General features: G+C 45.9%; 2 protein-coding genes, 1 long non-coding RNA gene and 3 pseudogenes across 3 annotated transcripts; 3 read left to right on the top strand and 3 right to left on the bottom strand.

Moving 5' to 3' along the window:
* Window positions 1-28,187: 28,187 nt before the first annotated feature.
* On the bottom strand, window positions 28,188-31,149 carry LOC136526388 (UDP-glucuronate 4-epimerase 6-like; annotated as a pseudogene).
* A 3,626-nt stretch (window positions 31,150-34,775) lies between these two features.
* LOC136526387 (uncharacterized) lies at window positions 34,776-36,470 on the top strand (annotated as a pseudogene).
* Window positions 36,471-37,014: 544 nt separating this feature from the next.
* LOC136526813 (uncharacterized) lies at window positions 37,015-38,875 on the top strand. Its single transcript, XR_010776593.1, has 3 exons — window positions 37,015-37,682; window positions 38,208-38,294; window positions 38,803-38,875. It is a non-coding gene; the product is annotated as an uncharacterized lncRNA (long non-coding RNA).
* LOC136526812 (vacuolar-sorting receptor 6-like) lies at window positions 38,813-43,890 on the bottom strand. The gene is made up of 12 exons (XM_066519399.1): window positions 43,224-43,890; window positions 41,168-41,881; window positions 40,953-41,041; window positions 40,778-40,847; window positions 40,602-40,685; window positions 40,350-40,508; window positions 40,157-40,239; window positions 39,998-40,061; window positions 39,752-39,880; window positions 39,546-39,649; window positions 39,326-39,432; window positions 38,813-39,251 (listed from the first exon to the last, which is right to left on the bottom strand). Exons 1-12 carry the CDS (start codon window positions 43,819-43,821, stop codon window positions 39,245-39,247), a joined length of 2,208 nt encoding a protein of 735 aa, XP_066375496.1. The 5' UTR covers window positions 43,822-43,890; the 3' UTR covers window positions 38,813-39,244.
* Window positions 43,891-54,479: 10,589 nt separating this feature from the next.
* On the top strand, window positions 54,480-56,878 carry LOC136527015 (fructose-1,6-bisphosphatase, cytosolic-like). The gene is made up of 3 exons (XM_066519612.1): window positions 54,480-54,899; window positions 55,376-55,772; window positions 56,103-56,878. The coding sequence occupies exons 1-3, from the start codon at window positions 54,504-54,506 to the stop codon at window positions 56,504-56,506; spliced, it is 1,197 nt and encodes a 398-aa protein (XP_066375709.1). The 5' UTR covers window positions 54,480-54,503; the 3' UTR covers window positions 56,507-56,878.
* A 200-nt stretch (window positions 56,879-57,078) lies between these two features.
* LOC136527014 (receptor-like cytosolic serine/threonine-protein kinase RBK1) lies at window positions 57,079-61,751 on the bottom strand (annotated as a pseudogene).
* Between the last annotated feature and the right edge of the window lie 10,338 nt (window positions 61,752-72,089).

Here is a 72,089-nt window from a genome sequence, read left to right as displayed (position 1 = left end):
TTACATATACGATAACAAAGACCTTACACTAAAATTCCATATACGATAACAAAGACCTATTTGCGTATAGGTCAATGTTACAATCAATGTGTATCAACACATTATAATGTAGCCACCTCAGTAGCATTCTTCTAGCACCAACTAGGGGCAAATAGTAGCACCGAGGTGGTCTATGAGCTATACCAATTGGAGATGATAAGGTGGCATCGATGAATCTGCCTTGTCTGTACATGGCCTTTTTCTAGATGCGCACTGCAATGGATGGCTCTGTGAACCTCGTGGCATCTCCAATCTTCGGCGTTGCTCTATCTTCAGTAGCATTCTTCTAGTACCTCTTGTGTGTACCATTTTAGTGGACTACGACGCATAACGATATCTGTAGTTTGTTGTGAGAGAAAAACATTGTATTATGGCTGATAAGGCCTGGCTGAAACCAAAATGCATGGAGAGGCTAGCTCCTGGCCGAGGGCCATTTTATAGGGGCTAGCAGTCGTGGTATATTTTTATTTCTAAACTAAAGTTGTCAGGGTAGGTGGGCGCAGTGTTCCAACTGTTGTGGTCAGTGGGAGCACTATTGGCATATGAGGAGCATCTACACATTACTGTTGGTTTTAGTTTAAAAACCGACAGTGAATGGAGTTATCACTGTCGGTTTTTAACTCTAAACCAATAGTGATGAGGAATTATCACTACTGGGTGAATCATCAAACCGGTAGTGATGTGGGTGTAGCAGTAAAGGGTTAAGTAGGATAACTTTTCCAATTATTTCGAAAACCACCCACTGGCTCAACAGTTAAGACTCCACAGCTTAGCCCCTGAGACCCGTGTTCGAGTCCCAGGTGGCCCAAATTTTAAATTTTTTATTTCAATTTTATAATATATATGTCTAGACTTCCGATAGAAGGACATTGGGGCGGCCATTCTCTTCTAAGCTACTACTAGTAGTGAGGGATCCATAGCTCCTCGACGCCGGGCTGGGCTCCTTCGAGTATTGAGAGCAGGGACTACAAACTGGCTGGGGACCAGTGGCGCCGAGGAGCTATGGATCCCTCACTACTAGTAGTAGCTCAGAAGAGAATGGCCGCCCCAATGTCCTTCTATCGGAAGTCTAGACATATATATTTATATTTAGCTGGTGTTTAAATTCAGAGAGTAAAGTTTAGAAATGATATGTCGACATATTTTCTGAGTTGGTAGAGTATTAACGAGGAGGAGAGAGATGAGAGTTTCATCGGGATCAAACATCCTTCACAGTTATGTGCATAATGATTACATAGTTAACAATAATCTAACTATCTTTAGGTGCATCAACAATGAGGGCCTCATTGTGATCAAGCCGCACGTAAGCAGGTTCGTCACCCTCTTGAATGATAGGTAGGGGTACGTTCGCCTCGAATGGAGGCATTTTCTGATAGCCCCTATAGTCTTCATCGTCTGTCATTCCATCGACACCGACAATCTTCCTTTTCCCTTCTAGGACTACTTTTAGCCTTCCTTTTGTCTTGTTGTCCCTTACATAGAAGACTTGCATAACATCTCTTGCAAGGACGAAGGGGTCATCTCTGTATGCGGTCTTAGTGAGATCAACGGTAGTGAACCCTTCACTGTTAGTGTTGATTTCCTCGAGCTAGACCCACTAGCAGCGAAAAAGAGCTGCCTTCAATAGACCATAGGCTAGCTCCCATATCTCCTCTATGAAACCATAGTATGTCGCCTGCATGTTGTCATTTTCATCGTGAGCATCAAAACGAACACCACAATTTTGGTATGTGCTCTTTCCATCTTGCTTTTTTGTGTAAAATGTGAATCCATTGATCTCATATCCTTGGTACTTAAGATATATACTCGAAGGTCTCTTGGCTAAGGCATCCAGTTGATTACCCAACTTTATTCCATGCAAGCGACATCACAACTAGTTGACAAATTCCTCCTTATGTTTTTTATCCAGCCAAGCCTATGACCTGCTCGAATACAGAGTTTGTAGCGATTGCCTGTGCTCGTCAATGTATGGCATCACACCCTCGGCTTGCTAGAGAACAGCAAACTATGCTTGTCTAAAAGAAACAGGGTCGTCTACTGTAACATATTTCTCCCCAATCGTTCCTTTGCCACGTAGTCTTCCTTGTGACGAGATTCTGGAACTCCGACCCTTTTGATGTCCAGATAATATGTGCAGAACTCAATGGCCTTCTCTGTTGACCATCCTTCAACCATGCCCCCTTCTGGCCTAAATCTGTTCCTAACATACCTCCTGAAAACTTTCATCAATCTTTTAAAAGGGAACATCTGATGCAGGTACATTGGGCCAAGGGCTCTAATTTGGTCAATAAGATGAACGAGCAGATGCAATGAGATATCAAAGTAAGTCAGCGAGAAATGCATCTCAAGCCTAATGAGAGTTTTGGCTATGTCCCACTACAGCTGCTCTAGCGTGGGCACATCAATGACCTTTTTTGAGATCGCATTGAAGAACGAGCAAAGCTTTATGATTGGGGCGTGGACCTTTGGGGGAGGATACCACGTAGGACAATAGGGAGCAGCTGAGTCATAATGACATGATAGTCATGGGCCTTCATAGGGCCATAGTTGAACTTGAGTTCTCTCATGTTCACTAGCCTCTTCGGGTTCGCACAGTAACCCATCGGGACTTTGAGTTCATTGAAGAAAGAAATAAGTGCACGCTTTTCTTCCTTCTTCAATGTCCATGACGCAACCGGAAGTTCAAATTGGCCATTCTCTGGCTCCACGGGATGTAGCTCCTTCCTGATTCCCAAGTGTTGCTTGTTCAGGCGTGTGGCTAGTGAATCCTTTGATGTCCCCCGATGTCCATCAAGGTGTTAAGAGTGTTAGCGCACATGTTTTTAGTGATGTGCATGGGATCAAGACAGTGGCGTACACTCAGAAATAGCCAGTAAGGTAGTTTCCATAATACAGATTTTTTCTTCCAAACGCTCCCATCAGGCGTTGCTATTGCATTGTCCCTCTTCCTAAGGACAACCTCTAGTTTGTTGAGTTCTCGAAGTATCGTAGGCCCGTCTTGATATTTTGGAGCTAAGCGTTTCTCAATAGTACCGTTGAAATCTTTTCTATTTCTGTGGTAAGGGTGATCCTTAGGTAGGAACCTATGGTGTCCTATATAAACTATCTTTGAGTTATTTGGTAGATTTACCGCATCGGTGTCGTCCAAGCACTCGACACATCTAGTATAGCCCTTTGTCTTCTCTCTAGACAACGAACCTCGACCTAGCAGGTCAGTGATTGTAGCGATAAGTACTCCCTTGATCGTGACATGTTCCTTTTTGTACTCGTCCCAAATATCCGGCACACCCTTTTCAAACATCTCCACTAGTTCATCGATCACTGGTTCCAGAAACACATCGATGTCATTCCCAGGTTGTCTTGGCCCTTGGATCAGTAGTGGTATCTGGATGTACGACCGCTTCATACAGACCTAAGGTGGAAGGTTGTATATACAGAGCGTCACTGGCCAGGTGCTATGATTGCTTCTAACCTGGTCAAAAGGATTTATCCCATCTGTGCTCAAAGCAAACCAAAGGTGCTACCTCTCCACCGATGTCCTTATAGAACATAGTATTGATAGTCCTCTAGTCATGCCCATTGGTGGGGTGCCTCATCATTGTATCTTTCTTACGCTCTTCGCCATGCCAGCGCAACAGCTTGGCTGACTTTGCACATGCAAATAGCCTATGCACCTGAGGAGCTATAGGGAAATACCAAACGACCTTTATAGGACCTCCTCTGGTCTTGGTACCCTCATCTAACGGCCCTTCCTTGTACCATGGAGCTTCACACTTGGGGCACTTGTCCAAGTCTTTGTATTTTTCTCCACGGTACAATATGCAATGATTGGAACACGCGTGTATTTTTTCAACCTCGAGGCCGATGGGGCAGATCATTTGCTTGGCCAAGTATGTCTTTTCTGGCAACTTATTTTTTCTGGAAGCATTTTCCTTATTATACCTAACAACTGATCGAAGCCTTTATCGCTCAATCTATTTGTCGATTTGAACTCTAACAGTATGATGTCGGCTTCCAATTTGCTCATTGGACAATCCCTATACAATGGTGTTTTGCCATCTTGTCTCATTTTCTCTAGCTTTCTCAGCTGTCTTTTACTAAGACATCCGGTCTCTACATTACGTAGCAGCTGAGAAATGCCGTCGTTATCCTCGGTGTCGTCAGCTAGCGTGTTCCTAAACACCTTATTAACTGTGGCCATAGGCTCTGTATTGACATCGGGTTCCTCATCGGCATCGTGGATGGCTATGTCAGGCATGTCCACATCATCATCGTTTTCCTACAGAACGTTCACACCAACCTCGCCATGCATAGTCCATATCGTATAGTTTGGCATGAACCCCCTGGTAATCAAGTGCAATCGTATAGACTCAATTTGACGAAAGTTCCTATTATTTTTGCAATCTTTGCATGGGCAGAAGACAGGGTTCCCATTCCCAGCATGGGCTTTGGCATCGGTGATAAACTGGCTGACGCCATGCATGTACCGCTTGTCCGTTCGGGACAGATGCATCCACTCTCGATCCATCTCTGCAAAAAAATACTGAGATAGTAATTACAAAGAATTAATAAGAAATCGAGCTTCATAAACAACAATTGTAGCTCGAAAGTACCATTTTTAGAAAACATTATTGTACACTAATTATTGGAAAATTAAAATTGGTAGCCTCGGCCCTGTAAATTGAAAATCATAGTAAAAAACAATTATTGCGCAATAATGAAGAACATCTATTCTACTCTACTTTTAAGAACTAATTATAGCATCACATACTAACAATGATGATCTTGACCACCATGGAATAATTAGCTAGGAATTTAAATGTGTTCATAGACACCAACCGTTTGGATGATGAATTCACCACAATTTGAGCCTTGCACAAATATCCAATTGAAAAAGTGCTCTCTAGAATGGAGAAAGAACTAGAATGAGAATCAAGCAATGTAGCCATCAAAACGAAGCTAATTAAGCAACAAAATCAAATGAGTGGATGTTTGTTACTAACATTAAAGCAAACAGATCAAGCCATTCTTCAAAATCCAAGCACTAGCTTCATGGTGAAGAGCAGCCGCAACCATGGAGGAAAGGGTCCAAACGCGCGCCTCTATTCTCGGGATGGAAGAGAGGAGGAAGGAGAGGACGGCTGCAGCCTTTTGTGTTGTAGGCTTATCACCGTCGGTTCTTGGCTAGAACCGACAGTGATAGAGCCTAATCACTATTGGCTCTTGGCTTAAACCGGCAGTGATGAGTGGCTGTCAAAATACTGCTGGTTCAAGCCACAAACCGGCAGTGATGTGGTCCTTCACTGCCGGTTTTAGCCCAGCTCCAATCATTTTTTCATTTTCAAGCTCATAACCAGCAGTGAAGGTACATCACTGCCGGTTCTCACAAATCCGGCAGTGATGTGCAAATCTGGTGTAGTGAATGCAAGCTATCCACGTACACCATTTTCACTTAACTTGACTCCAAAAATCCTTGGCAGTTTCCACACCAACGCGTGGGATAGTTTTTCAGAAGGTGCAATACATGATTAATTCCGTTAGAAAAGGAAAAAATAATAATTCAAGGTTATGGTAGTAAGCTAGTGCATGCATATCAAAGAGAACTTTAATTAGAACGAAGGTCTTCTTGATCAAATAATCAGTGCAATGAATCATCATCGTCAGTGCATGAAAAAGTTGTAAACTCATCACCACCATCATGTCCAAATGATGGCATCCAGATTGTGAGGGAATTTAAAACATGCGCATTTGCATTGAGCCCCGGGACTTGTGTTAGCCAAGTAGACAGATATCACAACGTACCCAACAAAAATCAAAAGGATGCTAAAGTCACCACATACACATCTATCCATCCATCATATATATAGTGGAGCCACTGATGGGAGACCTATAGCTAGCAGTGTCATATTTCCTTTTTGTTGGTACCCCAGACCAAATTATCATCTTCAGATGCAGATATGATGAGCAGGTGGCATAGAGCAAACTACACACATGCATGCATGATTGATCCGTTTAGGTTGATGCATGTTTCAGATAATCAGAAGTGAACGAGTTCAATTTATAGTCTTACTCTCCCGTTTAGTTACTGCCCCTGTCTGGATGAACTAGAATATTGCTAGCTTCAGAAAATAATCTTCATTAATTAAGGGTCTTTTGGGATCCCATTATTCAGCTAACAATAGCTGCTACGAATTAGCTAAGGTCCTGTTTTTATCCTCAGCTAATAAGTTAGTTATGTCTTAGCTCTACCACCAACTAACAATTAGATGTTAGTTTTTCTCAGCTAACGTAGCTAATATATAGTTAGGCTCTGTTTAGTAGCGAGAGCTGATGAAGCCAGAAATATTGGCTTCACCAGCTCTTAGTTAATTTTTTTTGTAGAGAAATAAAAACGAATCATTGTAATGGTGCAGAATATTCCCTAGAAACGAGAGCCGTTTTTTAGAAGAGAAACCCTTCCAAACAGGGCTTTAGTTGGTTTGATCCAAATGAGGCCTAATTTGAGTTAAATTCAATCATAAATACCAAGGATTTGTCATAGTTGGTGATTGTCTTTAATTTACATATGGATGCAAACTTTATAGTAAAACCATCCTATGCTCAAAAAAACATCCTAATACGTATATGAAAACATTATATATCCAACTTGCAAATTGAGCCCACCAATTAGGTGAAGAAAGTAGAGAGGATAAGGGTACAACACTATAAAGCTAGCCAGCTTGCTCGTCAGGCGTCCCTAGCCTACACATTCTTCCACGAAGGGCCCTGAGAGGAGAGAGGCATGGCATTTTCTTTACCACACATAGGGAATAGATGCTTTCTTCTTTGTCAATTAAGCAGAGATTCTTCTGAGGAATACAGTGGATTTTGCATTGGGTATAATTTGTAGTAGATATAAAATTTTCTATCTATTCTTTTTGCATAATTTCATTTAAACATGAAGCCACTGCATCACCTAAATAATAAGGTTATAATAATCATTAACGACTCAATTTCAGAACACTCACACCCAGGTATTACCGATATGATTAATTCAGATATACTCCGTCTGTTCCAAATTATAAGTCGCTTTTATTTTTTTGGTACACCTATTTTATCATGCATCTAGATATAATAATATGTCTAGATTATCATAGCAAAATAGTCAAAGCGCGACTTATAATTTGGAATAAAGAGAGTACTTCTTAACGAAACACGTGCTAATTAAGCACGTTCTCGAAAAAAAAAGAATAGAGGGAGTATATATATATATTAAGCACACATGCATGGAAGTCGGATATTTCAGTTGCGCAGAAAGTCGGATATTTCAGGACAAACATGCATATGTACAAGAACACATGCAGCAAACACTGGTGTTTCAGATCGTAGCGGTAGTACTATGCATACATCCATATATAGCTCCATGAGATACACAGATTCGCTACGAAAGTACGTCCACGTGACGGGAGAGAGACGGCGTAAGCATGACTACTAAATATGCCTCGCAAAGTTGCGTTCTACTACTTTTATCTCTCATCGATCAAGCTCAGAAATCATACTGTCCACTATGGGTGGTAGCTTGCATTTCAAGCGCAGCTCTGTGTCGAGATGCTCTTTGAGATAAGACATGAGAAACGTGTTTGGAAACTTACTATTAAGCCATGCATGAATGGGGATTTTGTTTTGCCCGCTGCCTTCACTCACGCAAAATAATCATTTTGCTAGCTAGTCTTCTCACCATTTTCTTCTTTACCAAATTAGGGATCTTGTGACCTTGCTTATATCATACTCATTCCTTTCATAAATATATATTTTTTTTTTTTGAAAATTTCACCAGTTATAGGTCTCTCAAAATATTTAGTTTGGAGATATAAAAATGGTATGGGCATCTGTTGAACAACACTTTCATATATAATCACAAATACATTTTGTAGAAATTATTAATTATATTTTAATAGAAAATTGTGGTCAAATCGCATATCTCAAAGACCATAGTAAAAAGGTAAAAACGTCATATACGTTTTAGATAAGCCCTAGTTAATTTTAGTTTTCTTCCTCAAAGAAGCACACATGAGATTGAGGTTCTAGTTGCTCTTTTACATGAAATGATTCAGACCACAAAGTTCATATCATATCATATGCGTCCATTTGGATCCTCATATATGCATGTAATGATGATGCAGCCAATGCAAATCTCTCAAGATATTTGGTATGCCCAGATTATATATTATTGTGTGAACACATTGCTTGTCAACATATAATGTCGTCTCTCTTTACTATAAAGAGAGTTCAGTATATATAGTAGACCTTTCTGCTTTAATTTTGTGCTAAACTAGGCCATTCATATGGGCCCTCCGATCCGATCCTAGCTTGGCGCGGCTATATATATTTACTTTCTCTATTTCAAATTATAAATCGTTTTAACTTTTTTGGTTTATTCATTTTGTTATGTATCTAGATATATTATTATATCTAAATGCATAGCAAAATAAATATATCAAAAAAAAAGTCAATGTAACTTATAATTTGCAACAGATGGAGCGCAACAGATGAACTTGCAGTTCATACGATCGATCCAGTGCAAAGTTGAACATATAAGTGTGTTTGCGTATGGCACACGGTCCACAGTGTGTTTGCGCGTTGGTTTCTACTGCCTTTTTCACCCGAGACGACGTGAGGAGGAGATGGAGAGAAAAGCCTATAAAGCTGGCCATCAGAGAAGCGGCAGCGGTGCCCTCTAGTAGCTCGATCTCTTTTCTTCGGAGCACGTCACCCGGTGCGCTTTCAGCGTGGAAGCCAAGCTTCCAAGAGTTCCAGTTCTCGGCACCGACGTCGATGCATGCATGGGATCGGTCGCCGGCCGCTTTGGACGACGGCGGCGTGCAGCCCACGGTTGGAATGTCTCGCAAAGGCGCGGTCTCGGCGGGGTGTAGCTCATCTGTAGAGCTCCACATCGCGAGGCTACGTTTTTTGGGCACGCGGCAGGTGGTGGAGGCGGGCGTCGGCGCAGTGGCAACGGCCGTGCTGGGCGCTCGATCGAAAGGGATGGCGCGGTGTTTCGGGCCGGTTTGCAAGCAGCAGCAGCTTGCTGGTGCTGGGTTAGAATTAGCCGCGCCGAACTGGGCCGCATGCAGCCTCGTCGCCGAGAGTTCTTGAAACACCTTTCCCTTATCTCTCATCTCAGATGGTCTGTGTAATTATATATACTAGCCATTGCTATCCGCGGTTCGCTGTGGGTGATGTGTTTAGTATAGAAAAAATCTTGAGAAATATAGCTCTTATGTCTAATATGTTTTTTCATCGCGTTGCTACGAAAGGTTGGTCTATGAAAGGTAACATGGTTTTTTTCATTACAATGTTGTAAACGAAAATAGAGGTTGTTTGTCATTACATGGTGCCTATTCTAGGCCACCAAATCAATGACATGTAAGTGGAAAGAAGTATTTGATGGAGTTGGGCTCAAGCAACTAACACACTTAGATTTAAAGCACAATATTGGCTAGGATTACATTATAGGTGGAAAGAGCACACTAGTAGAGAACAGACCTTTGATCCTCGGTCAAAATGGGCTGTAGTCCCGGAATTTTTTGCCCCCGGGACTAGAAATACCTTTAGTCCCGGTTGGAGGCTCCAACCGAGACTAAAGGTCCCTGCCCAACGGCTACTGCGCCAGACAGAGGTGACAGGGACCTTTAGTCCCGGTTGGAGGCTCCAACCGGGACTAAAGGTATACTTTTACTCCCGGTTGGTGGCTCCAACCGGGACTAAAGGTCTACTCCCGGGCCATGGCTGCGCCCGGGGTTGGAAAGTTACCTTTAGTCCCGGTTGGATCCACCAACCGGGACTAAAGGTCCCCCCTTTATATATCGGCCGTCTCCTTCTTCCTCCCCGAGCCCGAGCTCAGCGTATTTTGAAGCTCACTGCAGTAGTGTTCTTGCTTCCTCCCTCCCTCCATTGTTCCTCCATCCATTCTTCGATTCCTCCGTCGATTTCTTTGATTTCTCCGTCGATTCTTTAGTTGTAAAGGTTACCAATCTCATACTCTCATTTTTCACCATTGTCTTATCTCATTTTGTTCACTATATATATATATGGTTCTTTATTGTGGTTTTTTTCATTTGTAAGCAATTTGAGCTCAAAATCACTTCAAGCTTGCATATTTACATGAAAGAAGGTTAAAGTAGCTAGTTGAACTTGCGGACCGTGTTTATCTCGGCGACCATGTTCTCTGCCGAGCGGTAACGGACGTCAAGGAGGAGCTTTGATTCTACGAGGGAGAGCGGCAACGGTCGTGGAAGACCGTGTTCCCTTCCTTGTAGAATCGGAGCTCTTCCTTGACCAAGTACGGTGCCGTCCGGTGGAGAAATGCTCGCCGAGATGATCACGTAAGCAAGTTCAACTAGTACGGATGGTTATTTATTCACATATCCCGATATCGTCGCAGTAGTTTGTCAATCACCGTACTTTTTATTTTAACTTTTTATGAAATAAAAAACTTAGAAAATTATAGAAAATCCGTACTAGTTGAACTTGCGGACCGTGTTCATCTCGGCGAGCATGTTCTCTGTCGAGCGGTAACGGACGTCAAGGAGGAGCTTTGATTCTACGAGGGAGAGCGGCAACGGTCGTGGAAGACCGTGTTCCCTTCCACGTAGAATCAGAGCTCTTCCTTGACCAAGTACGGTGCCGTCCGGTGGAGAAATGCTCGCCGAGATGACCACATAAGCAAGGTCAACTAGTACGGATGGTTATTTATTCACACGTCCCGATATCGTCGCAGTAGTCTGTTATGTGTGTACACTCCCATTCTTCTGTTAATTTACGGAAATATCATGTGAATTACTTACCTGCCGCAGTAAAAGACGAGAACACAATGACCATTAAAAATATCATTGTTTAGAGATCTAGATAATTTTATAGTTTGTTAATTTTATTTGTTTATAAAAGGAGAAATTTATAGTGTATTAAAAAATGAGTATAGAGAATAGATGGCAACTGCTTCCGGGTCCTCGGCCTCTCATGGGTTTCCAAAGCGACTTAGGCCGGGCCTTCCTCTCATTCCATGCGGCAAGTGTCGTGATGAGACGAAGATTGTGATGGAGTACCGAGTGAAGAAGGAGGGTCCCAACAAGGATCGTATCTTCTACAAGTGTCCGGATCGCAATGTGAGTTATTTTATCGTATTTAATGATTATGGTTAGTTTATACCTATTTTCATGATGGTTGTGATTAAAGTTCTAATTTTTTGTTTTAATTTCAGTGGGATGGCAGTGGACGATGTTCAGGCTTCTACTGGGAGGAAGAGTATGTTGAACTCATGCAAAAATATCTTGCACAACAGGCAGATACGGCGGCTAATGAGGCAGTGATCCAGCCGAAGAAGCCCAAAGATGTTGCACAATCGGGGGATCTGTCTGTTTTAGTTGAGATTGGTCGCGAAATCCTTGTGCTCCTGAAATGTATTTTAGCTTTAGTTCTTTTAGTGGTAGTTGGGATTGTCTACATTGTAGCGATGCTTTCATAAATTTGTATCTTTTGTGGTGGCACGCATGTTGTATAAATAATTAATTATGATCTAGGTTTTAATATAATATTTATGTCATGTAATGCAGATGAGCCGTCATTGGATGTATAATGTTGATCGTCGCTCCCAAGAGTTCATTGACGGCGTGCATTCTTTGTTACGTGCGGCCGAGGCAAACAAACGCGACGGTTTCATGTGCTGCCCATGTGCCATATGTAAGAATACGGTGGAATATCCTTACTCAAGGACTCTTCATTCACACTTGTTCAAGTCGGGTTTCATGCCAAACTATATTTGTTGGACAAAGCACGGAGAAACCGGTGTTGTAATGGAAGAAGGTGAAGAAGAACAATGGGACGACAATGATATTATTCTTGATGGTGCGTGCTTCAATGATACTACAATGGGAGAAGCTGAAGAAGAGGTAGCCGCAGAAGATGAGCCGGCTGATGATCTTTGTCAGGTCATTCGTGACGCACAAAGAGAATGTGAAAGTGAAAAGGAGAAGATCAAGTTCGAGCGAATGCTAGAAGATCACAAGAAATTGTTGTACCCAACTTGTGATGCAGGGCAGAAAAAGTTGGGAACCACACTAGAATTGCTGTAATGGAAGGCAAAGAATGGTGTATCTGACAAGAGATTTGGAGAGTTACTAAAAATCCAAAAGAAGATGCTTCCGAAGTATAATGAATTGCCCGCCACTACCTACGAAGCAAAACAAGTTGTCTATCCTATGGGGCTAGAAATAGAGAAGATACATGCATGTCCTAATGACTGCATCCTGTACCGTGGCAAAGAGTACGAGAAATTGGATACATGCCCGTTATGCCATGCGTCGCGGTATAAGATCAGGCGAGATGACCTTGGTGATGTTGAGGGCGAACGTCCGCGTAAGAAAATCCCTGCCAAGGTTATGTGGTATGCTCCTATAATACCACGCTTGAAACGTCTGTTCAGAAACAAAGAACATGCAAAATTGTTACGATGGCACAAAGAAGACCGTAAGGTAGACAATATGTTGAGACACCCTGCTGATGGGTCCCAGTGGAGAGCAATCGACAGAGAATTCCCGGAGTTTGCAAATGACGCAAGAAACTTAAGGTTTGCTTTAAGTACAGATGGTATCAATCCTTTTGGAGAGCAGAACAGTAGTCATAGCACTTGGCCTGTTACTCTAAGTATCTACAACATTCCTCCTTGGTTATGCATGAAGCGGAAGTTCATTATGATGCCTGTGCTCATCCAAGGCCCGAAGCAACCTGGCAATGACATCGATGTGTACCTAAGACCACTTATTGACGAACTTCTCATTTTGTGGAATAAAGAAGGTGTACGTGTGTGGGATGAGTACAAACAGGAACACTTTGATCTGCGAGCATTATTGTTCGTAACAATCAATGATTGGCCTGCTCTAAGTAATCTTTCAGGACAGTCAAACAAGGGATATAATGCATGCACACACTGCTTCGGTGATATTAGAGGTGTATTCTTGAAAAAATGTCGAAAGGTCGTGTACCTTGGCCATCGTCGATTTCTTCCTGCAAATCACCCCGTAAGAAAGAAAGGCAAGCATTTTAAAGGGAAGGCAGACCACCTGACCAAGCCTCGCAACCGAACCGGTGAGGATGTACTCGATATGGTCAATGATGTGAAAGTCGTCTTTGGAAAAGGACATGGAAGCCAACCTATTCCGAAAGACGCTAACGGTCACGCACCCATGTGGAAGAAGAAGTCCATATTTTGGGACCTACCCTATTGGCAAGTCCTGGAGGTCCGTAGCTCGATCGACGTGATGCACCTGACGAAGAATCTTTGTGTGAACCTGCTAGGCTTTATGGGTGTGTATGGAAAGCCTAAGGACACATTTGAAGCACAACAGGACCTGCGTTGTTTGAGAGAAAGAGACAACCTGCATCCAGAGAAGATAGATGATGGACGCCATTACTTACGTCCTGCTAGCTACACTCTAAGCAAAGAGGAGAAGGAAATCATGTTTGAATGCTTAAACAACATCAAGGTACCATCTGGATTCTCCTCGAATATAAAGGGTATTATAAATGTGCCAGAGAAGAAATTCTGTAACTTAAAGTCCCATGACTGTCACGTTCTCATGACGCAATTACTTCTAGTTGCATTAAGAGGAATTCTACCTCCAAATGTACGTCTAGCCACCGTGAAGCTATGTGCATTCCTCAATGCAATTTCTCAGAAGGCAATTGATCCAACTGATCTAGCTAAACTACAGAATGATGTGGTTCAATGTCTCGTCAGCTTTGAGTTGGTGTTCCCTCCTTCCTTCTTTGATATTATGACACACCTCCTAGTTCACCTAGTCAAGGAGATTTTCACTCTCGGTCCTATGTTCCTACACAACATGTTCCCCTTAGAGAGATTCATGGGAGTCCTGAAGAAATATGTTCACAACCGTGCTCGCCCAGAAGGAAGCATCGCCAAGGGCTATGGAACAGAAGAGGTCATTGAGTTCTGTGTTGACTTTATTCCCGACCTTGACTCGATTGATGTTCCTGAATCGAGACATGAGGGGAGACTAAGCGGAAAGGGGACACTAGGGAGGAAAACATATATTGGTACGGATGATGATTATTTCAATAAAGCGCACTACACAGTTCTACAGAACTCCTCTTTGGTAGATCCATATATTGAGACACACAAGGATCTCTTACGATCCGAGTTTCCAGGGAAGACTGAAGCTTGGATTACGCATAAGCACATGGAAACTTTCGGCGGTTGGTTGCGAAAAAAATGTCAAGGTGATGAGAGCATCCATGAGCAACTGTATTTATTGGCTATGCAACCATCATGGCATATCGTCACATACAAAGGGTACGAGATAAATGGGAACATATTCTACACAGTAGCCCAAGATAAAAGGAGTACCAACCAAAACAGTGGTGTCCGCATAGATGCCACAGACCCAAATGGGAATAAGCAGACATATTATGGACGCATAGATGAAATATGGGAACTAGAATATGCACCTACTTTGAAGATCCCATTGTTCAAGTGCCAATGGGTCAAGGTGACCGGAGGCGGGGTAACAGTAGACAACGAGTATGGAATGACAACAGTAGACCTTAGTAATATTGGGTACAAAGACGAACCATTCATCCTTGCCAAGGATGTGAATCAGGTGTTCTATGTCAATGATATGTCTACCAAACCAAAAAGAGGGAAAAACGATAATGACTCAACCAAAGAGCCAAAGCGCCACATAGTTCTTTCAGGGAAAAGAGTCATCGTGGGAATTGAGGACAAGTCGGACATGTCAGAAGAATATGAAAAGGATGACCGAATTCTGCCCTTCAAAGTGAACAAAGACCCTAGCATCTTGGTAAATGATGAGGACACTCCATGGTTACGAAGCGATCATAACCAAGGGACATACGTAAAGAAGAAGTTCACTGCTGTGCCCACTTGATGATATAGTGATTTAATATAGTGTGCGTTTGAGATATTATGTAATAATTGTGAATTCAGATGTTTATTATGTCATGTTTCAAATTAAATCAATGTTTGATTTGGTGGGATTTCTCTCTCAAAAAGGTAAATCAGGATACTGAGTGATGAAAAATTAAAATATTAACGTTAAAATGATGTGAAAACAAATTTCCTGTCCAAAACCAATAGTTTTAATAATTTTAATTAAACACTACATTTTTGTATTAATGAAATAATAAATATTAGTTACATTATGTTTTATAATAATAACAAAAAATAAAAAAAGTTAGGTTATAGATTTTTCCTATGTGCAATAAACAAAAAGAAAATTCATATTTTTAACAAAATAATTTTATGCCTTTTATTTAATTTACTATGTATTTAACAAAAACTATTGCATTTCTATTGTATTTAACAAGACTATTGCTTAAAATAGGCGGGAAACGAAACTGCAGGCCACCTTTACTCCCGGGTGGGAAGCCCACCCGGGAGTAAAGGTGGGCTGCAGTTTCGTGGCCCGCCAAAAAAATCCTTTACTCCCGGTGCGTGTTACCAACCGGGGGTATACCTTTACTCTCGGTTGGTAACGCTTCCCACCCGGGAGTAAAGGTGGGCTGCAGTTTCGTGGCCCGCCAAAAAAATCCTTTACTCCCGGTGCGTGTTACCAACCGGGAGTATACCTTTACTCCCGGTTGGTAACACGCACCGGGAGTAAAGGTACCTTTACTCCCGGTTGGTAATACGCACCGGGAGTAAAGGGTTTTTACTCCCGGTTGGTGGCTGGCACCGGGAGTAATTCTCTCTGATATATAACTTCCAGCGCCTGGCGCAGATCGATCCGCTCGTCTTCTTCCTCGTCGAACACCGCCGCCCTCTTCTTCCTCGCGCCGCCTCCACCGCGTCCGTTCGCCTTCCGTGACACCGGCGCTGCCCACTTCTTCCTCGTGCGGCCTCCACCGCGTGCGCCCGTGCCCCTCCTCCGCGCGCGCCCGTGGCCCTCCACCGCGCCCTCCTCCGCGCCCGAGGCCCCTCCACCGCGCCCGAGGCCCTCCACTGCCGAGCTCGCCGAGGTGATATGTTCGTCGATCTCTTTGTACATTCGCCCGAGCCCTCCACTGCCGAGTTATAGATCACGTCGAAAACTACAACTTTGGTGTAAGCCATGTCAACGCTCGAGGTCGATTGAAAATTCCAAATTTTGAATCACAAAATCTAGGAACTGAAAATGAATATTTGGAACTCTATGCAGCGAGCGAGGCCAAAGAGAGAAAGATGGAGTTGTCAAGCTCACATCTCAAAACCATATCTTAACGCAAGTTTTGAATATTTGGATATTATATGGATAAATTAGCAAGTTTAGAGTGTCAAAAACTGCATTTTATGGTACTAAAATACATTTTAAGATCACTGGGACCTGAACTCATGACAAGTTTAATTAAGGACCACCAATGAAATTACTTTAGAAATTAATTAGATCGATGTAAATCCATGGCTTGTATAATAAACACGCTATATATTATTTGGAAACCATTGTCGTTGTCACTAAAGCTGAAAATGATCCAGCCCATCAACCGCCATATATTCATCACTATATGATATGCCATTATTCCAAGATGCAGTTTCAATAGAAGAATTTTTTCTATCTTCATAGATCAATGTTTGTTAACGAAATTTTATCCAAATATATTCATGTAGGGTGTTTTTTTGAAGGATTTGTTGTAGGATATATAATGGTCAAATAGGAACTCAATTTTGATACCCAGTTTGTAAACTAAGCGTTTTTTAGTTTATAAAAAATATCACATGTGATGATGTAAGCAGTTTTGGTTGGACTTGCATGCATGGCTACAGACAAATGAAGGAAAACTTCAACGTTTCTTCATTTGTGAACTTTGAAGAAGAAGAAAATAAATTCTTATCATTTCGGAAATAGTAATGGTTATATTAGCAATAAGACACATATACTTACATTTCATAATGACTTATACTTACATTATCAACATAGAATTTTCTCATATGATGAATGACTACATGGTTCACATGGTACATAGGATCACAACATCACGCACCGACACCGCCCCGGCCCGCCTCACGTTGTCGTCGTCGTCAGCACGCCGGCCCGCCTCACGTCGTCGTCGTCAGCACACCGGCCACCGCGCCGACACGTATATATACGTCATTTGTATTCATATGCATGTATATATACGTCGCGGAGCACCGCCACCCTCGTTCGTCCATGCGTTTCTATGTATACGGCGGAGCACCACCGCCCTCGTTCACCCATGTGTACAGACATATATACGGCGGAGTGGAGCACCGCCACTCTTGTCACACCGCCCTTTCTCGTGGCCTAGTTGATCAACATTCGTATTATCGTTATCATTAATGCTAAACAATCACACCAGGGCGAACCGCGCTGTTGATGTCATCGACGTGGTTCGCCCTAGTCACCGACGCAATTTGCCCTCGGCCGTTTATGTATAGCCCTAATTCGCCCTAGTACCGACGTAGCTCATCCTAGTGTGGCAAATTGCGTCCGTGACCGAGGGGCAAGATTTAATAATGCATATTGTTCGTAGATTTTACGCATGTAAGCAAAGATTTGACGTACTATATATTGGTTTTGTTTTTTAAAGCTAGATGGCCGACCCGAGAAACATGGATGAGGAGGAGTTGATGATGAATTTGATCAACACTGGCACTCAAGTTGCCGGCGATGATGGTGCTAAAAATAACGTGCAAGAGGATGCAGATGACGGGAGTCAGTACTTAGCTCTTGAACAAAATGAACAACAATAGATTGGCCAAGTATATATTTTTTATTATTAGCTATATATATTATCATATGTCTTATGTGTGCTCATGACATTAAAAATAATGTTTATGTTTTGTAGCCCTCTGGATCGACATCAACAACTACAACGAAGAGTAAAAATGTTCGAGGTCCCAAAAAGTCATTGGAGGGCCGCTTCATCATCTCGGAGTTCAATGTGGATACAGGAGAACCGGGGGGCCGAATAAAATGAAATTTGTGCACCACTGTGGTTACCTTGTACGGGACCGGCTCCCGATTAGTACCCGTGAATGGAAGAAGAAGACCAATGCTCCTCATATCAGTTTTGTCTCCGATCGTGACAAGGCGTTAATTTGGAATGATGTCTTGGTACATTTCACGCTCCAAACAGATGGTTATGATGATATAATAGATGGTGATGAATTGAAGGAGCGAGTTAGGGATTGGGCAATGAAGAAGATGGCCACCCAGTTTCAGACTTGGAAGAAACACCTATACACGACGTATGTCAAGAAGAACATAGCACCAGATTTTACTGTCCCAGGCCCGATCTCAAAGCAGAGGCCCTATTGGGATGAGTTTGTACAGTACAAGACTTTGGAAGAGGGTGTGAGTCGGGTGATAAAGAACCAACGTAATGCCCAACAGAAGACATACCACCATACCTTGGGATCAGGTGGCTACCCGACTGCCATTAAGAAGTGGAACAAAATGGAAGCAGACCTTCTTGCCAAGGGTATCAGACTAGAATCACTCGAGTGGGGAGAACGTGCAAAGAATTGGTTTTTTGGTCATGGGGGAACACTAGACCAGGAGACAGGGAAGTGCGTTTATGGCGCAAGACTGCAAGAAGCAGCAGAAAGATTGTTTTATGCTCAGAGAGCTACTGCTAGTGGTGCGTTCAGGCCCAACAGAGAGAAGGATGAGCTGACATACGCCATCGGGACTATTGAACATGGTGGCCGAACTAGAGGCAAAGGAAGTGTCTTGTGGGAGCATGGATTCCCTTAGGACAGACCTTCCTACAGAAGTCGCCAGAGAAAGAAAGAAGAAGAGGCACAGCGGCTCTAGAGATTGGAGGAAGCGGTGCGTGAAGCACAGGAGCGGGAAAAAAACCTTGAAGCGAGAATGCAGGAGGAAATCAGAAGGCAAGTACAAATAGCAGTGAGTGCAAGTAAGCAGGCATCAGAGCCAGGAATCAACATTAGCCAATCTGTTCAGTTGAAAAGCAGTTGCGCTTCCACGGAGATACCAAATCAAGGGGACACAGGACTGCGCTTCCCTGTGGATGACGTCACTGAACCTTGTACAACGTGTGAGCTACACATTCCGAAGGAGAATTCCACAATCAAGGTGGCTATCGGTCTTGTTAATCCTATCGACCGAACCAAGACACCAAGGATTCATGGGAATATAATCTAAGAAGGATATGCTACCATCTCGGTAGATAAAGCTGAAAAAGGTTTTAGTGATTTGCCTCTTGACATTCCTAGAGGTGATGGTGAGAAGACTCTAGGAGAAGCGGAGAAGACATTCATTCTATGGCGCAAGCGCTACATCATCATTCCAAGGATGTCGGCTCCACCTCCTCCTGAACTACCTCACCATAGGTACGTGCGGATGAAAACACTACATCATTAATTTGTATTGGCTTAAATAATTAACAATCTGCTCATAATAATATGTCATTTCTTTTTTTGTAGCAGATCCTCCCCCAACCTAAATCCAATTGTTCAATCGCCAGATCATCATAGTGCTCTGTACGATGACATTGTGTTGGAAGACGAGGCTGCATCCACACCATCTCCAAGGAGGTCTCCAACGCCGCAGCCGCCACCTCCAAGGAGGTCTCCAACGCCACAGCCGCCACCTCCAAGGAGGTCTCCAACGCCGCTGCCAACACCTCCAAGGAGGTCTCCAACGCCTCCCCCGCCCCCACCTACCAAGAAGCCTAGCAAGAGGCCAGCCCCTCAAACGAAGAACTAGTCCCCGCCTGCAAAGAAAGCCACCGTGAAACCAAGGGCTATTCCCAAAATAATATCTGAAGAGAAGGAAGAAGGAACTGATGCATATAAAAAAGACATGTCTAGATTCTATGACAAACTTAAAATGAATCAAGAAGCAAGGAGAAACCCGGAGAAATTGTACTTCTTCGTAGCTCCAGATATTCTAAGAAAAAAGGTGACTTCTTACCAGCAACAACAGCAGGAATCTCGTAAGCCGTCCAAATCAACGTTATCAGACTATGACCGCACTCTCACCAAGTCAATTGAGGCGGCACAAAAAAAGAAGCGGGCAGGGAAAGGAGTTGCCCAACTCGGACAACAAGCGCACCAATCAATCCCCCCGCTAGTTGTTGGTAATGAATATGGTTCGAATTTAGGATTAATGCATCAGGCAAACATACCTCCGGATGTCGATTTGGATCACCTTGGTGAATTTCTTGATGAGACTGGTCTCGACCTTTACCAGATGTTTGGTGATGGAAACATTGAGAGTGCGGCGGAGGTTGATATTTGGAAGAAAAAATTTGTACTAGGCCAGAGTCTATACAACCCTCAAGCCTTATCTGATCTGGGGACGCAAATGTACCTGCTAAACAAGTGGTACATGCAGGCGTCTACCAGTGGAGACTTCTGCGTTGGTGTCAGAATTAGAGACGAACATTGGTTCCGTGGCGATGATGTTATGTATGTTGACTTTGCAGAATTTCATCAACTATGCCACCTGACCTCTCTGGACAAAGTTATCATTAGCTGCTATTGCCTGTAAGTAATAATTCTTTTGATCTATTATTAAACTCATCATATGTGTGTATATGCATATAAATTATCCTAACAAGTACTATATATATGCAGATTTACAATGACAGAGCTCAGAAAGGAAGGCTGCAATGAAATTGGTTTTGTTGATCCCCATATAGTATTCAAAGACCCAATTACTCCAAAGACTAATTGGAAGTCTGAGTCAGAGAGTAACCTCATGAACTTCTTAGCGAACCAACGCCACAAGAAGGATATACTCTTTCCCTATAACTTCAAGTGAGTGTTAATCATGTCGATCATATCCTTAATGGCTCATATGTTGATTCTAGTTAATTAATGAGTATTATGCGTTATATCCTATAAACACATGCAGCAATCACTGGATATTGATGGACATCGATCTGGTGAAAAGTCACTTGATAATCTATGACTCGATGAGAAAACCACAACAAGACTACCAAGATATGATAGATATTATCCAGAGGTAATTTCGGGATCTCTAGCAACTATATATACACACAAACATGATGATTAACTATATCTGATGACGTGGCAAATTTTTTATTGGGCAGTGTTTGGAAAACCTTTATTGAGAAGCAAGACATGGAAAAATGCAAAGCACCACTGAATGTAATCCCTTTGAAAGTAAGTCCCCTGAATCGCATCATCTTTATTAATTAAACATATAGCTTTCACCGGATCACCAGATTGGATGACAAATCTTTTTCTCGTAAAGTGGTGTCTGAGGCAGGAACAGGGGAACAACTACTGTGGTTACTATGTTTGCAAGTTTATCAAGGTGCTCTCCCAAAGAACTCCTACAGAGAGACTCAAAGTACGTTAAAAATACACTATATATTCATTTAATTATTATTATTGATTGTGTTACTATGTCTTTATATATATATATATACATATATTAATTTATTTTCCTTTAATTCAAACCTGTAGACTCGATGGTTGGAGAAAAAGGTCATACGGCAAGACCAAATCAAAGCAATTCAAGAGTCTATAGCCGGATTTTTTAATGAGCAGGTCATCGATTCCAAGGGCGAGTTCTACTTCGACCCAACACTACCATTGAAGCCAAGCTAGAGGATGAGAGGAAACTTGTTATGTCACAACAACTGTAATGCAATCTTTTGTAATATATGCACATGAAATAATATAATGTAAAATACACATATGCATGCATGCATGTAAATATATATATGATGCATGCATGCATATATATATATATATATATATATGCTTGAATTGTGTGATTTAATACGTTCATTGTGCTTGAACCGAAACATACTATATGCGCGTATAAATGTATAATTAGCAGCGTACAATACGACTTCGAAAACCTATTTTGAAAAGAAAACAAAAAAATGAAAAGAAAAGAAAAAAGAAAAAAACCTTTAGTCCCGGTTCGTATTACCAACCGGGACTAAAGGTGCCGGCCATCGTGGCATGTCAGGAGGCACCTTTAGTCCCGGTTGGTGTTACCCACCGGGACTAAAGGTCCTCCTTTAGTCCCGGTTCCTGACCCGGGACTAAAGGACCCCCCCCTTTAGTCCCGGATGCTTGCTCCCGGGTGGGGAACCGGGACTAGAGGGGGTTCCCCACCGGGAGTAAAGCTCAGTTCTCTACCAGTGGCAAAAACTACAACACAAATACGTCTGGGTTTACAAAAGAGTGAATTAGGATTCACTCTCCTTAGGCGAAATTACAACATATTTCGTAAATCTGGAATTACACGAAAGATTACACGACGGCGAACACTAAATTACACCGGGGTTTAAAGTTACATGGTTAAAAGCAACCTAGTACAACCAAGGCTTACTCTAGAAGTCAGGATAGACGAGGACAATAGAGAAACAACAAGATAATGATTATTCAAAACATGGCGTATGACCAACAGATCCAGAAACAGGAGACTGAGAAGTCAAACATCGTGAACCCTAAGACCAAACTTACCAAGGGTAGACTTGAACTTCTTCGAAAACCAGATCCCTTCTTCTCAGATTACACCAATGCCTCTGTCCGACGAACCTAGTTCCACAATGACGACTGGATCTCGTAGGTCTGCTTTGAATTCGAGAGGGATGGGGATGATGAAGAAGAGCAAGGACCAAGGGCATCTTATAGTGGCGAACAGAGATGGGGCGCAGCGCACCAGAAGTGAAGACGGCATGGATGGGATACACTGCCGGTTCACGTTGTGGGGATAAAGTCGGCCATGGCGCGCTCCCTACGCAAGCTAGCGGAGAGGGGAATAAAGGAGAGGAGAGAGGGTTCGCTCGACAAGAGAGACGTGCGGGCTGCCATGTCCCCAAAAGAAGAAAGAATGGAGGGGGTCCGTTACGGGGACGAGGGCGAGGATCAAGAGCGGACCGGAAGCTGGAAAAAGGAGAAGCACATAGTGCACAAGGACGACGAGTGCGGCACGATGTCGTGGACATGCGAGGATAGGGTGCTAATGGGCCCAACACCGACGGCGTCCGCGGGCACGCGGTGACAGCGACCCGGCGTGCATAGCGTGGTCGAGCTGGGCACAGTGCTTGGGACTTAACATCTACTCAGGCTTTTCTAAGCACTCTCTACTACCCAAGGCTAACTTTTCCTATGTGTTCTTCTTTCCTTCCCTTCCTTGTCCACAATATGCGCCAACCTTTTTATGAAGTGAGATCGCAACATACATGCTTCCTCCAAAACCACCTCCTCTTGTTTACTTTGAGAGAACACTATTTCATCAACCCATTGTGGATTTCCCGTTCGAACACCCTAATATTTGTATCAAAAGTGGTATGGCGGTGTAACTTGGTAAAGGTACTTGGTCAACAACCTCGATACTAGCGCGTGCCAAGCAGCGTCACCATGTGGCAGCTGTTCCACAGGGACTCTCAGTTTTGTTGTGGCACCATAAGCTATTAACCAGGCAACTACTACCAACTTACACGCAATGAAGACGATGGGGTCATAGATCACAGAATTAGAGAAGTATTGCAAGGGAAGATTAAAACAACAAGGGTTCATTTCGCAACAAGGGACAAGGACTTCAAATCCAACAACGGATTTGATTTAAAGAGATTCAAGTGTTTTGCTGGGACATCCATAATTAGTCGATCCAGTGTCCTATGTTATCCAATCATGGCTGGTCTGCTCGCATCCAAACGGTAATTTCTCTTGTAACCCACTTAACATCACCCTCGAAACCCCTAAGCACGTCTAATGAGACTTAAGGTAGATGAACACAATAACACAGCGAAATAAATAAAATACATATTCCGAACGTCCTTATGCTGGTACAACATACAGGTACTTACTCTCCCATTCTTGACACATCGTTCACCTTTCCTACGATCGGACTACCTCAACAACTACTGAAGAAATACAACAGAAAGATTACAATATCGGTGGACAGCGACGAAAGACACTACTAACTACGGATACATCATCCTAAGGCAACTAATCTACTTTAGACCATGCATCTTCATTCTTGGGCTCGGCGGATTCTTCTACCACCTTGACTATGGATTTGCCTCCTCTCTTGGCAGCGGCTGAGTGAGAGGAATCAAGGGTTCTACTTCTGACACTTTCGATGGAGGAGGTGCTGGCGGTACTGCAACACTAGTTCTCCTTCTTTCTGGCGGGTGGATAGGGATCCCCTCCACGATCAAGGGATCATGTTGTTCAACAGCCAGTGTCCTCTGCTTGGCCCTGGTGACAAGGTAGGCCTCTCCCAACTGATGGGCATGTCAATCTTCAGCCTTCTTCAGAGCTTCTGATATGGCAGTCTCCCGACTCTCAACGGCTGCCGCACCGGCATGCGCTTCGGCAAGCTGCACCTGGAGCATCCTGGAGAAGATCTCAGCTTCCTTGGCTCACCGAAGGCACTTCCTCAGCTCCGAGGCTTGTCGATCATACTGCTCATCCAGAGCAAGCAGGTATGTGGTCAAGTGCACCGCGGTAGGACTATCTTCTTGCGCATCCCGCCCTTGCAAAGCCTCCATGCGAGCCCTCCATGTCCGTTGATTCTTTTCCAAAGGTGGAAAGAATCTCATGGGGGTACGGGCAATGAGCTCTTCATAGATCTGGCAAAGGTACCGCAAGGCTTTGCGGGCCACAACCTGGTAGGTGTCGACGAAGCAAAACCTGGTTGCGGTCACATTCCAGGCTTCAGTGATGTCAGGGAACTCTTCACTCTTCCCAATGTAGATGGTAACTTCACACCGCTCAGTGCCATGCTTTTCATACTCACGGCCCTCATACTCAGGACGATCTTTGACTCCGAGCTTTTGTAGGGTGGCATACAGGATCTTGGGAAAACCCTCAGTGTTTAGGCAGTAACTACTAACCCAAGCTCCTGCCATCGCTGGCGGTGGTTGCAAGGAAGGACCAAGCGAAAAGCTGGCTCAAAAGAAAAAGCTAGGCGAGCTAAAGTGCACCGGGTGGTGTACCAATAGCTAAGCTAGACCCTGCTTATAAAGGCAGAGCGGTCAGTGGTCCTGGTGCGGTCCATCAAGGTTCCAGCACTAGATCACTATAAATGAATCAATCGAATTTTTCGCGTGTTCGAGGCGTGCGATGTCCGAGGCCATTAATGACTAATATGGCTGCAAGACAAGGTCCTGACAAGAGCCCAGAAAAGAGTACGGGGAGATGCGGGTCACGGCAGGCATGAACCACAGGCGACACGAAGCACAAAGCCACAGTTTAGCATTAAATCCAGAACAGGAACGAGTCAGTCGTGCACCATACGACATGCATGACACCTATGGATGGCGTATCTACAAACAATACGGGCACTACAATGCACAAATAGGATATGCATGAATGCACGTCCTAGACGTCATTCTACTGTTGCCAACATATAGGGCAACCATTCTTAGATTTTTGGCACACCGATCTCTCCTTGTAGCTAGTCGATACTATCGGACTATACTCGGGGTCAGTGTACTTGCAGAGAACTTGATTAAGCCTACCTAACTCAGCAGAGTGCCATCTATCCTGGATACATAACCATAGTAATAGGGCTACTTATATAACTTCGCATGCAACGTCCTAACTTTTTGAAAAGAATCTGTTGTCAAGTTTTAGTTTAGAAATAGGTTCCAAAGCTTTATTTCGTCATTTATGCCGATGGTGCTGCTAGTAGTGTATGGCACACGAGCGGTGCAAGGAAGGTAGCAGATCTTTGGCCGTAGTCCGCAGTGATTGCCTTGATGTTTGCCATGGTGAGGTGGACACGGAGGTGCTAAGGGATGATGGGACGCTATATGGCTGGGAAGTTGAACCTGCACTGGCTAGGGAGCCGTATTAATGGCGACCAACCACAACCACCGACCACATCGGGAGCAACGTGCACGCAACCCAAGCCATCTCTTAGATACATGGATGCATGTGTAAGTACAATTGTTCCTGCATGGTCGGTGAATTATTTTTATCTGATGGTAAGGAGAAGAGGCATTAAATGTGTCCACCTGCCCAACTTGTTTTTATGTGATGGTAGCATGGAGGGGAGGCATTAAATGTGTCCATCTGCTTTCGACCCATCTGTGTAGGTGAAGATGTCCAGTGCTTTCAAATTTACTGAGTGAACTTCTGGATAGCTTAGGGAGGCAATCGCCATCTTATTTTATATACTTTGCACGTTCAGTCTATTGCACTCCTCGTATAAATTCTCCGGGGACCACCATTTATTACTTCATCTTTACCGTATTTTTTTGGCGGGTCTTTACCGTGCTTTTAGTGGACTATAAAACTTTATTCGCGGACAATTTTGAGTGTTAACACTTAAGTACTCTCTCCGTCCTAAAATGAATATAATTCTCACTTTTCAATATGTTAGACAATTTTAAATTTAATCAATGAGATAAATGGTGTGGTTTTAAAGACGCGGCCAGAGATAGCGTGATGTGAACCTCAGGAATTGCCTTCTACTTTGTCAGGACCATACAAAATATTACAGACACGGTTTACGCTTCCAAGGCGTTGAAAAAGTTAGTTCAAATTTGGTCACCTTCATTCTTTTTAGGTTCATACTTCGCTACTTGCGGCCGGGGAGGAACTGTGCCACGGGTGCTCAGCTTCTCGCCATTGATGGTGTCACTGTGGCACCATGGCTGCACAGGACAATGGGACGACGCTGCAGGTGAGCGGTGCGGCATGTAGCGGGGGGTGGATGCTCGGCATGCATGGCCGGTGGCTCGTAGCGTGATGGTCGGCACACATGCGAGTACGAATCGCGTGCATGCTGCTGAGGCCTTTGCTTGTGCCTACGTAGACAGCACGACATTACCTTTTTCGCTTTTCGCAGTGTGGCGTTCCACCGCGTGCGAAGGAGAGGGAGTACGGCTCGGGCACGCGGGGACGGGTCGAGCGGTAGGAGTGCGGGGCACGCTTATATAGGCAACAGTTGGAGAGGAACGGACGCCTCTGCATGTATGGGTGCAGATGCAAGTATGGTAGCCGTATTAATGGCGATCAACCCCAACCACCGACCACCTCGGGAGCAACGTGCACGTAACTCAAGCCGTCTCTTAGATGCATGGATGCATGTGTAAGTACAAATGTTCCTACATAGTCGGTGAATTATTTTTATCTGATGGTAAGGAGGAAAGGCATTAAATGTGTCCATCTGCCTGACTTGTTTTTATGTGATAGTAGCATGGAGGGGGGCATTAAATGTGTCCACCTGCTTTCGACCCACCCTGCGTAGGTGAAGATGTCCAGTGCTTTCAAATTTAATGAGTGAATTTCTGGATAGCTTAGGGAGGCACTCGTGCATACATGGAAATTTACTGCCTAGTATCTATTGATAGTAAATTTATTAACGTAAAAGGAGAAGGCACATGTGATGTAAATTCCTTCTGTCATAGTTACTTTTTAATGTAAAGGACACGTGAAAGCACAGTGATGTAAATCCCCCTACCGTAGTAACTTTTTGCATACAAAGTACACCCATAGTTTATATTGTCCTTGCATGCATAGTCATTCAATTTTTCATCTACTTCATTGAATGTGTCCACTTGCTTCATCTATCCACTGCTGAATGCATAGAGGAAGGCTGGTTGTGACACGCATCATCTGAGTTATAGAATTTTTATCTAACGCACCAACTAAATGGAACGTGGACACCCTGAAAGACCGCCTAGATGGTGTGCCTTCGTATCTCTAATATATGTGTGGGGAAGATGCAGAAGCTGCATGCATCAAGTCCACCGCCGAAACCTAAACAATGCCGCTCTGGCAGCCTGCAAACTTCTTGGATTTACATCAAGCACAACATCTTTGAGTTCCAAGCATGAGTCGTATATAGGTCACAGACTCACAGTGAACAAGAATGAGATACTATAGTATCTGACCAAAAAAATAGTAATAATTTGAGCAGAATTATCTGAACCATGAGGATGCCAGTGACCTCTGTTCAGACATGGCTCCCTTTGCTTTGCTCTGTTGTCTATCTATACCACACCCTGATACCCACATCTTTTTCTACCTTTTTCTCTTAAGCAGTTAAGCTTAGTTTATCTATGGATCCTTTTCCATGGCACTAAGCACTACTATGGTAGCATCGTGAAGAAGCAAAAGCAGCAAGGCTTAAACAATAAGCACCTTGCAAAGTTACATGACACTGCTATCTAGCTAGCCTCCAAGGACAATCGAATGCACACTTGGTGGTGGACGGCCGGGCCGGGGAACACGCCGCGGCGGCGGCGTGGCTCCTCACGATGCTGCGGACATGGGCCCTTCTACCTTGAATAAGAGTTGAAACCTGGCCTGCAAGCAAATCAAAATGTGCTTGCTGCCGTGCAAGCTGCTTTTGTAACTCAAAAACTTCGGCTCTATATGCTAGTTTTGCTTCACTGCAAATACACAAATGAGAAAATTGTCAAGAAAAGCACTTATAAGATGCTAAGAAGGAACATTTCAATCATGCACTTTGCAGCTTGGCATAATTAGCATTTAACTTCACTGGGTTTACAGAATGTTCCGAGAGCAAAAGCTCAAGCAGATACCACCAGTTTAAATTCGTTTTTACAATGTTTTCTGTTGAAAACCCATTCCCGGCAAACAATTGAAGTAGCATACAAACACCCACTTGTGAATTGTGATTGGTTTCATAATATTTTGCACCAGCGTCAATTTCAGAAATCAGTCCCCACTAAAATTTGAACCCATTCTATAACTACGACAATGTAAATGTAGCAATACTTCAATATTTGGAAGTTCCAAGCATACCGGATATCAAGAATGGTTTCTTCTGATCCAAACACAGCCTCTTGATTGTCTTCCTTGCTTGAAAAGGCTGAAATACTATCAAAAGCAGAGTCCAAATCTTCACCCTGAGAAAATGGTACATGTGCACCATAAGAGTTTTGAAGCCTGACAGAAATAGACGCCTACATAAAAATGCAGTTGCCTGGGGGTTTGGGACTGGATCTATTCTCCGATGAAGACTATCCACCAAGTACTAACCAAATTTTAATCCTTCCCCAAAGAATTCAGTGTAACTATAATTACTTAATACGCTATTTGACCACAAAACAAAAAAATTCAAGCAGATTCCAGTACTTGGGGAACCCACTTGCCACATCAATTAAAAGAAGCACTTAAGATATCCTATCATTCTTTAAAGTCTGTAAGAATGTTAAATGGCCTTTTGAATATACCTCTAACAGTCTTCCCTCTTCCACGAGCTGTTCATACCTGAAAGCCACATGCACAAATTAATTAAGTAAAAAACAGACTCACCTATTCAAATTAGTATGAAAATAAAAAAAAATATGACATCAAACTTTGGATAATTGATCAGTAGGGCTAGTGAATGCACGACTACTCACTAACCACAGCACTACAAGTAAAACTGCAAGTTCAGAAGCATTAAGCAAATCATAGAGTAGGAAACAACGTTTATTAACCAAAAAACAGCAGATATTTGACATGTTCTCCCTACGCAACACACACCCTTCAAATTTTGTTCATGCCCAAATATAATAAAATGGATGCCTTTGACAAAATGCAACTACAAATTAAACCCACCCAGAATCCATAACTTCACACCCAAATTCGCAGCTTTATCAAACTGGGGCCATAAGCTCTCACTAAATCCTCCACACAACACATGCATTTGCCACTAATTCCCAACATTTCGCGCCCATAGAGGGTTAGAGACACAAACACTCCCCTAGAACCCTATTGCACCTATCCTCCCCGAGAATTCGTAATAACTCCACCACAGTCCACAGATTGGCACCCCAGCTGCCCAAATCTCCCAACAACTAGCCTCCCCATTAACCCTCACGCCTCAAACTCAACATCATTTCGTGTCGCATACCACAGCAATGCCGCAGCGAAATCGGCCTCAGCAACAATCACCACCAGGCCTTGTTTAGATTGGGGTTAGGAATCAGTATTTGGCACTGTAGCACTTTCGTTTGTATTTGACAATTATTGTCCAATCATGACCTAACTAGGCTCAAAAGATTCGTCTCGTAATTTACAATCAAACTGTATAATTAGTTATTTTTTTATCTACATTTAATACTCCATGCATATGTCCAAAGATTTGATGTGATGGAGAGAGAGTGAAAAAAAACTTGCAATCTAAACAAGGCCCCACTACCACAGCCCAAAAAAGGATGCCAGAGCATGATGTGACAAGGGGATGGGAATCATTCGCTTACTGGGCCAGGTGGGACGGGGGAGAGGACATTGGAGGGGCGGAGGCAGGAGCAGATCCAGGCAAGCACGATGTGCGCGATGGCCTCGCCGGCCTTCTTGGTGGCCGCGTATAGCGACGCGGGGCGGTCCGTGCGGTGGTCCTTGGAGAAAGGTGCCTCGGTGTTGAGCCCATACATCGACGACGACGACGCCCACATGACCGCCGGTTACGGGTCAGCGTGCCTTGCCGTGGCCTCGAAGAGCGCGACGAGGCCCGCGACGTTGGAGGCCATGTATGCCTGCGGCGCCCGCTTCACGTGGCGCATGCCCGCCTGGGCCGTGAGGTGCAGCACATGCGTGAACGGCACCGCGGACAGGAGCCGCTACAGCAGCGCGGCGTCGTTGATGTCGGCGTCTAGCACCACCACGCCGTGGGACGCCAGCAGACGCTGTCGCGCGCGCTTCACGGACGGGTCATAGTAGGCATTGAAGTTGTCGAGGCCGAGCACGCCGTCGCCGCGAGCGCAGAGCGCCAGTGAGCAGTGCGTGGCCACGAAGCCCGCGGCGCCCATGACGAGCACGGACAGCGCTCCGTCCCGCCGCGGCTTCACGCTGCGCCGCACCTCCCGCTCCCACGCCGCGCCCTACCCGTACGACGACGATGTCCCTGAGCCTAGTAGGCTCTGGTGCGAGTGCTGAGACCGCAGCGAGGAGGAAGAGGAGGAGGAGCCGGAGCCGGACGCGGGCAACGCGGAGAGGCTAAAGGAGTGGGAGAGCAGGGACGGGTAGTGCACGGCGAAGAGCACGACGAGCGCGAGCGTGGGGAGCATGGTGGCGCAGAAGAGCAGGTGCGACGATGCCGACACAAGCTGCTTGGCGCCCACCGCGCGCCGCAGCAGCAACGTCGCCTCCGCCTCCGCGTGGGAGCCCGCCATTGCTGAGGCCACGATGCCGGGACGTTGCGCCGCCGCGCCGTGCGCTCGGCCCGCGCCGCTGCGCCACCACGCTCGCTGTGTGCTCTCCCCGCGCCGTCGCGCCACCTCTGCGTGGGGCCCGCCCTAGGTGAGGACACACGCCGATAGCGTGAGCGAGGCCTCGCCCGCGCTGGGGCCTCCTGTGCCGGTGGCCGCTGCGCCGGACCCGCTGCCCACGCCAGAGCTCCCGCGCCGCTACTGAGAGTGAGGGAGGGAGTAGAGGAGCAAGCAGCTGCTGTCGCCTGCCATTTACACGAGAGAGAGAAAGAGGAAGGAGCACCATTTTACATGAGAGGACCATGGTGGAGCCCAGCTCTGCCAACGCCTCTGCATCCTCCGGCACGTAAAGTGCATTGTCCTTGCATGCATGGTCATTTAATTTTGCATCTACTTCATTGAATGTGTCCACATGTTTAATCTATCCACTGTCGAACACATGGAGGAAGGCTGGTTGTGACGCGCTTTATCTGAGTCGTGGAATTTCTATCTAACGCACCAACTAAATAGAATGTACGTAGACAACCTGAGAGACCGCCGATTCGACGTGCCTTTATATCTAAATATTGAAAAAAAAACTAGCACTGCTTGCTGACACAAGCTTATTGAAGAACGGGTTGCTATTTTATCAATAACTACATCATCCACTATCATAAGTCGTTATGACTTTTCTTATATCTAGATATACGTTATGCCTAGATACACTATAAAAGCGAAACGAAGAGAATACCAGACATGTTCATAGTTGCAACAGGACATACAACTTATTGCACAATGAACTAGATGACTTGTAGCAGAGCGGAACCAACAATTTTGATTGAGGGGGGCGTACAAATATGATCACACCTAAGTGTGATAAATATATATATATATATATATATATATATATATATATATATATATATATATATATATATATATATATATATATATATATATATATAAGTGTATGTTTCAATAACTTTTTTAATGTTTTTAAAATATGTCATTAGTATTTAAAAAGAAAAACCACAATATTATGATAAAAAAACATGTGAATTGATGCATTGTTGTGTTGTAAATTGAAATAGTTATAGGTGTATTAAAAGTTTTTGCACTGTGTGTGTGGGTGGGGGGGGGGGCTACTAGCCCCTGTTCCGCCACTAACTTGTAGTGTAGCTCAAAGATTTATTCAATGACACGTCCATTCCAATTCATCTTGGGATTGGGATATGCATCGTGATGTGTTGTACATGTGTGAATGTACTCCTCTAACTTGTATGGACACATGTCATCTTTTGGATTGAACTTTGAACCATCTCTAGACACGTTGGACACATGTTATCATTTTTGGATTGGACTACGCATCATCTCTGGATACGTTGACCTAATTCGAATAGGCACGAGAGAGAGTGAAGGGCCCACTAAACGTCGCTTGTCTGAGTTTTGTACTGTGTAATCGAGTTTTGTACTGTGTAATCGAAAAAAAACTAAAGACCCCTTAATTTAATTTTAAGGATAGATAGATATAAATTTAGATTTATAGATTGAGTATATGTACGTACACTTGAATAGGATCCAATAGACCAATTGTCATAAGCATAAGCCATCATGGGAAATGTTAGTCCTTAGAGACATGTGCTCCACCCCATACACCTTTAGATGTGCATGGGGATGTGTGCACAGTAGGAGAGCGATATATTGCATCTCTCCTACATTGCACACATCTAATGGTGCATTGGGTGGGAGCACGTGCCCCTAGGGGCAAAAAAAATCCCTTCCAGCCATCAACTGAACTACTCCCTCCATCCCAAATTGTAAGTCATTTCAAGAATTTTGGAGAGTCAAACTTTTTCAAGTTTGACTAAAATTATAGAGAGAAACACAAAGATTGATGACATCAAATAGGTATAATATGAAAATATAACTAATGAAGAATCTAATGATACTTACTTGGTATGATAAATATTATTATTTTGTTATATAAATTTGGTCAAACTTGAAAAACTTTGACTCTTCAAAATTCTTGGAATGACTTACAATTTAGGATGGAGGGAGTACATAACAAGTGACATTATTAAACTCCGTCTCCTAAGGGCATGTACAACCCACAGACGGGTGTTCGTCTCTAAGCGCCTCGAATCTATCATACAGACAGGTATAAAGACAGGTCATACAACCCACAGACAGGGGTCGGTCTCTAAACTGTTTAATGCTTTGCATGTAGTTAGGATCAACTATAAATAAATTTTTGTATACCATTATGTGGCTATTTGATAGAAAATGTATCAAAGATAAATAAGAGCAACATGATTATAATATTTTTAAAAACCATCAATATAATAATTATATTTCAACGACAAGTTGCAACGCCTTTTGTCTAATTTCCTTTGTTTTCGTAGCGTTGTCATATGTGCTTGATTAGATCCTTCTTGAGTTTCCTTTATGTTGGCCGAGCTTTGATATATTTTATGGGCAAGATAGTAACTCATGTCATATTGTGTTCCGTTTACGTTACAGTGTACCGAAGGAGCTTCCTCTTTTATTACTTGAATAAACAGCAGTGACTTATTTTTAGAATGATATGAAACAGTAATATTCAGTACGTAGCAAAATTTCCCGAACTTCAGTTTTCAGATAGCATATTTGGCTTCAGTTTTCAGACCACATCCAAGCTTCTAGGATGATGCAACAGTGATTTAATTTATATAAGAAAAGCGGCTATATTGTAAATTAGCATGCACTATGCTGTGCACTCGGTCCATGAACCGTGGACCGGGGAGGAGATGTGAGAGCGGTGCACCATGAACCGTGTCCATGACAAAGGTGTATTTGGAGTGTATTTCTGGATTTGTTTTTGTAAAGAAAAACGGCCATAATGCAAGCATGACGTCGGAGATGATGTCAACTAGCTAATAAGAGAAAGTTCAGCACGGACGGCTGCTTGTTCCATGCGGAGGAGCTCACGGTGCCATGGCTTGCTCGCCGGCGCTGCTCAGAACTTGAGCTACAGGGCGCGGGGCTGGTGAGAAGGGGTGGAAAATACGGAGGAGCTCACCGCGATTCCGATGCGGGGTGTCTCGGCGTCGATTACTGCACGGAGAGGTAGGGAGGCGAGGCGAGGCGGGCGGCAGCTCCGGCGAGGTTGCGGGAAAAGGCGTTGCGGGTGTGGACTGATGCGAAGGAGCGGTGTCGCGGCATCTTCGTGTCTCTGCGGACTTACGAAGGAGCAAACGAGACCACGAGCGCCCGCGTGGGATCCGAGCACGCCGTCGACTCGAGGGGGCGAGGTCGTACAGCGCAGCTGACCCTGTCGATTGGGCCTCGGAGCACGGGCCTTCATCGTCGCTTCGCGAGACGACGGGGAGACCGTCTCTGAGCAGAATGGAGGGGATTTTTGTAAACTTGCCACGATAGAGACGGGGAAAGGACGACCGCTGTACGTGCCCTAAGCTGAATATAGCCCCAACGCAAGCTCTAGAGGCCTTTGATTTGCATCCTCCGCAAACACTGGGTTAGAGATACATAACAAGCGGCATTATTAAGCAATAATGCAGCTGCACTCCGTCATTATCTTGATCTGTGTCCGGTTGTAGATATAGGTGACACAGATGAGACTATCATTAGTGGCGGTGACGGTCAGGCAGAAGAACTCCATGGACGCATTATCCTCTGGTGCGATGACCTCTCCTCAAGGAGTCCCCATCATCGTTGTAGACACGAAGCTCGAGCTGCTCTTGGAGTGAGCGTTACAAACTATTGAGACAACTTTCGTCCTCTAGCCGGGTTTAAATGTGATTTTCTATTTTCTAAAAAAATTAAAAAAAACTTGGTTTGATATCCAAAAATTCGTATCTTAAATCTGGAAAATATGAAACTCATATAGTTTTGTTTAAATGCTGTATATTGTTAATTTTATATTTAGAGTTTTTGGAACCGGTTTATATTTCTATTCATGTTGATTTACTGTTCATAGACGTACTCATTATTTATTTTAGAAAAGGTCTAAGTAAATCTAAATAGAGCACAAACATATAGATAACGTTTTTAGAACTAATCTGGAACTAGTTTCATGTTTTTATTATTTATAAAATAAATTAGTTATGAATTTTTAGATATCATATTAGATTTCTATTATTTTTAGAAAAATAGAAAATCACTTTAAAATCAGCCTCAGGAACAAAATTGTTTGATTTTGAGAAAAATCCGCACGCTCCCGGGAGGCCCATTTCCGACGACGACGGCGCGGATCCCTCCTTCGCCACAGCATCAGTCAGCCGCGGCCGCGGGAGCCTGTGGCGCTCTCCTCCCCACCATCCCGTCCTTCGCTGTGTTCTCTGGCGTCGTTCGTGGCCGCGGATCCCCAATGCCCGCCGCCACCCCCTGAGGACGCCCCCAAGCAGCCGACCTTCACCCAGCGCTTCGACAACGGCACAACGCTCCTCAGCGCCCCGTTCGGAGCCACCGAGCCTCGATGCCTCTTCCGCCGCCGCGCCGCTGCCCTGCACGCTCCAGTTCTCCGGCGCAGGCCACGGGATCCCCGGACGCAGCAACTGGCGGCCGATAAGCCTCCGGAGGAGTACTGGTCATTCGGCGTTGCGAGGCAGCAAAGCAGGCTGCCGCCCAGCCGGCCTCGCCTCCGGGCGCGCAGCAATCGAAGTTATTTAAGCCTTGAAACAGGCGAATGGACTCCTGGGCGGCGGGGACCACAGCGCCGAAGATGGCGGAGGACATGGTGGCGGGGCCGCGGCCGTGTCAGTGGGCGCGGGTGCGGGGGGCGGGCGCGGGCGTGGCGACTGCCGGTCTGTTGATGTGGAAGACCGGCAAGCGATCTACTTGGAGGGACAAAACCAATGGCAACATGGGTTAGAGCAGCAGCTTGGCGTGGATATTATGAAAATTCAGGAGGAAGGGTTCATGGCGGCGGCAGATAATGCACTGCCATATCCAATGCCTACCTCGAGGCTTATCAGTTGTCACACAACCAAAATGGTGCGTGCAGAACCTTTTTGGATTTTGTAAAGTTCTCCAATCTGAATGTGCCTGTAAGGTTCCTGATAGTTTTTGTTTCTCTGGTTTTGTGTATGCAGATCGAGTTTGTGCTAGAGTACCATGTGAATTTTGGTAATCCTGATATTGATGAGAAACCACCAATGTCATTGGAGGAGATGCTTTAGAAGGCAATTTCTTCAATTGACCTTGCACAGTTTATGTTTACCCTCGAAAATGTTTGTGCTCGTATTCACTGTTTTTGTTGTCACTTAAATTAGGGATGCATTAGAAAATTCCAGGCCGTCATACCAGTGTTAAATGAAGCCATTTTTGTACAGTTACAAATTTCAATACAAAATGGGTCAATGGTTGGTTGGTAGTATTAGATGCTCATTACCTGCTATTGCCTATAGGCTTGAGAACAGATAGAACATGTGAACAACATAGGTTGCAATCGCGATATTACTCTTGTTTACAAATGTCTACAATTTTGTTGCCCATCTAGTGTTTGCGACCATAACTCTGCTGACTAGTGACTACTATGCATAAAATTTATCCAGATTGGCTTCTTATATTTATCACATCTACTATACTACAGGCGCTTGAAATCGAGATCAATTTCAGGTGTTGCTCTCCACGTGCCGCCGCTGGGTTCGGATTCAGGGGTTTGGGGTTGGCTGGTGCCTATAGAAAGGGGTTTGGGGGAGGAGGCGGTACAGGGGCGGTATGGCGTGGCAGCGGGGCTGCCACTGGCTGCAGGTGGAGGAGGATGGTGGTTGGGCCAGGTAAGGGTGGGGGAGGAATGAAGATGGCCTGCCGATGCTGGGTTAGCACAGCAGGGAGTAGTAGGTCCAGACATGGAGTTTGGGAGCCCACCGATGCCGGGTTAGCACGTGGGAGGCAGGGACAAGGGTCGCAACCACATGCATCAGAAGAAGATGATGCAGATTGAAGATGACACAATAGCCGCACGATGAAGATCCAATGGCTCTAGTTCATGGCCTGAGAGAGAGAAAAAAATCAGGAACCTAGCGTATAGCAATTCCGTTTCTTTAGGTATATTAGTAGATTTTTATTCAGATATACTGACATAACTTTACACATCAGAAGCTCGTATACAGATCCTCTTTATTAGATGCCTTGTTCTATATTTCAAATTTTATACTGTGCTTATGGAAGTCCTTGCAACATCTCGTTACATTTTGTGTCAGTTCATAACTTCATATCTTAATATACCAACTAGTTCATGCATACATTAATGGTTGTATTCAGCCTGCTGGTAATACAAGATTTTTGTGGGGAGTATTTTAACTGGCTCATGTAATCTACTGTGTCACTATCAGGAAGTTGTGAAAGATGAATCACTTGAGCACCCCATATGAAGGTGCTCATAGATGTACCGTGGACCTGATGTTGTGACTGCAAAACAACAAGAAGAGGAGCTACAAAGAGTTGCTAACACTTTTCTAGAAAGCATCCCTTCTTCAGTAAAGCGGTTTACTGACAAAACTCTATTATATCTTAAGGTTTCCCTTCTTGTGACAACTTGCATTCTGAACATTCCTTTTAGTACCAGTGGATCAATTTGATATGTTTGCGTTTTGAGTCATTCAACTTCTGATCCTGAGTCACTGAGTAACATGAGTTGCGTTTAACATTAAAATCATATGACATTATGATGACAACTAGTAGCCAGATTTCTTTAAAAATTTGAGACACCATCTGTTGACATATCAAACTTAAAGTTCAACTGCAATAAACCATTAGCTTTGCTTTGTGTTTAGTTTTAACATAATATCTCAAATGTTTTCCCTGTTTGTGTAACATCCATATTCATTAATCTGGTGTAGTGATCTTTTATACCCTAGTTATGGAACATATCTTGTGTAGATAGATACATTCAATTGATAATGCAAGAGATGTTCTGTTCTGCTGCCATCTAGTTGCTTCCTACTGATTACTACTCTCTTTTTCTTCTTCCTTCCACAATATAGCATTACTGATGTCACAAAATTATGATTGTTTTTTTTTAAATTCTGTCCTTATTTCAGTTTGTTGCAGAACAATCCTGGCTGGGATTTTGTCAAGAAATGGCAATTCATCGACAAGTTTACTTGCATATTTTCAGAGCAATTCAGGTAGAAAGGCCTCTTATACTCTGTTATTGTAACCATCTTATTTATCCCCCAAGGAGATTTCAAGGAGGTTCTTTGTTTCGAGAGAAGATGTGCGATGCCCATATCTAACCCATGCAATGTTTTTTTCTCCTTTGCTGGGATATTAGTTTGACTTGACAAATAAAATTGTTGACAAACATGGTTATTTCTTTTGCGAGATTTCTCTCGCTGTCAATTTGGTTCTGAGAACCGTAAACATTGCCACCATTCTGTTACATCATACGAAACTCCTGTTCCTTACTCGGGCTTACTGAACTGCTTATCAAATTCTGTTTTCTTGGGAGTGAAAATCTGTTAAGAGCTAATCAATTTTTTTCTTGTGTATGAGTTTACACTTTACAGTTTGAATCGACCATGTTTAATATATTTTCTTGTGCTATGGGCCACATCCCCATTTCTGGACCAGTTATTTTCTGCAGTCACTTTGCAATTCTGCAGTCACATTCCCACACATTATTTTTTCATGCAGCGCACAGCTCTGGGAGTGGAAGCAAGAATACCAGAATCATAAGGTGAAACTCCCACACATACCAATATGGCAGTATCAAATTGTCCGTACGGTTTGTCTACTGTACAATGTACATGTATAGCAGCTCGTATATGCCTTCTCTAAATGCTGTGTGTGTACTTTACACGGCTCTTGATCCCCAGGACTACAAGAGAGCCGAAATGCCTACCTGTCTAAACTCTCTGGAGCTCAAATCTCTGCTCGGTACAAACCGCCCCCTTTTTTCTACGCTACACAAAAGTGAAGCAAATATGGTCGAAATCACAGTAGATTATCTGTTGAATATATGGCTGAAATCATGTGTGCAGCTTGATGCCTGGCAGCAACTCCTCGCTGGAGGAAACCTAAGGTTTACCGGCCAAGCTCTCCAAGCAAACGTCACAGAGAAGTCAGGCCAGCCCTTTCAGTGCCTGAAATGCATCTGGGCATCAGAATCCAGGGCCATTCGTTCGTCCTGAACTTGGCTGCAAGTGAAGTTAGTTACCTCAGAGCTTCCGAGTCGTGCTGCCGTAGAGGCTGGTTCTCGTTGTTCTGGCTGTCCAGCGGCATGTACTGGGACATGATGGACATGATCTCCGAGTCCATGTACGACTGCAACACGACGGCAAAGAGTTTTCAGTTGATCGAGTTGCCATCTGCTCAAACGCTTCTGCATTCTACGGCGTTCACCGCTGAACCATGTATCCTTTTTCAGATGGACTTACCCTGAGCCTGTACTTGTAGAAGACGTAGCCGGCGACCCCGATGCCTACGACGCACGCCACGGCCGCGATGGTGATGACCCAGCCGAGCTTCGACATGTTGTTAGCTGTGTGACAGGTCCAGAGGAAGTTCGTCGTCACCGTCAGATGGCAGATGCATAGCTGGTGTGAATGTCGATCACTGTCGTTGGCATATGTATCTCACTCACCTATGCAGACGTCCTCGCCGCGGATGTAGAGCTGGTTGCCCTTGCACTTGCACTCGTAGTTACCCCACGTGTTCTTGCACTGGCAGTCCGGGCATGTGCACGCCAGCTTCTCCCTGCACTCGTCCAGGTCTGGAGGACGACATGGATCGGAACATCTCGATTAGTTCAGTGATTCTGCCCGTCCTGCTGCTAGTGCTAAGCCGTCAATGGTTCAGGATCGGGCGAAAGGACGTGCAGAGAGTTTACCTTCACATTTGTGGCCATCGCCATGGAACCCCGACGGGCACCGGCACCCGGTCAGCGCGGTCTCCTGCGATGATCACATGCGAGCACGCGGTTAGCGACGGCCGTCACCGGAGAAGATCATGCGAGCAAATGGAGGTGGGCTGTGTTACTGTTACATACCGTGCAGGCAGAGAAGGTCTGTTGCCCTCTCGTCTCCGACCAGCACCCACCGTTGTTCAGAGCGCACCTGCCCGGCCCAATAGCTGAAGCACAACCACACACACACACAGCGCAGCCAGATGAGGCACACGGCGCAGCGGCATGGCATAAGAGCTTGTTCGGTGCCGTGTTCAGACGAAGAAGACCCTCTTACGTTTGCAGTCAGTGTAGCCGTCGCCCTCGTAGCGGACGCCGTTCACCACAGGGCACTCGCACACCCGGCCCCGGTACGTGTCCTGGCAGGCGGTCACGTTGGTGGCCTCGTCGCGCCAGCACCCGCCGTTCCTGTGCAGGCACTCGTTCGTCTCGATATCTGAAGAGAGGGAGAGAGAAAGGTTGTTCAGATTTCATAGGAACAGCTATTGTGCAAACAGCACTTGGGGCATCAGAAGTGGCCCGTATATACCATGGCTGAGGCAGACGCGGGGCTCGGTCCCCTCCTTGAAGCCGGCGCACACGGCCCTGAGCACTGCCGTCCTCTCCAGTTTCCCTGCACATCACAATTCGTGAAAGTAGTTCATCACTGCACATCACAGTTCACATCGAAGCAAGACAAGCATACTCGTATGCAGCAGCACCAACCTCTGTACTGGACATTGTTGATGACCAGGGTGGGCAAGATGGTGACATCGCCTCGAGACCCGCTACCGATCTGGAACGACATTGCAGCATCGTGACCAGGTTCTGTCAGATCCAGACCTGAAGATAGATATAGATTCAGAGTGCTAGGAAAGGAAGATCGTCGTGACTGACGAACCTGGTCTTCCTGCTCCTTGGACAGGACGGCGTTGTCGGCGTCGGCCTCGGGGTCGCCCATGCACTCCAGCACCTTCTTGAGATCCAAACCTGGTTCCGTTCCACAAAGCCCGCACGCACGATCAAGAAAAGCACACCGAGATCATAGCCATCCATGGAGTATATATGCCAGTGCCATGGGTGAGGTATGAGGCACCGGTAGGCAAGGTAACTGACCGAGCGCGGTGACGACGTCCTCAGCGCAGGTCTTGGTGTACTTCTTCTCCTTCATGGAGCACCGGATCTTGTAGTCCATGACGTAGTCCCACCACGCCCAGGGCCGACCGGTGTCGTTGGCGACGCGGTGCACGCAGAGCTGCCTTAGGTTCTCCACCACCACGTCTTTCCCCTCGTAGCCCGCGCCGAAGTCCCCCTCCGGGTCCGGCGCGCAGTACCTGCCGTGGTTGATGCACTGCGACCGGCACTGCTGCGTCAGCCGGAACGCCTCGGGGCAGTACCAGGTGATGTAGTGCGGCGTGAAGCGCGCGTACCCCCCGCGCTCCAGGAGCTGCGCGTGGCCGCGGAACCCGCGCACGAACGCCATCTGCTCGTCGCACCGGGGGCCGCACTCGTCGTTGCTGTTGGTCCACAGCTCGTACTCCACGCGCTCGTCCGGGTGCGGCATTGACTCCCGCCAGTCCAGCTTCACGATCACCTCCTCGCCCGCGCCGTCGTTGCCGGAGGCCACCTTCTGCGCCATCTTCTTCAGGGACTCGCCGAACGCGCGGTTCACCAGCGCCGACGGGATGTTGATCTTGTCGACGTATTCCGTGCCCGCCGACGCCTCGGGGCTGTCCATCGTCAGCAGCTGCTCGTCCACGCTGTCCGCGATCAGCACCGCCGCCGCGCCCGCGCGCTGCGCGTTCCACGCCTTGAGCGCGAAGTAGCAGTCTGCATCAGGCGGCAGCCAGGTGGACGTGCATCAGTTCACCGGTGAACGGCCGGTGAATTGGATATGGGGACCAATTCACCAATGAACGGCAACATTGTTTAAAAAAAAACGAACGGCAACATTTTTTACTACAAATAAAAATGTTAGTGAACAGTTGATGCAGCTCCGAGTGCCACAATAGCTGGGCATTTGACTGAAGCTTCAGCTTTGGGAACGCTTTGCTTTGAAAGCAAGGGTGAAGCAGATTGGTCTCTGATTGAAAGAAGCTCCAGCCTTTGGCGCCGACGCCAACTGCTGGTTGGTGCGGTGGTGGTGGAGGAGTAGTCGGATCAGGTGTGTGGCGGTCGTGGGATCAAGTGAGATGTGAGTTAACAATAATCAACAGGGCCAACTACTTTTGCCTCTATGTAATCAGTAATCAGAAATTTGAATGTTTGAAAATGTAAATGATGATATAAACTGGGATGGGCCCTGAAGGCCTAGATCAATGAAAAACTAATCAGGTGGGGAGTCTTTCCCCCCGTTGACACTCAAACAAAAAAACAATAATCAACAGGAAGTGAGAGCAAGATGACTTCAATAATACTCCACTGGCCACTCTGAGCTAAGGGTTCTTTTCTGATGAATTGGTCATTGTTGCTAGCAGGTTCATGGTAAGGTGGTACGTATCAGCATGTGCAAAACTCCAAAAAAAAGATAAGCAAAAAACAGTATGTGAGAATTGAACTACTAAGTACTGTTTAGTAGGTAGTGGGATTCCATCTATTCGGGGGGGGGGGGGGGGGGGGGGGGGGGGGGGGGGGGGGGGCGCAAAAAAAACAATGGAGCAGCAAGAGCTGAATCAACTGTTTGCTGTGATATAATATGGCCCCTGCTTGCTGAACTGAATTATAAAGCACTAAGAAATCTATGTGACACCTTAGTTGGAGATCAATCGGCATCAAATGATTAATATATTACATCACTTAGATGGCATTTCCACCCCTGATGTTATTCACTGACCAACCATTCTGTTCTACCTTAATAATCACTGTCTAAACAATGCTTTCCGACAGAGTGTTAACATAACAAAAGAGGGAGTACTGACATCAGTATGATATTGACAGGGATAATAAGTAAGCAAGAAAACTCGTTTTCAACCCCTCAAAATATATGAAACAAAACTTTCGTTCCAAAAGAAAAGAACAAAGCTGCGCTTCAAACCACCACAACTAAAAAATTTCTGAATATTTTTGTTTGATGTAACTCAGTTTCAGAGCTAAACATAAGATGTGTTCATTCAGTTAATGAATGACAGAAATTTAAGATTTTTGAAGAGAAAGAAGAAGCGGCAGTGCGTACCTCCACGGTCAAGCAGGAGGATGACCGGGCGGCGGGACTTGGCCTTGAACTTGGCATCGAACTCGTCGCACCCCGTGGCCTTCTTGTCCGGGTAGATGACGACGCCGGTGAGCGTGCCGCCGTAATCGGGCACGCCGAAGTTGCCGATGGCCGCGTCGTGGTGGCCCCGGATGTGCTCCGGCGCGAGCACCCGCACGCTGCTCTTCTCCACCACGAACCGCCCGCGCACGGCCACCATCAGCAGCTGCACCGCCACAGCCACAAGGCCGCCGGCGAGCCACGGCGCGCGCCTCGCCGCCATTTCCGACCGATCAGCCGCCGGTCTCCCTCTCCCCGGCAGCGAGAGGAGGGAAGAAGAAGAAGAAGACTTGAAGCAAGGAGGAGGATCAGAGGGCAATGAGTCGCGCCGTCTGGTCGCAACTAGCCACGCAAAGACAGGGGTAGGTGGTTGCGAGAGGGGGAGAGAAATATATTGCAACTGATCGGTGCAGGTGCGCAAGAGGAGAGAGAGACGAAGAGGAGACTTGGAGTTGGGACGGCGGGATGACGAGGGAGGAGGTTGCTTGAATCTTACAGAATGGTGTTTGGTCCGGGGCATTGGTGTCCAACATGTGACGTACAAGAGAAGGTGACAGGGAGAGGAGGATGAGGAGGAAGAGGAAGGTGCCTGTGAGAGGGAGCAGCCAACTGCTAGCAGGTGTGAGGCCATACAGATTACAGAGACTACTTCAAAGTAGGAGCATGACAGTGACATTTTTTTCTGGGAAACATGAGGTGGTGGTGGAAGAAGAGATCGAAACGAATCGAGTGTGAGAAAGAATCTCAAAAGGGGAGGAGAGTGAGAGGTAGAGGCTGTGGATTGGAGTCTCTTGGACACTTTTGGCCGTGATATTTTTTTCCTTTTTCCCTTTTGTTTTCAGAATTGAGAGCAGCACCCATTTTTCTCGTGGTATGAGAATGACAAAATCATCACCAAGCATATCGCTATTGAGAGATACGTCACTTGCCACTTAAAATAATAAAGAAAAAAGCCTAAATTATTTCCTCCAAATTTACCTTATGTCCAGATAACCTCTTAAACTAACATTTGATTCAATTTACTCTCTAACTATTTCAGTTGGATCAATTTACACCTTAAAAAGATTTTCCTTTTTTGTTTCTCTATGTGCAAATTGTGTTTTAGTTTCAAATTTTTTAGGTGGTACTTGGTAGTGGACATCATATCTTATGTTAGAAAGATACATTATGAAATTTCTATCATCATGTTTTTGCACAATATTGTATCTCTAGTGTTATTTATTATTAAAGTTCATAAGCTATCAAAATACTGGCAGAAAATAATATATATTTTTCTAATATAACTCATGATGTCCCCTACCGCCTCATAAAATTTGATATTAAAACTCAACTTATACGTGAAGAAACAAAAATAATAAATCATGTTAATGGGGTACATCGGACCAGCTCAAATAGTTGAGGGAGTAAATAAAACTGAATATTAGTTTAGGGGTTTATCTGGACCAATGTCAAGCTTGAGGGGAGTAAATCAGGCCTTTTACAATAAAAAAAAACTAAAACTAAAAGAGCCATAGTAAAACAGAGACTTGAACCTATATAGGTAGACTAGTTGAATTTCCCGCACGTTGTTGCGGGAATTTAAGTTTATAGTTTAGATGACGGTTTAAGGATCATGTTGGAAAAAAGGATTCTGACTAGATTGGAGGTGTGGAGCCTTCGCCCAGGCGGGGGCTTCGGGCGAAGGTGGCTGCTCTGGTGGGTTCAAGCACAATTAGGGTTTCATAAATGTATTCACTAACCTCCTTTACATAGGGCTTGACTTCTCCTTTTATAGGGCACTATTCACTAGGGTACTACTTTACATATACGCCCTTTGACAGCCAAGGCATATTCTCATGAATATCATAGTACAAGCATAGTCTACCGGGGACAGTTTTGGTTTCCTCTGTTTCCACCGCCTTTTGTTACCTGGGCATTAGCCGCAGGCTCATCCTTGAATATGTGGAGGCTCCCTTGTGTCGGTCAGAACCTCCGCTCTGAATGCCTCCGGATTTGCCTTGCAGCTTGCTTGAGCGGACCAGACCTTCACCCTCATCGCTCAGCCTTCGCGCCGTTCGCGGCTGTGGACCGCCGTTTTCGAGGGCCTTCACCGTCGCTCCTGTGTCTTCGCCCAGCCGGAGGGTGCTGGCGAAGGCTCGTCCCTGAAGGCCCTGCAAATCGCATATCTCATCACTTTGTTAGTTCCTTTGGTTATAGTTTGGCAAGACTCCGTGGCTCTGATATCTGTGTCCCAATAGATCAATGGAGAAAGATGTGAATAAGATATTCTTAATGATATATGAAGTCATCAACAATTTAATTTATGAATGATGAATGATAGATGACCAAATTCATTCTAATGGACATACTACTCCGTCCCTAAATAACCGACGTTTTCGCTTCCCGACGAAAACAACTTTGACTAAATATATACAAAAAATTATTAATATTTATGGTACAAAATTAATATCATTAGATAGATCCTTGAATCTATTTTTAGAATAAGGTACAAAATTAATATCATTAGATAGATCATTGAATCTATTTTTAGAATAAATTTATTTGGAGATACAAATATTTCACGTATTTTTTAAAAATCCGGTCAAACTTACAACACAGAAAAAAACGACAGTTATTTAGAGACGAAGGGAGTATGTATAATATGTTAGCTTTGGAATAACGGTGGATTTATTAGTAACAAAAAAGAAAAAAAAATATACTCTCCATCTCATAATACTTGATGTCGGGTATCAGCATTAGGGATACCTGGAAGAAGGAAGCTGATGGCCGCGAACGCTAACTCGTCTGGATGGTCAAGAGCGTATTTTGGTCTCGCCCGATAAAAGCTCTAGTTTGATTTTGGTTAAATGATAAAACCCTAAGTGCTAACCTAGTTTATCAAGATGATTATGAGATAGGTAGCACTACTCCAAGTGATGAAGCAATGGCGAAGATCATGACAATGGTGATGGCATGATGATGGTCAAATACTTAAACTTGAAAAAAGAAGAAAGAGAAAAACAAAAGGCTCAAGGCAAAGGTATAAAATGTAGGAGCCATTTTGTTTTAGTGATCAAGACACTTAGTGAGTGTGATCACATTTAGGATAGATAGCCGTACTATTAAGAGGAGTGAAACTCGTATCGGAATGCGGTTATCAAAGTGCCACTAGATGCTCTAACTCATTGCATATGCATTTAGGATCTAGTGGAGTGCTAACACCCTTGAAAATATTTGTGAAAATATGCTAACACTTGTGCACAAGGTGATACACTTGGTGGTGTTGGCACAACTTCAAAGGAGGTGGTGTTTGCAGGGTTGAGATGGGTTTGGGGTCCCTCTCTCCCTCCCGCCGAGCTTGCTCGGCGGGATTCGGCGCTTTCGGAAAAATAAAATGCCTATTTTCTATTGCGCCGGATGCAAAATTCTTGGTGGTTGGCACATTTGAACAAGGGTGAAGAAGTTAGAGTTGAAATGGAGTTGGTCGAAATGATGCTGGCGTCGGTCTACTGATCGGACGCTGGGTCACTCAGCGACCGGACGCTGAAAGGCTGCGTCCGGTCGAGCTGTCAGACGGCACAGTGGCTAGGGTTGAGCACCGGACGCTGGCTGCGTCCGGTCAAGGTGGACCGGACGTGTCCGGTCGAAAAAAACATGCCTCGGGGAGCTTACTGGAAACGACCGGACACTGGGGCTTCAGCGTCCGGTCAGTTTTACCGGAGCGTCCGGTCAGCTTCGCAGCCGTTGAAATCTGACGAACAGTGTTTGAAGCTGGTGACGTGTGGCGTCCATCGGGCGACCGGACGCTGAGGGCCAGCGTCCGGTCAGTATGACCAGAGCGTTCGGTCAGAGCGTGTTTTGCCCAGTGAAGGGGTATAACGGCTCTATTTGATGGGGGCTCTATTTATAGCCCCATGGCCGGCTCAAAGGATAACTCTTACACATTTTCATTGACATAGCAACCTTGTGAGCTTAGCCAAAGTCCTTCCACTCATCTCCATCATTGATCTATCATCATTGTGAGATTGGGAGAGAATCCAAGTGCATTGCTTGAGTGATTGCATCTAGAGGCACTTGGTATTCGTGTTGCGCTGCGGATTTCGCTTGTTTCTCTTGGTGGTTGCCACCACCTAGACGGTTGGAGCAGCTGTGGAGGATCGGCACGAGTTGGTGATTGTTCGTGGCCATTTCCGGTGATTGTAAGGGGAGTTGTACCTTCCCCGGCGGAGTGCCGAAAGGTAACTGTAGTAAATTGCTCGTGTCATTGAGTTACCTCACTTGTGGGTCGGTTCTTGCGGTGTCCTATCGTGTGGACAAGGTTTGTGAAACACCTCTTAGCCGCCGAACCACCAAGTGTTGGTCGACACAACGGGGACATAGCGTGTTGGCAAGCACGTGAACCTCGGGAGAAAATCGATTATCTCTTGTCTTTGGCATTCTCCCGGTGATTGGCTATATATTAATCTTGTGATTGGTTCATCTCCTACACGGCGGTATAATCACCCTACTTACTTATTTACATTCTTGCAAACTAGTTGATACAAGCTCTTTAGTGTAATTAGATTTGAGAGCTTGCTTAATTATTTACATTCATCTAGTTGAGCTCTTTAGAATAGCAAGTTTGAGAGCTCTTAGTGAGTAGTTACATAGCAAATTTGTGTGCCTAAGTACTCATTGCAACTAGAATTGTTGGATAGGTGGCTGCAACCCTTGTAGAGCTAGAGCAAGTTTGCATTACGCTATTTGTCATACTAATCAAATTGCTCTAGTGGATTTGTAGATTTTTAAATAGGCTATTCACCCCCCTCTATCCATATTAGGACCTTTCACCCGACCTCGAAGGTACGGGCTCTGTCTCGCTCGACCCCGAGGGTGTCCATCACGCCCGACCCTGAGGGAGCGGGCTCCATGTCACTGGACCCCGAGGGCGCGGGCTCCATCACGCCTGACCCTGAGGGAGCGGGCTCCGTGTCGCTGGACCCCGAGGGCGCGGGCTCCATCACGCCTGACACCGACGCGGGCTCGGTCTCGCCCAATTCTGAGGGCACGGGCTCCGTCTCGCCAGACCCCTCGAGCACGAGCTTCGTCACGTCTGGCCCCGACGGTGTGGGCTCTGTCTCACCCGACCCCTCGAAGGGAGATTCCGCCTCACCCGACTGGGGTCCGTACCGCCTCCAACCACTATGGGTCTAAGTGTACGAACCCAGGGTCAAACTTCCGACACCAGAAAAGGAGTAGGCGCGTCTTGACGTGACCCGCGGTCACGACGGGCCATACCTGAGGACTCACGTCACCACTAGTGTCGGGCGTGCCGGCGCTATGCTACCTAATCCCCGTACGACTTCCGACGCGGGTATCTGCTAACCATGCCGCCCGCCGAGACGGAATGAAGCGCCACGACCGGCTGACGACGCCCGCGTATAGCGCCAGTGACGAACAGGGTAGCGACGTGGAGTCGTCCCCGTCATCATCTACAGGACCGACGAGACCCGCGTAAAGGAGATGAAGGGCGCCGCGACCCTGGAGGCCTTTTTCCTCCTCGCTTTTCTCTCTCTCTCTCTCTCTCTCTCTCTTTCTCCCGTGTAACCTGCGCCTTCCCCTTCATCTATAAAAGGGGAAGCATGACGCTCCACTAAGGGCACTCTGAACGGTTCAATGAGCTCAACTAGACTCAATTCCGTTCGACCTTTTTCACTAGACACTTGGGTGCTGCTCCTTCTCTCGTCCGTTTGTAACCCCTACAAACTAGTACCGGTAACACGAGCAGCAGCAGACTGGGTGTAGGGACATTTAGCTCGAACCAGTATAAATTGTTGTGTCCTCCGAGCCCATCATCCTGACTAGACGCGCATGTCACAAATTTACTCGTTGGTGATTCGAAACACCGATACTTGATTTTATATATAGTATTAAATTGTCACAAGATATTGGTCCCTATACCATCAGCCATCAAGTCTCAATGTCGTTCACTTGGAGTTGATTAAAAAAGGAAAAAAAATCTACTGATGGCTAGATGGACTCTACTGCCGTGAGGAATTAAAAAGAAAAAAGAAAAAAAATCTTCCGAGTGCCGATGGACTGCATCCACATTCAAATCAACACTTCTGGAGAAAACTGTCGATGTTGTCTCTTCCCCTCGGACGGTCGAGCCTTATCGAATCTCGACCGCGGAAAACTCCGCCGCCTCCCAGTGCATTCCCTCCCTTTACGTGATTGAAGGACAGCACAGAAGCTAGGCAGCCAGGCCCACGCAGACGCGGGGCAAATCGGCGCGGATGCAGAGCAGCCAGGCGGAGCGACCGACGCGGAGACGAAGAAGGCCAGCGCCGATGCGGAGGCAGAGAAGGGCAGCGCAGAGGTGTAGTAGCCAACCAGTGCAGAGAAGGCCACGACAGCGGTGGTCTCCCGTCGCTTCTCTGGTAATCTGTACTTTTTATTTTTTTTAATTAAAACAGTATTTTGATTTATTTTTTTAGCGAAATGAACGGAGCAAGAAAAGGTATTTAAACAGGAAGTTAGCGGGATAGTTCAGTTTTTTCTGTAGGAGTTGTTCGTAGTGACGTGGCTGAGCAATGGATGTGGAAATAGATGCCTCCGTCTGTTCATTTGTAGTGATCGTGAGGGAGAGGAAGCGCAAGCGGTGTGCTTCTTGTTCTACGTGAGCCTGCCACTCTTGAAAAGAAACAACGAAATGTATGGCCGGGATCTAGATGTCTATTGAAGATCAAACGGTTGAAACTAAATCAGTGATGTGGATTAACGTGGTTGTAAAGAAATCAGAGTAACGATCCTTAGTGGGTTCCATCTATATAGGTTATTATATAGATTCCACCTCAAGGAACTTGCTGCGGGTTTTATTTGCCGGAGATCAGTCGAGTCCGAAAAAAGACGAGCATAAGAATAATGTTTGGTTTGCGCCGTCGTGCCATGTCATCTGTCATCTCAAAGGCCGGTTCATTCTGTGTGTCTCTAAAAAAGTTCAGCGGTCTTTAGCGTTACTGTTACAACTTTTTTGTGCCATCTATGCCACTACCGTTAATTTGGGCTCTAACGCCGTCAAACTGCAGGTGTAAAAAGTCGAAAATACCCTTAAGTCTAAATATGTTATTAATTTTTTTGAGCATCTTAATGACTTCAAATGAAAAAACTCAAAATTAGAAAGTTGTAGATCTCGTCGAGATCTATAATTTTCATATAAAACTATCTTCATATCAAATCTTTTTTTTTTTGCGGAATTAAATGAAGATAGTTTTTATATAAAAATTATAGATCTCGACGAGATCTGCAACTTTCTAGTTAAATCGTTAAGATGCTCAAAAAATTTAATGACATATTTAGACTTAAGGGTATTTTTGACTTTTCACACCTGCAGTTGACGGTGTTAGAGCCTAAACTGACGGCAGTGGCATGGAGGACACAAAAAAGTTAGAGCAATGACGTTGAAGACCGCTGAACTTTTCCAAAGATACACAGGATATTATAATTTTTTTAATGGCACACAAAAAAATTCCCCCAACAACCTATGCCGAATGCAGTTAACTCTCAAACCAAACACGCTGTCATGAATTGAAATAAGCTAACTTCGTGTCCTTTTCTGCCAATCGCGCTATTTTATATTTGTTTGCATTACTTGTTTTTACAAATTGTAATTTCCAACAATTGACTTGGAACACTACCTGTCCTTTTCTGCAAAGAAGAACCTATATATATATATATATATATATATATATATATATATATATATATATATACACACACGGGCGTTGGCTATAAATAACCACCGGCTGTGACACGCATGCTTAGACTTTTTTATAATCGTCCTGTTCGTTTAGGCTTGTTTAACTGATAAGTCATGGTTGAAAGTACGGTTGACTGATTTGGTGTGAGAAAAAATATTATTTATTGGCTGATAAGTCATGACTTATAAACCAAACACGACAAAGCGAACAGTCTAAATGTCATGACGTTTCATCTCCTATCATCCTTATTTGTGATGTGGAATATATGCGACAATATTTTAGATGTAACATTAGCTCTCGCCCTAACCAGAATTAACAACACGATGTGTACATCACGCGACATAACGCAACAAACAGTTCAGTCGCTGGGTGTTTCTTGTTGCAAGCGTGTGCTGCACCACACGATTGCTTGCAAGAAAGATCTCTTCATGCCCAGAGAGAGAGAGAGAGAGAGAGAGAGGGACTGAAGGTAGTGCCACTGCCTGCCGGACTGCCGGGTACATATATGCGTGCCATGGAAGGGAAAAGAGCCCCTAAACTAAATGATCTCTCAATTGCTAAACTGGAGGGGAATCTGAATCCGAAATGAATGAAATGAAAAAAAATGGTGACAGGTCGTAGTCGTTTTGGTAGATTTATGAGCGGTCGGTTGGGTCCTGGACAAGTTGGACGACTCATGCATTGCGTCAGTCAGTCGTCGGTCTTCTCGTGGTAATTTTAGACTTTAGAGCACGGCAGGGCGGCAAGTCTTGGCCGACCGCGTGTTTGACGGTGAGTTTTGAGCCGGTCCTCTAGGTACCGATCGAGCTAGGAGTCGGAGACGGAGACGGAGACGGACGTCCTTCCCGGGTCATGTTATGTGGCAAAGCTGATGCTTGTGGCGTCTTTAAGGCTCACCCCGCGAGAGACGTCATTTCTCTTTTGTTTTAGTTTTCAAATTATAAATTAATCTATCTGCCTATCTATCTACTCCCTCCGTATCAAATTAATTATGGAAACTGCAGAGAAGCAGACCTCTAGCCACCCAGACGCTTCCCTTGGTGGGCCTCGACGCCCACCTGAATGGCCAACATTCTCACCCAACTAGCCAACTCGAGTTGCTAAAAAAACGATACCCTCTACTCTTCCGTCTCCATTCTTGAACCCATCCACCGCAAATGCGCCGCCGCGGCCGCACCGCTACAGCATGCTGCGTCACCGCGTTGCCGCACCTGCACCGCTCTGGCGTGCTGCCGCACGACCGCGCTGCCGTACCCGAACTGCCGCGGTGTGCTCCCCCGCGCCCGCACAGCCGTTGCGTGCTCCCGAGCAGCCACACAGCCGTAGCTGCCTCGTCGCGCGAGGCTGTACCTGCCCAACCGCTGCTGTCGCATCCACTGCAGGTCCCGCTCACCGGGAGCCGCGCAGCCGCTCGCCCGCTGCTATCCTCCTTCTCCACCGTGACCGCACAGCCGGACTCCCGCTGTGCAGTGTTTCGTCCGTCCGTCGACCAGGATTTGCTGAAAGCGTATGTTTTAATGTTTCAAAGGTATGCTGCAAGTGTTTCATATGGATGTTTCAGAAGCAGATCGAGATGTTGCATATGTTGCAATGGCTATACATGTATGTTGCAAGCGTCTGTTCCAATGTTTCATCTGTTTTTTTCAAAAATATGTTGCAAGTGTGTTTATTTGGATGTTGCATATATTTCACACATATATTGCAAGTGTTTTAATTTGCATGTTGCATATGATTTGCAAAGACTTTTCAAGTGATTTCAGATTTTTTTTTAATTGTTTTATACGCATGTTTCAAGTGTTTTATGTTGCAAATATTCATCTAGATGTTTCAGAAGTCGATCGGGTGTTGTACACGTTGCAATGGTGCCCGGTGGCTGGTGGACAGCGGCCGATTGTAAGGCTTCGGCTCCTACCCCGCGCCTTCCTCGCGTGGTGCGCCTCGCCCAGTCCTCTCCTATCCTCTTTCTCCCCTCCCTCCCCTTCCCTCCATCTTGTCGCAGCAGTTCGAGCTCGGCGGGAAACAGAGGGGGAGCATACGGCCCCGCGTGTGGACGGGCAGCGTGGGCAGTATGAGTCATCCGAGCATCGTAGAATCCAAGCGGCCGCGACACACTGCATGGAACAATAGTGGAAAACGGAGGCGTCCGAGCACTAGCACTTCCCATTAATTATAAGTTGTTCTAGCATTTGACTACCAATCCACAAAGTCATCAAAAATTGCATCTCATCTTCTATCTTCGTGGCGAACCAGTGTCGTTCGTCCATGGCACAACGCCTTAGGTAGCGTTTGGTTGGAAGTCAAGGTGGGGTGGGACGGTCCCGTCTCTGATTTCTAGGATGGGACAGGGATAGGACGACTCCAATTTAGGTTTGGTTCAAGAGGGATGGGATCGACCTATTTTCTGTTTGGTCTGAGGACATCAAAAGTGAGATCATACACTGACAGACGGGTCCATTTATCAGTTTTTTCTTTTTTTTCTTTTCTTCTTCCCCGGACCAAAATTTTCGGCCAGCTCAGGGCTAGCTCGTCGTCGCCCCTGCGCCTGCCGGAGCGCCGCCGCCCCTGCGCCCGCCATGCCGAGCGGAGTCGATGCGCTAGCCCCGCCGAAGAGCTCGACGCCTCCACCGCTCGGCATCCTACGCCTCCTCCGCCCCTTGCTCGGCGCCCCACGTCTCCTCCGGCCTTCGCCCCACGCCTCCGCCACTGGATCTGGCCGCGCATGTGAAGGGGATGGGGCTCAGTTGTGCCCTTCTTCCTCGCCTCTTCTTGAGATAGGCGTAGGCGGTTTGACCATGTCTGCCAGTCTCTTCCTCGCGCTCTTCACGCGCGTGTCGCTCTTCCCAGCGGGGACGTCCCCGTCCGTCGTTTTTCCGGGGGCAAGTCGAGCCTGAATCTGAGGGGAATATTCACAAGTGGGATGCGCCTGCCCCTGCATGACTCAACCAAACAGCCTTGGATTTGGGACCATCCCACCCCATCTCCCTGACCATCCCAGCATCCAAACAACACCTGGTGGGCGAGTTGGGGTCATGAGCAAAGTTAGGGATATGCCCATGTATTCCATAGAATACCTAGGTTTTTTCAACAAAAATAAAACTATATGTGATAGTTGTAATCCTCCTATACTAACTAAATAGTGAGTTAAATGATCATTTAATCATGTTTAACTTGATTCTGCTTAGACATTTAGACGGTTCCTAAAAGTTTAAACGTTTTAAACGGTCCAATAATTCACCATTTAGGGCCTAAATGACACATGTGACCACCAATTAATGTTTAAATGCTGATTAAGCAACCATTTTGGCGAAAAGTGGCTATAATACTAGTTTATGTCGTTAAGATAAGAAAAATAAAGGAGCCAAGCGAGCTAGGCAGGAGTTTTTACACGTGGAACAGGACAGTTGGATGCAACCATTTCCGGTTTTCCCCTCCCCAAGTTATGCCTTCGCCGACCAACAGGAACCATTCAAACGCGGGCTGAACTATGCCGTTATCATCTCTCTCCCTCCGCCACCACCCGCCGCGCCCTCTCCCGCCAACTTCAAATCGTCAGCCGCCACCGCCACACCCCCGCCTCCTCCACCTCCTTCTCCCTCCGTTTACACGGCGCTGCGCCTTCGTCTGCCAGCCGCTCGCCGCGGCCACGGACGACATGGCTACTGCGGCCGCGGCGGCGTCGCCCCCCACGCTGCTCGAGCACATGGGCCAGGTGGGCACGGCCGCTGACCTCACTGTCCTCGTGGCCCATATCCAGAGCGCGTGCAAGCGCATCGCGGCTCTTGTAGCGTCCCCCGGCAACGCCGAGCTGTCGCGGTCCAAGGCGGGGGGTGGGACTGTGGCGGCCGGGCGTGACGCGCCTAAGCCGCTCGACGAATTGTCGGTTCGTGCTGTATTCGCTTGTTCTTTAGTTCCTAGTCTCGTTCTCGCATTTAACCACCACGTGCTTTTTTATGGATGTAACTTTGTTGTGGGACTGATCTTAAGGGCTTATATGGCAGTATGGTAGTACATAACAAAAAATCCATCTGAATGTGCTTGATCTCTTCTATTTTATGCCGTGTTTATATTTTTCCTTGATCAACTAACTAGTTGATTCCCAAAAAAAATGTAGCTTTGACATCGTAGATTTAGGATATGAAAGGTCGAAGATTAGAGACCTGAACCTTTGTTAAATTCACCTGTATAGAGTTTGGATTGCACAATCACATAGGCCATGTTAGGTGTTTGCATTACCAGATTATCGTGCTTGAATCCATTGCTCTGCATACCACAAGAACTACATTCAAATATTCTACCATATCTCTTTCACTGGTGGCAAAACTGTGTTAAGCATCCTATCTGTTTGCTTGAATTCAGAATGATATCATCTTGTCATCTCTCCAAAGTTCTGGAAAGGTTGCAGTGCTAGCGTCCGAAGAAAATGATCTGCCCATTTGGATATCTAATGACGGTCCATATGTTGTTGTTACCGATCCGCTTGATGGTTCTCGCAACATTGAGGTCTCCATACCTACTGGAACAATATTTGGGATCTACAATAGGCTGGTGGAGCTCGACCATCTCCCTTTGGAAGAGAGAGCTCAGCTCAATTCACTGCAAAGTGGAACTCGCCTTGTTGCTGCTGGGTATGTCCTGTACTCATCTGCCACCATCTTGTGTATCAGCTTCGGTGCAGGTACCCATGCTTTTACATTGGATTGGTCGACCGGAGAATTCATCCTTACACATCCTTCCATCCAAATACCCCCTAGAGGTAACCAAGCATATCAGTATTTAGTAATTTGCTACTTTCCACATTCTTCGCTGAACATTGAACAGTTGCTTGCTAGTCATTACTGATTGCTTAGTTTCAGTTGCACTAGCTGCGCAAGTTTTATTAAAATTGATTCCTGAACTGTCAACGTGAGTTATTTCTGAAGAATGTTACAATAATTTTCTTATGACTTAGAGACTGACAGATATAACCCTGCAGAGTCTGCAACTCTGATTCATTATATAAACATGTTTCAAACTTGCATCTTCTAGTAATTCCCTTTATAGGTTTTTACCTTTGCTCAAAAGCTACAGTTGCATATTATGTCAGGGCAGATATATTCGGTGAATGACGCTAGGTATTTTGACTGGCCCGAGGGCTTAAGGAAGTACATTGACACAATCAGACAAGGCAAAGGACAGCATCCAAAGAAGTACTCAGCTCGCTATGTGTGCTCACTGGTTGCTGATTTCCACCGGACGCTCATATATGGTGGGGTTGCTATGAACCCAAGGGATCATCTGCGTCTGGTTTATGAGGCAAATCCTCTCAGTTTCCTTGCTGAGCAAGCTGGGGGTAGAGGGTCAGATGGCAAGAACAGAAGAATCCTCACCATTCAGCCTGTGAAGTTGCACCAGAGGCTGCCCTTGTTCTTAGGGAGCATGGATGACATGCTTGAGTTGGAAAGCTATGGAGATGTCCAGCAGAAGGTTAATCCTGGATATGAAGTTTAACGATATGTAAAAAGCTTAAAAAATTTTCAGGTGCCGAAGCATACAATAAGGTAACACACGTGTGGCAACCCTGTATTTGCATACAATAAGGTAGCCCACCACAACTTGCTTGGGACTAAACGCTTTGTTGTTGTTCCCTCTTTTCTGCCAAAATTTGCTGTACTTTTCAGTGAGAAGTATTATGATTTTTTTGGCAGCTTTCACAACCCTGCACCCTATTTGTGAATAATAGAAAGCTTCTAAAATCTAAACATATATACATTATCTCTTAGCACCGCCACCACATTCCCATGTAGTCAATGTAGCACTTCCTAGTAGTAGCAGCTGTATCATCTTGTTTTGCAAATGCTGGCTGCAGAATGAAGTCACCATGTTGCACTCATGACCTAACTACTTTCCTTAGGAGATCCATGATGTAACCACTGAAACTAGGAACATGCAGTTCTCTCATGGCTCGTGAGGGTTAATACTAGGAAACATTACGTATAAGAAACCATGGAAATGATCAGAACACAACCATACTAACAATCACCATTTCAGGAATAGTAGTAAACTGGTCACTGATGGCAGCATCACCTGAGATTACAATCCAAGTGATATAGATCACAGGGCCTTAACATGCGCTAAAACTCTGGGCAAAATTACAGCATAGATCAGTAACCAGGGAGTGAATGATAACTGATCCCTCACATCCATCCATACAATTTTTAAAACCTATGTGGAAAGCGGGAGGATCACAGTGTGGCTAGAGCGTGAATGATGTACAAAATTACAGTGAATCTGTCCAAAGTCAATTCAAAGTTCACTGCTCTAATGCGAGCTGCTTGTGCCGGTTGAGATCGTTGAGGTAACTCGAGCGTGTGTAATCTTCTGAATCACACGAGTCAAACATCAGGGGCTTCACGATTTTAGGCCTTTTCACCAGCTCAAGTGACTCCCGGTCTCCCTTCAAGAAACAGACTACCTGCAACCAACAAATCAAGGGTCAATTTCCTCATTTGACCTTTGATTAGCAGAAAAGATCCACTTACCGATTTCATACTAGGCCTCGAGGTTGAGCTGTGGTGAATGCACAAGGATGCCACTGCTAGGGTGTACAGCATCTCTTCAGGGTCATACTCGTTGCCGAGGGAAGGATCCACCAGCTCTTTGATGTTGTTCGCATCAAGCAGCGGTTTTGCCTTCACAGATGATCAACAATTTGTGAATTCCAGGGTTTCAGAAGCATGTAATTATGCTGCTCATCTTTTATTTTCTTTTCATTCTCTCTTACTACTGAATGATTGTGAAATTACACTTAACAACATCACACAATCAAATCTAATGAAATGACTTGAGTTTATATATAGTAAAGGGTGCAGTAGTAGTTTGCTAAATTGTACCCATATCACTAGGCTCTGTCTGGATGAGTCCACCGCTTTCCGCCCTGGTAACTAGTTCAAGAAGTAGAACTCCATATGCGAACACATCGGTCTTCTCATTTATGATCCCATGCATGAAGTATTCTGGGGCCATATACCTAAAAATAGGGTGTAAGGTTCAAGTTAAAACAACAACTAAAATGCTGATATTTGACTATGAAAGCATGATCAAGACTCAAGAGACAGCCAGTCTCACCCGAATGTGCCTTCAATGGGATACACAACATGATGGGTCAATTTATCAGGGAGCCACTTTGCAAGCCCAAAATCTGATATCTGTATAAGCAGGGAGCAAAACTGTAAGTCTTGACATCCATAGTAATCACATAATGGGCACGATTAGTGTAACCTAACAGTAGAACATACCTGAGGTTGGTAGTCTTCAGTTAAAAGGATATTAGATGCCTTGATGTCTCTATGAATTATGCGGCGATGGCAGCCTTCATGTAGATAAAGCAGCCCTTCAGCAATTCCAAGTGCAATGTTGAACCTGACTTTCCACTTCAGGGGCTCCTTTGTACCTGATCAGCTGAACTCCATTTTATCACTAGACTAAGGGCATCACACGTACACTTTAACAGCTAATGAACATTTTATATTAAAAAGGCAATGGTTGTGTTATCAGACCGTGCATGTGCTGTACGAGACTTAGGCCACTGAGTATAAATTTATAAAATAACATGCAGAAATGGACACATGAACCTTTTTTCCCCCAACTAATTGCACTTTGAAGATTGGCATTTCAAACACTTCTTTGAAGGATTACGATGTACTGGCATTAAAGGTAAAGATATGCTCCCATCCAATTCTTAATTAAAAAGTGACTGTCCCTTTCAGAAATGTTTGCATAAAGTACGCCCCCATATCACAGAAAATCACTCAACTATTTCATTCATAGTTAGCTAACAAAGGTGTTAATGTTACGAGAGGAATATACCATGTAGAACAGAAGCAAGGCTTCCGTGAGGTGAAAACTGAAGAACCAAGTGCAAACCCCCTTCCACACTGAACCCCAAGAGCTGTGCTGCGTTTGGGTGGATAACATGGGCTATTATTCCAAGCTCAGATAAGAAATCGCTAACTCTGTCCTCTTTGTTACCGCCTTTTGTTAATCTCTTCACTGCCACAAATTGTCCATCAGCAAGCTGCCCTTTGTATACCTCGGCATGCCCTCCCTTCCCAATCATTTTCTCTAGAAAAGTCAGCCACAAAACGAATTCAGTGGAAACTCAGGGCAGCTAGATAATAAAATTTGGTTGAAACACTATTAGCATTACCAAAAAAAAAAGGGCAATGATCGCCTAAAAAGATCAGAGCTCAAGGAATTACATTTCTATATAGTATTGTCGCCGTATCAGAGGTACTGCAATCTACAAATGTTCATGCCAAAAGACTAGTTTAGACTAACATGTGCGTGATCTTAACTTTTTGCTGCTAAAGGACAGTAACAAGTCATCATCATTAACCTAAAGAACCGTTCATGATTAGGACCTCAAACCCTCACGTAATTTTGTTTCCCAGTTAAATCATAGCAGTACAGTTGTAAATTTTAGCTTAATGCTAAAGCTGTTTTCCACCACACAAATGTTGCAATGATAGTAACGACGCCTAATCATTAAATCACCCACATCACAAAGTAGTTAGTGTGCATGACTGCATGTTACCTGGACTAAAACTGTCAGTTGCAGCACAAAGCTCGTTGTAGTCAAAGCTTCGCCATGATGGCCTCCATTTCCCAATCTCAGGGAGGATCTCAGGAGCAATGGCACTGCAGTCCATTTGGTTCTTACCACTCCGCATTCTCTCCAGGTACCCTCTAAGCCCTCTGCTCTTGGATCTCTGAGGGAACGTGACTGCTCTGCCCATGGACTTCTTTCTCCTAAGTATTAGACTGCTGATCAGGTTCCTCCACTGCACATTATGGTTTGACTTTGCTGACTGCTCGACTGAGACACTGTCATCCGAGTCCATGCTACCAGATACTGAGATATCTAGCACAGCTCGCGGAGAGCTCCGATCAGCACACTCACTGCTGTCATTGCTACTGCTCTTGGAGAGGGTTCCCGGCATTTCATCAGCACTATCTTCATCATTACTGCTCTTGGATCTGATTTGAGGCACTTCATCAGCGCACTCAAGGTTGCTGCTCTGGGAGCCCGTTTCAGGCACTTGATTGCAAGCACCATCAGATTCAGCACATTGGTTGTTGCTGTCACCACCATGCCTATCATTGAGATCTTCACTCGATAAGGTGGCTTCCATTACGGACTCGCCATAGTCACAATCCCCTTTAGTAGATTCATCGGGCTCTGTCTCTGTATTCTCTTCATCCTCTCCTGCAGACATAGCATGGGCTGTGACAAGTATGTTATTTGATTACCAACTGAATTCTGTTCGTGAAAAAAATCAGCTACCTAACTACAATCAAGAACAGGACAAAGTGCAAAACAAGTCACAGCAAGAAACAAAAACACAATGATACACCGATTGTCTGGCTTGCCTTGAAAAGCACGTGCTGCCAGAAGTTACGTGACGCATTCTATTGAAGAAGTTTTTGTTTACAAGAAATACATATATGAAATACCCCCCCAAAAAATTGACATCTGCACCACCCCTTGCCCCCTTCCAAAACTGATGTTTTGTTCCTATCTACCACAGCCACAGGCGCTGAACATGAATGCGGCGCTTAAATAAAACAGCAAAAATGTCCGTTTCAGGGGCTTTGGTAGGGTTGGAAATTCGGCAGAATTTGACCATCTACCAGTCCACCATATAAAATGGAAGCAAAAGACTGCACGCCCTGATATGTAGTAGTTTACTGTTTCGAATTCGACCAGAATCCCAAACCTGACATCAGCCATCACTCTCCAAATAAACAAAACGTGTTCAAACTTCAAAGTTGCGTCAACAACCTCAAAGTTTGGAATCTGGAAACCCATAAATCAAATCCAGGATTTACAAAGAAAAAAAATCGAGTCTCACCTACAGTAGCACCCATCAGAAATAATGACTTACATAAAAGAAGCATCAAAATGGAGAAAGAAAAGATACAGCAGAGTCTGTGAGCCACACAGAAATTGGGAAAGGAAGGCCATCAAAGAAGCGGCGCTCACCTTCCTTATCTGAAGAAGAAGAAGAAGCGAGAAGATCCTTGAGCAGCCGCTCGTCCTCCCCTGCCTCTGCAGGACCAAGCAGGAAAAACTCCTTCAGTTTCACCATCGCCGGCGACAAGGCCCTCTCCCGCCCAACCAAAATAGACGGAAGAATGTACAGAGATGATTCCAATGAAAATAAAAGGAGCAAGCTTTGTATCCGCGCGGTAGAATCTCTCAAGGAGAGGGAGAAGGGAGAAGGCAGAAGGGGGAGAAACGAAGAATACCTTCCGTGGGAGCCATATATCCTCTTCCTCCTCACCGGCAAGGCGGCAACGACACCAACTTCGCTTTCAAGGGCAATCAAGGTCGTCGAGGACGGCGTCTCGCATTGAAACGATGACACTACCAACTGAGCCGGAAATGGAACAGGCAAGCAGACGGGAGGGAGACAGGGGTACTTGGAGCTCGCACGGCACCCAAGAAAAATGGAGGATGGAGGATGGAGGAGGCGCAAGGACGAGACGTGGGAGAGAGAGTGGGGTTGCTGGACGAGTGGTGTGGATGGGGATGGTGCAGGGACGAGAGGTGGCGGGTTCTTTTTGAAAACCGCCGCTGTGCTGTACTGCTGTGCTTTCCTTTGCGCTGCAGGCTTGCGGCTATTCCTCCCTTCTCTCAAAAGAAGAGAACATATAGGCAGGGCGGCAGGTCTAGTCTAGAGAGAGAAGAGAGAAGAGAGAAGAGAGAAGGGAGGAGAGGGACCGGGCTACGGAGCACTTGAGGTCTGATGGTAGTCCCTCAACTTTTTTTGTAGTGACATGATCACATGACCTCTCTCTTTAGGCATGCAGGGGACCTACGAAGACTACAAGGCAGGAGGAGGAGACAGAGAAAAATATATTTGCAAAACCTTTTGTGTGATGGAATTGTTTCTTGTGGAGAAGAGAAATGGAGATGTGAGAGTTGGTGGTGGAAAAGGCATGGATTTTGATTAGTGCCCGTGTCTGTGGTGTGTCTTGTGCCTAATCCTCTCGGTAAATCTTGGAGCTTGGTTGGACTGGGAAAGTTGACCAGAGATTGGATGTTGATGTCTGCCTTCGCGCAATTAGGAATGGGGATATATCCATGTTGGATACAGTAGATAGTAGTTGGAGGATAATTTATCTTCCCTTCCAACTGCATCCCTTGCCTTTAGATTTTGGGAAAAAAATTATATAGGCTAGAACTTGTATCTTAATCTGCCAACTAAAAACTTACATCAAAAGACCAAAATTTCATTCCTAGTTCGATACAAATTTAGTTGTTCCCTTTTATGCTTCCAATTGGGCACATGATGTTATGCAACCTCGTGACTCTGGAAGAATCTATTCACTTAAGACCCAGGTACATGTGGGGAGTGTGTTGCACACTTATCCTCCACAACTGTCGTCACACTTGCAGCCAAGCAGTAGCACCAGTGTAGCTAACAAATACATCCAGTAGCAACCATCAAGCCACATAGCCCACATAGTGAGCAACCCACACAGCCGACATCTCACACCACCCATTCCTCGATTAGAGATCTACCGAGCCGTCCATTTGCTCATTGTTGATCGCATCTGTAATTAGGGGATGACTAGTAGGAGCAAGTACTACCATGTAGATATTTATATGCTTACTTGACAATTACCTTGGTATAGAAAGGAGTACAGTTTAACACCATGACGATATTGTTTGGCAATTAAGGGATTTAGGTTTATTATTCAATGGAATGTAAGGAATTTTCTCTTGGATCTTATTCTCCTTTTGCAAAATAGGGCTCGGAGGATGGAGCATTATTAGTGTGGGGGTAGTGGTACCACCTCCTATTAAAGGCTAGGGTTAGCGTTGGGGCACATGCATCGAAAATGAACGGTGTTAGTAAATCCGGTGGCCTTGCTGTGGTACCAGTCACATACCAGTCTGGCCTACATTTTTTATGGATCATGCGCTTTGCTTCAAAACGTAGTGTCATTTAAGGTTGAGTTGAAAAAAGGCTGCTTTCCTTTCGTTCTCCCAAAAAGATAGTAGTAAGAGTAATGCCACATCGGCACTCATTAAAACTCGAGGACTGTACCATTGCTGAGAATTCAATCTGAAAGCAGAAATACTACGTGGATGGCGTAAACATGACATGAAATACAATTCACTCCTAATTAAAGTGTATTAGTAGTATATATGCATTGGTCGATGTAGAAGCTGGGATATTAAATATATTTCTTTTTCTTCAAAAAATGTATTAGTAGTATAGGCCCTATTCGGCTTACTTCATATTCGGCTTGTTCGACTTTTTTTTAGTCTGTTTTTCTCTCACAATAATTCAGCCGGAACAGTGTTTTTCATCCAGTTTCAGCTAAGTTTCAGACCAGTGATGTATATGCCGTTTTGAAATTTAAATTTAATCTCGACATCAGAAAAGATATGTTAGGAGTGGCCAAAACGTACGTTGAGAAATTATACTGGGCCCACATCACAGTGACTGTGCCACCAGGAACCGCTCTCCTCCGTCCCGCACTGCTAGGCCCAAGTGGCCAAGTGAACAGGAACAGTTATGTATGGGCTGCTGACACTCTTGGGGGAAGTTCAAATCCCCCACACTCCAAAGCACATGGAATGGAACGGAACGGAATGGCCGGCATTCACTCAACGATCAGTGCAGAAGAATCATCTCGTTTCTCGTCTAAGGCCCTGTTTACATCCCACCTAAAATCCAAAAAATTTTAAGATTTTCCGTCACATCAAATCTTGCGGCACATGCATAGAGCATTAAATGTAGGTAAAAATAATAATGAATTGCACAGTTTGTCCGTAATTGACGAGACGAATCTTTTAAGCCTAAATAATCCATAATTAGACATTTTTTGTCAAATACAAACGAAAGTGCTACAGTAGCCAAAAGCCAAAAATTTTCGCATCTAGACGGGGCCTAAGGCCAGTCTCAATGGAGAGTTTCACCTCCCAGTTTCCAACACGTGAAACTTTGATATGAAACGGGTCTCTCCCACAGTGCAAAGTTTCATGGCACGGTTTCATCCCTTATTTTACTATTCACGGGTCCCACCTATCCCTATCATCCCTCTCTTCCCCGCGTGGTCCCGGAGAAGAAAAGTCGCGATGAAACGAAGGAAGGGCCTCAGTGCAGGTTTCACGGCGTTTCCAAAGTTTTGGAAACAGTGCGGATAAGTTTCATGGCCATGAAACGAATCTCTTCTCTCTCCTCCCAGTTTCATGCAAAAACTGATGTGGCACCTTATTAATTGTGCATAAAACCCCCCATGAAACTCCATTGAGACTGGCCTAAGTACCAGTTGCCAGTTGCGGTGGCAGAGCACCAACGTAAACTCGTGGATCCATTCACTTCACTCCATGCCCCGATAATCGCCATTGGCACACCTCATTTACTGCACCCTCGGTGCCCTGGTTCCCAAGTTCAAATTGCTGGCCACGAATGCCTCTAGTAGGCAGCTGCTCGCAACGCATGCCGTTGTTCGTGCGAAAATCCGACGCTGACAGGAAACAAAAGATTGGGTGAGCTACTGAGCACCACCGCGGACGGCGGACGGCGGACCGCATGTATTTTACGTGGCTGGAACCATTTTCGGCCAAAATACGTATGGTACCGCTGTTTTGCTGTCAGTAACAGCATCTCCGAGAGTTCCTCATATTTTGTTCCCTAAAACATGATGTTTACCAACTCTCAAATTAGTATGGGAAGAAAAAAAAATCATCTATAAAAGTTTTCTATATATTTATCCTAAAAGTTTTTTTCTTGGCACTTTTTTCCACGACTCGGTCTCATGTTTTGCATCAGAAACTCTGAATTTGTTTCTGTACGCATTTAAGTCCTTCCATTATATCTTTCTCTCTTACGCTTTTCTCACCTGGAACACTGTCTTTCCTCCTTTTCTTTTTCCACTCACTTCTTCTTCTCAGGCTCGCAACACACAACGCGCCGACAAGAGCGGAAGGGCCACGCCGGCGGCAAGGGGTAGCGCAGAGGCATGCCAGCGACGGTTGTGCCTGCTGCTGCCGTGGCCTCCAGGCGACGGCTACCGAAACCCTAGCAACCAGAAACCCTAGTCGACGTGGAGAGGACGAGTACATCAATGGCGGCGTCGAAGATCGTCTCCCCTTGGACGGAACTTGGGCTATGGCGTGAAGGGAGATGTCGCGCGGGAAGGATTCTGGATGCGCGCTCCCAGGCCTGCGTGTGTATTTGCGCGCATGTGACGGTGGTTTGCCAGGTGTGGAAATATGGGGAAGAGATATAGGAGAACTCTTCGAAGATGAGTTTTTCTCTCTTTTTTTCAAAATAAAAATAGATGGAAAAATGATATAGAGTACTCTTGAGATGCTCTAAACTACTACTGAGAAGTAGTCGTGCATGACATTTGGGGAAAAAAACATGACAGGAGCAGTCGTGTTTGTGAAGAAAAGAAACACGACTCCATGATGGAGTAGTAGAGTGATGGTAGCGGTCGATCGGCACTAGTTTGTCACCAAGAAAGCGCTGAAAGAGATGTGCTTCGCAAAACCCGGCGCGCAAGCACTCGCAGACGCAAACCGCAGGCCAATCATCTGAAAACTGTGCGACTGCCCCCTGCTGCGCTGTGACGCTGCACTGCACGGTCTGCAGTGCAAGGGGGGCAAGATGGATTAGGAAGCGGTCCACTTAATTTATGCCTAAGCCTAACTGCACCATTACCTGGACGCAAGTGCAGGTGTGCATGCAACCTGCAGAGTGCGTGCGTGCGTGCGCATGGTATCGTCCTCGCCCGTCCTCGTACTCAAAACACCTTATCGCCTGCCTGGGGAAAAGCCCGGGAGCAGTTGGACCGAACCCTGTCCTGAGTCCTGAGTCCTGACCTCTCGCGCCGATTCCCTTCGGCGACGCTGAAGCCGGCAAAGGCCGCAAAGCTGCTGCGAGTCCGCGACTCACGCACGCCTGCTCACTCCATCGCTCGTTGTCAGCCGGAGCCCAACCGAACTGAGAATCTCCCACTCCACCCGCGTCATCTGGGCAAATCGCCGCGTCTTGTTTAATGCCGAGGACCATGCTTTTGCCGGGGGCCGGGGGTCGGGGTCCTGCTCCTGCCTGCCGGTGCCAGGTGGGGCGGCAGAGCTATAGATGGCCAACGGGCTGACCCGGCCTGTTACGGCACGGGCCCGTGAAAAGCACGGCCCGGTAGGGGTCGGGCTGGCACGGCACGCCGAGCCCCCTGGGCCGTGCCTCACAGAGCCACGGGCCTGGCCTTCGGCTCAGGCATGGCCCTATGGGCTGATTTCTGTGCCGCCCCGGCCCGAGAAGCACGCCACAGCTAACAGGCCGTGCCAACTCAAGGCCCACTGAGAAAGAGAGAGAGGTGTGAAAGGGCAGGCAGGGGCAGCCGTCGCGTGCTCGAGGAGAGAGGGTGCCGCCAGAGGGAGGAGAAAGCGCCGCCACTGGATCTTCGCCGCCAGATCCACCTGCGTCCGGGAGGAGGATGCCACATCCGTCGCCGCGGATGAGGTGGGGGACGGATCCGCTGCCGGGGACGAGGTGGGGGCTGGATCTGCCGCCGGGGACGAGGTGGTGGCCGGATTCGCCGCCGGAGACGGGGTCGGGGCTAGATCCGCCGTCGGGGAGGAGGTGGGGGCGGATCCGCGCCCCCACGCGCGCCGCTGAGCGAGACGGGCCACGCTCGCCGCCGTGGTCGAGCCGCGCCGCCATGGTTGGAGGGAGAGGGAGGAGGGGCGCCACCATGGTAGGAGCGAGGAGGGTCGCCGAAGTGGTTGGAGGGAGAGGGAGGGTGAAAGCTCTAGTTTGGTTTTGGTGAATTAATGAAACCCTAAGTGCTAACCTAGTTTATCAAAGCGATTATGAGATATGTGGTACTACTCCAAGTGATGAAGCAATTGTGAAGATCATGATGATGGTGATTCCATGGTGATGATAAAGTGCTTGGACTTGAAAAGAAGAAAGATGAAAGGATCAAGATGCCCAAGAGGGGGGTGAATTGGGCTAATTCTAAATTTTCTTGCAATAATCAAATCCTACGGATAACCTAATTAACCCCTTATGCCTAGAAAAGTGTTTCTATTAAATTAACGCACAAAAGACTTGCAACCTATGTTCCAAACTTACTCTAGCATGGCAATTCTATGAATGTAAAGACAAGTATTGAATTGCTTAAAGTAAATACTTCAAGTAAATGCTCAAAGTAAATGGAGAGAGAAACACGGTGATGTTTTGCCGAGGTATCGGAGAGTCGCCACTCCCCACTAGTCCTCGTTGGAGCACCCGCGCAAGGGTGTAGCTCCCCCTTGATCCGCGCAAGGATCAAGTGCTCTCTACGGGTTGATTCTTCGACACTCCGTCGCGGCGAATCACCCAAAGCTGCTCACAACTTGAGTTGGGTCACCCACAAGCTCCGCCGGGTGAACACCAAGCTCCCAATCACCACCAAGCCGTCTAGGTGATAGCGATCACCAAGAGTAACAAGCACGAACTCTCACTTGACCACGCGAAGCCTAATGAGAAGATGGATGCACACTTGTCTACTATTGATTCACTAATGAGGTTTCACTCTTGGATTCTCAAATCACAAACACCTCACTAGGACCTTGCTCTTCTTGGCACTCACAAACGTGTTTCTCAGCTGTTGAAATGAGCAAAAGTAACTCCACACACGAGTGGAGCTTCTATTTATAAGGCAGCCTGAAAAACGAACCGTTATGAGCTTCTGCGGGGTGACCGGACGCTCCGGTCAGTTCAACCCGCGAACCAGTAGTAATGAGTTGACCGGACGTTGGCAGGGTCGGTCAGCACTGACCGGACGCGTCCGGTCGCATAAAACCCTTACTGGAACCTTACTGGACTCGACCGGACGCTGGATACTCAGGGTCCGGTCAGTATTGATCGGACGCGTCCGGTCACACTTTCTCAAGTCTGGACCCTTACTGGAGTCGACCGGACGCTGGCCCTCAGCGTCCGGTCACATTGACCTTCCAGCGTCCAGTCACACCAGACTTGTTCTCCTCAGTCAAATAAACTGACCGGACCCTGCGGTCAGCGTCCGGTCGCACCGGAGCCAGCGTCCGGTTAGTATTTGACCCTCCATTCACTTCCAACTCTCGATCATTTGTGAATGAAGTTTGCTCTATGGGATCAAAGGGCTTCATAGGAGCTACCTAGAGCTAGTTTTAACAAGTGCGCACCACACCTAACTCACTAGACTCAACTAGGTCAAACTACTCATCCATACCCCCCTTAATAGTACGGCCAAAGGAAAAACAAAGTCCTAAACTACTCTAAGTGTCTCTCCAACTCCAATCGACACTTAAAACTAGTCATCCTTAACCTTGTCGTCCATCCTTTGAAAACCGAAACGATTTCCATCGTAGGGGCATGACAACTTTGATTGTCCGATTGATCTCCATTACCATGACCTAACTTAATTGCATCTGCAAAACATATGTTAGTCATAGTAATCTTGTATTGTCATTAATCACCGAAACCCAACTAGGGGCCTAGATGCTTTCAATCTCCCCCTTTTTGGTGATTGATGACAATACCACCTCGAGTATGTGAAAGAGTGAGGTTTTTGATGGGCTTGGTTCATATAAGCTTTTGTCGATAAGAACAAAAATGTTAGTCAAGCTTATATGACCCAAGCCAACACAGTGTACTCAAAGGATGTGAATTAAGCATGAGTACGATTAACAAAGCTCATTTGCATCGGAGTATAAACGCGGAAGCAAAGGCAAATGAGCATAACACAAGTGATATGACATTTAAATAATGCAAAGTTGAAAGCACACATGTCATATATCACAATCACATAGATAACACTATCACATAGATAGAATAATATGCGTGAAAGTAAACACACGAATGCAAAAGTAATAGTGTATCACATAAATAAAACTCCAAATGTATATAATAAGCTAAAACTATATAACTAGCTCCCCCTAAATGTAGCTCCCCCTGAGACTACATACTCGAACTCCCTCTCCCCCTTTGGCGTCAAACACCAAAACCTAAGGATCGATCGACGGGGCTGCAGCAGACGAGCCGGACGCTGAAGAACGTGGGGCAAGCTGGAACTGGGCACCGTCATCATCTGACCCTGAGCTCTGAACTGACTAACCCTCTGTGGCAGAAAGTGTCGCTGAAGCGGTCTAGGTCTGAGCTGGGGCTGGTGCTGCCTGTGAAGCTGCTAGTATGTCTATCGTAGGATCTGACGAGGCGACTGGCGAGGGGAGCCTCTGAGTAGTCACTACGACTAGAGCTGCTGTGGACGAACCAGCAATATGCATATGAGACGGTGTAGGCATGTCGGTCAGCTCGCTGAAGGATGCTCCAAGACTCCTAGAGATTGACGTGTCAGGCACGAATAGCGAGGAAGACTGCTCTGGTGTGAAGCCCGTCTGAAGTGGAGTGAACTGTGGGGCTACCACGGGTGAGGCCAACCACTGAGAGACACCTATACAAGTGGTGAAGCAAACTGAGCTGGAGGCTGTCCCTGACTCTAGAGCCCACTAGGCTATACTGCTAGAGTCATCGAAGTGGTGGCAGGCGGAGCAAGCTAGGGCGAAGACTGTGGCTGTGGGGCCCCAAGAGCTGTCACTACATGCTGCATGAAACCCATAAGCTGCTGCTGCAAGAGTATCTGCTGCTGATGCATCTGCTGCTGCTGCTGCATGGCCTGCTGCTGCCTCTGGAACTCGTCCTGTCGAGTCTGAAACTAGACAAAAGTAGCAGCTATCTCCTGTGCCTGTCTATCCTGTGTCTGCTGCATCCGCTCAAGAATAGTAATGAGAACGGGGTCTGTCTATGGAGCAGGTGGAGCAGAACTAGAGCTACCGGCCTCTACATCGTGTCTGCATAGAGGCATCTGAGGAATAGACTGGTAGTTGTCGTCAGAGTTGTCACTATACTCGCTCACCTCCTGCTGTGCCTCTAGCTCCTCCTCCTCAGTGGCTGCAATCCCTCTAATAATCTCATCCTGCTGAGCTGCTAACTCTGGCACGTCGGGACGATGGCTAGGCTGTCTGGGTGCCTGAGGAGTGCTGTGTCTGATCCTCTGTGATAGGTTGTAAGTTGGGAACTCTATGGTGGCACCTGTATACTCATCCATCATACCTGGGGGCTTATCAAGCACTACTCTATGGATGAGAAACATGATCTAGTGAGCATAGGGAAGCTGCCTACAACCCTTGAATCCCTCAGCTATCGTATCCTCCATCTCTGAAAGGAGGTCCTAGATATCAAATATTGTCTGCTGCATCAGGGCATTGAGAAGCCAGAGCTGTAAGCGAGTCAGGCCCTCCCTGTATCCCAACCTGGGAAGCAGTGTCCTCCTGATAATGGCCTCTAGCACTCTCACTGTAGGAGTCAAGTCACTGGGGTTCCTGCTTGACCCCTCACCAAAGGGCTCCTTGAAGCAATGTCGCACTAAATCTGTAGGGGGCACCTGCCCTCCATGAGGACGCCTGGGAGGCTCTTGCTGTCCATAACAAACCTCATGCATCTTGACAGGCTGATCCTGTAGCCTTAGTATCTCTCTGGCCCTGCCACTCGTCACTCTGTAGTCTTTGCCTCTAAAGGCAAAGTGAATAAATCTGTGATGTGGATCGATGAAGAGTGAAGCATAAAACTGACGAACCCAAGATGGTACATATATTCTCGTCTGTCCAATCAAATCTGTCAACCCTGGCAAGTATGATAAGTAAGGCCGAATGTGCTCTCCGGCTGCTGCCACAATAGACTCTATCCGACAGACTCTCTGAGATCTGAACACTGCCCCACTGTTGAGATAAGCATTGTAGAAATCTTCCTACAGTGGCGTGTAGAAACCCTCAGCTGCTCTCTCATCCCTCCTCGGAGGAAACCAAACCTCAAACTCTACAAATTGCAGCTGTTGAACCTATCTGGTAGTGGCGGCCCTCAAGTCAAGATGCACCACTGGAGGTGGACCCTGTGGTCTAGGTGGTGGACGAGATCCCCTCCGCTGTGTCGGCGGCCTCGGCAAGACTGGTACACGGGTCCATCTAGAGTGGCGAAGCTGGGGTGCCGACTCTATCTCCTCGGCCTCTTGGGTCTGCTGTGCCTGCTCACCCTCCTGAGTCTACTAAACTAGCTTCTGCTCTGCTGACTGACCCTCCTCAATGGCAACCCGACGTCCTGCAAGCGTAGCAGTCCTAGCTGGACTACCGTGACGACGCTTAACCTCCTCAAGCACAGCTCTCACTACTGGTGAAACCGGCTGATCTGCAATGACAACTCTGCTGCGGGCACCACCTCTCTCAGCACGCTCTGCGGCCTCTGCAACAGCTGCTGCTCTCGCTGTCTCTGCGTCGGGGTACTTGCGCTTCTTGGATGTCACCTGCTTGGTTGACTTGCCCTTCGATCCTGCTGGCTGGCGAGGCGGGGGCCTCCGATCATCATCACCTGGGCCACCACCAACGTTCTTAGTGCGAGCCATCTGAACTGACAAGATGATGAACTACCGCTGATGAAGATCAACTGTCAAACTGCTGCTTTCGAGGCTTGGCCTCGATCCTTACTCGTGAGCTTGGCTCCGAGTTGACTGCCAACTGCCAGAAGAACCACAACGGAACCGACTCGCTGCACGATAGAATAGATGGATATACGAATAAATACAATATATCTAATAGATGTGAAAACCTAGGAAGCAAGCAATGTAGGTACGGAATTGAGATGATGGGCAAGCTACCTGACGATCCGGCGATCCGAGAAAAGGAAAGGCGACACGCGGGGGAACCCTTGGAATCGGCAGGGGCTAGGGTTGCGAGGAACAACGATGAATGAGTGGCCCTAGAATTTTTTGAAATCAGCGCATTGTAATGCAATTTGATCTAAGCAAATCAAAATTGAACCAAGGAGCTAGCCTTACCGAGAGGAGGTAGGCCAAAGGCACTGGAATCGATTTTGAATGAAACTTGGTGCCAGAGGAAACAACGGCGGTGCTGTCACTGAGAGCCGCACAGATCAGACACGCGAGCTAGGGTTGGCGCGGCATAGGGGCAAGCACTGGCAGGGCAAGGCAG

The sequence above is a fragment of the Miscanthus floridulus genome, chromosome 19 (assembly GCF_019320115.1).
Source record: "Miscanthus floridulus cultivar M001 chromosome 19, ASM1932011v1, whole genome shotgun sequence".
In the NCBI taxonomy this organism is placed as follows: domain Eukaryota; kingdom Viridiplantae; phylum Streptophyta; class Magnoliopsida; order Poales; family Poaceae; genus Miscanthus; species Miscanthus floridulus.
This window is presented reverse-complemented; position numbering and strand designations above follow the sequence as displayed.

What these genes read in the sequence shown, in the direction of transcription:
- LOC136526812 (XM_066519399.1), bottom strand. Translation starts at nt 43,821, where the DNA reads ATGCCCCGGACCAAACACCATTCTGTAAGATTCAAGCAACCTCCTCCC. An exon ending in GGACGTCGTCACCGCGCTCG is followed by an intron (nt 41,042 to 41,167) that starts GTCAGTTACCTT and finishes GAACGGAACCAG; the next exon opens with GTTTGGATCTCAAGAAGGTG. An exon ending in CCGCGTCTGCCTCAGCCATG is followed by an intron (nt 40,509 to 40,601) that starts GTATATACGGGC and finishes CCCTCTCTTCAG; the next exon opens with ATATCGAGACGAACGAGTGC.
- LOC136527015 (XM_066519612.1), top strand. Translation starts at nt 54,504, where the DNA reads ATGCCGTTATCATCTCTCTCCCTCCGCCACCACCCGCCGCGCCCTCTC. An exon ending in AGCCGCTCGACGAATTGTCG is followed by an intron (nt 54,900 to 55,375) that starts GTTCGTGCTGTA and finishes GCTTGAATTCAG; the next exon opens with AATGATATCATCTTGTCATC. An exon ending in CATCCAAATACCCCCTAGAG is followed by an intron (nt 55,773 to 56,102) that starts GTAACCAAGCAT and finishes ATATTATGTCAG; the next exon opens with GGCAGATATATTCGGTGAAT.